Source organism: Larus michahellis, chromosome 3, assembly GCF_964199755.1.
Source record: "Larus michahellis chromosome 3, bLarMic1.1, whole genome shotgun sequence".
Taxonomy (NCBI): Eukaryota; Metazoa; Chordata; class Aves; order Charadriiformes; family Laridae; genus Larus; species Larus michahellis.
In genome coordinates, this window is record NC_133898.1 from 87,963,584 (window position 1) to 88,035,672 (window position 72,089).

Below are 72,089 nucleotides of genomic sequence, written 5' to 3' on the forward strand. Positions count from 1 at the left end.
AGAACTTAAACTTCAGCCTTAAGCATTGAGCGAGGTAATAGGCCACCTACTTCACTCTTCAGAAGTTAGTCCCAATGGCAGCCTCCCTCCCAGTCCCCTGGGATAACTATGAGTGGAGATGCGATCAGGGCATTAGAGACATCACTGAACCGTAGGATAATTGAGCTTGACCATAACAAAAGCAACGTGATTACCTTAAAGCTGGGCAGCTGACACACAGGGAAGAACTGGGTGTATTTTAAAATAAAACAGTACAATGTTAAAGAAAAGATTGACTTAAAAATAAATCTCTCAAACTTCCATCCTCTGAAATTTATTAAAGAAAATTGAATTGCATTGGAGTCTGTACCCTGCAGTAAATCAAATGTTAGCAACAAAGACTGAAGCTGACCATCTGGCTCATTTTGCCCAGTGCTTTGCTATCCCAGGCAATCACGTTATGTACGCCATTTAACATACTGACCAAGCATCGCTTTAAAACTGACCACATAGTTGCTCTGCTCTTGGTTCTGGAAAGAGGGTCTCCTGGAGCATCGCTGCTCAGTAGCAGCAGGAGCAGCAGCCTTCTAATTTCCAATTTCCAGTCCTGATGAGTTTACTTGGCTTTCTTCTTTAACCAAATGTAGTCTCTTGTCTTGTAGAAGCTGCCTAATCCCCTCCATGAACTACAGTCCTCCACAGAGATACGCTGTTCCTTCTCGTAGCCCTTCTCTGCACCTATTTAAGTTGGCTTTCATCTACATGAGCATAGCTGACCCAAATTGTGCAGAGTATTACTGTATTTGCGTTTATACATTGGTAGCTGGTGATTGAGACTAGGAAATATCAATCTGATATCTAACATAACTTTTATCCAAACTATTTATAGCAGTCACAATTATTTCTTATTATCACTTTCAAGTGAAAAAGCTCAGTTTCAGATTTGACTGTAGTGTATTTACTGCAGGAGGAATAAATAATTCAGTTGGTATTTCTAAAAATATAATTAGTTGATGAGTCAGAGAAGAATTTCATTTTCCTAAATGTTAAGGCTTGAAGATTGTGATCATCATGATCAACGTGTCTGACCTGTGACTCTGTCATGTCTTAGGACTCTGCCTGGTCATTCTTGCGTCAGTTTGTAACTAAGTTGGGATATTGTTCAGACAAGACTGAATAAAGGGCCCAAACCACATTCTTGCACTTTGCTGAATGTTATTTCACACAACACAAACAAAAGGTACACCCCACAGACAAGCCTGCACCTGGTGAGTCATCATTTTTGTTTAAAAATTTAAGTCAATTAACATTTACTAATGGGCTAATTTCTGATAACTTGGTACACGTTTTTAGAACATCATACATAACTGTGAACCGCTATATGTGTGTGTGCGCATATATATTTAAGGCAATGAAACATATTTCTATTTATGGGAATCCAAGTCTTACCAAGAACCTGTATCATCCATGTGAAATGTGAAAATAGAAATGGAGGCAGCTGGGATAAAATGAAAAGGCATAAACTAATCAAACTCCAGACTGCAATAAAAGCTGCCATGAAAGAAGAAACTGAAAAACAAAAATGAACACCACGTAGAGCAAAAGATCAATATTTTATTGACTAGAAAACAGACCGCTATGTACTTGTTGGTCAGTCATTATCCATTATTGATTTTATGCCACTGCAGTTCTGCAGTTCAGTTCTGGCTTAGCTATGCATGCATATTCTTTTTTTTTTTTTTTTTTTCTCTTTTTTTCATTTTTCTACCTAAAGTAATGGTTGGCTTCAGTATGAGTAAAGCCCGCTCAAGTCAACCAAATAACTATGCACTTAAGGTCAGAGTCTAAAGGAGAATGTACGACTTAAAGACATGCGAGATGAGGACTAAAACAGTTCTGAGTGGTGCAGAATCTGATGTCCTTCGTACCACTGCACCGCTCACAACAGCCTGGTACAGACACTGCAACACAAATCAGGTCGTTGTAGCATACGGTATGGAAGAAGTAAGAGAAATGCTTGTAACTCAGGTCTAGATGACCTTTAATAATAGACACTTGAGCGCTGAAGCTCAGCAAACAGATATAAACTTCTCAAAGCCAGCTACCTAGAAATGAATACCTTGTAGTACAAGCGAGGACTGCCTACCTTGCAGTGACAACATTACCAATTCTTTACATAATATCGGCAAATGTGTGTGGCACATGGCAAAATGCATGGGGTATTAATGCTGAAGAGCTTATAGCCTGCCATAGGCAAGCAGGCGTTTACAAGAAAAGTGATAGACTATGGATCAAAAGACGTAGCAAGGTGGAAAAGATAAGGCCATTAACTGTGTTTTGATTGCTGGGAAATGGGCTCTGGGGGGAGGAAAGTACAAGGTTAAAGGCACAAGTATGAGTTGGCGCTTGTCTGTACTAATAAAAATACATTTTATGCGTGTATTTGAAGGTCTAGTGAAGACAAAGGAGACAGAGTCTTAAGGTATACTAGCTATTGGAAAGTGTACATCAGCACTACCCAAGCTTGGGCAATCTTTACCTCTACAGTAGCTCAAAATATGGGTCTATTTATGTTTTAAAGCAGTTACGCCTGAAAAATTAAGTATAGTTAACCAATTGTGGGAAAGGACCTGTCACTCAGTTTGTTTGATGACTAAAGACTACGTTTCTGAGGAGCAATCTCAGTAAGGAGAGGAAAATAACCTTTTCTCCCTTTATCTGTCCCTGGGATGGGCATCTCTGACTCAGTGGCCCTATGTATAAAAATATCTCCTCCTCCCGCTTTCTGCCTGCTTTGTCAGCAGCTTTTTTGCCCGAAATATGGAGGAAGTTGATATCTACAAGTCGTTCTCATCAATGTTACGAATCAATAGAAAAATGCACGTGCCCAGCTTTCCACACCAAGGTCTGCGTCTGTGAGGCAGTGCTAATGCCTCATCATTAGTCATACGCCATATAGACTTTTCACAATCCTCCTCTGTTCACGGGAGATGAGAGCTAAATTTTTAAGCTTCTAACAGCAGAGTGCAGTGTGTTACAGGGAGAAACATACCGTAGTTATGTTTAAAATACGAATCTTTTCTGTGTTACTTTCTTAGCCAGTTTGGGGCTGTTTAAAAATTTTTACAAGCACTTGAGAACTATGATAGAATTAAACTGCTGTTGGAAAGCTACTTGAATGGCTAAATAACTGTTATACTTTCCAGATTACTTTTTTACTGCAGAGTAATGAAGTACATGGTTACAGAGCGAGAATCGTGCAACTGTACAGCTCTCCACAGAACTACGAAGCAGAGCCACATTCATGACAAAGGACATCATCCTGCCGAGTGAGGAATCCTTGGCCCACCAGCGAGACAGAGCATTTTGCACAGTTAAAGCATTCCCCATGCCACTGGCGCTCTTCAAATGAGATAAATTTGGGACCTCCAAGAGCTGAAAGAGATTATGAGGAAGAAGATGTGAATCCAGTATTTCCGGTAATGGTTCAGAAATGCAACAGATGATTGTTTTCTGATGTGTGATCAGGTTGTCAGCCATCCAGCAAACAAACAAATGAACAAAAATCTGTAGTCTGAAATATTGTTTGTTGGCTGAATTGTAAAACAGCTTTAAAATTAAATACAGTGAGAAATATTTTAAGCAAAGCCACAAGTCACTTGCTTGTTTTCATTTCCCATTATGAACTCTGAACAAAATAGCTTTATCAGAATGTCCATTCAGCTTTGCTGATCTTCCCAACAAACTCTCATGAAAAATATTTGCAATGCATATAGTTTTTATACAACACTGAGTGAAATGTAATTATTTCCACCTAAGTTTCTTAAAGATGGAGTCTTTTGGAAATCATCAGATCATGGAGTTCCTACCATGAGTATCTGAAATAAAACATTAGTGGGGGTTTGTTCTGTTTTCTTAGTTTTGTTTGTAGTTTTTTTTCCCCCCTTTCTAAAATTGTGCCCAATTGATTGGGTATTCATCATTTTATTTGTCCACTTATATATGCAGCGAGCACCTGTAACCATCAGTACTCTTCAACAGTTGAGTCCACATGTAATAGAATTAGAGTGCAGATCACCAGCAAATGTTCTCAGAAAACTTCAGCTATCATAGACTAGTGACCTATATATCTAATTATAAATCATCTAAGTACACAAGGATGCAGGCAACAGGGCTTTGTTGCATTTGGCAAGCTTTCTAATTTGACAGGTGTGCCTAACCAGCAGGCACTTAATTCATGGTGAATTTGATCATATTTGCACTTAAAAACGAAGCTGAAGAAATTACAGACACGAGGGACTTCTGTGCACTGTCCTGGCAAGAGCCAAAAAGTACCTTTTGATATACTCTTAGGGATGAATTTTGGTGCAGAAAGCACTAAATCAAACAATGGAGGAACTCCTTTTGGCAAATAAAACAGCTCCTCAGCGGTCAGGGAACACGTGTGATCAGTGTGTCCTAGCAAGACACGTTACATGTGATGGAGAGGGGGTCTCTCTAGTAATTAAATCCCATGGTTTTTCATTATGATGGGACTACTTTTAATGCTGTTTTCTAAACTAAAGATCTGATTTGAGAGAAGACTCATAGTTCATCAGCGCCTAGCCCCTTCCAGAAGATGGGACTCACCTGTAATAGGTTTCTTGCAAGCAGCACACTTCTTAGCATACAATTTGCTGAAACAGTCTACACAGTATGGATATTCATCTTTGGAAATAAACCTTTGTCCAGACAGCTGGGTTTTACACCCAGCACACACAAAGCATTCTTTATGCCAAGGCTGATCATGGTAGGTCACTCCCCCGGAAGTTATTACCTAATGTATGGACAAAAAGGACAGAGCAGTGAAACAAAGGAGTGAATCTCAAAGGATTAACCAGTCCTTCGTAAGTCCTTCCACTTGTTTTTGGTCTTCCCATATGCACAAGAGAAGACAGTGTGGTCATATCAACTGTTTTTCATCTGGAATATCAACTTGACTAACTGCAGTTGAGCTGAACATGCCCCTGGTTTGTTATTCTATTTTCTATCATAGGATAACCTCATGGTTTGTAATAAACAGGTTAGCATGTTATGAAATTTTTCTGTTACACATGTGGATAAGGCATACACATCAGGCATGCTCTCAGAAAAGCAATTCTCAGTGATGGACAGTGAAGGAAAGAACCAGTGCTGAGACTATGGCTAATCTCCAACTGGAACTGGTATTCTTCTGTCTCACAACTGAAACAGTATTTTAAGTAGGAAGGAAGAGACAGTAAAGAAGCAGAAGTGAGACAGAAATGAGATCTACAGTGCCAAAAGAAGAAATAAAATGGTGTTTATCAGCACCATCAAACTTCTCCTTCCCTGAAACTCACTCACAGCTCTCTACTGATTATTTCTGAAGAAGGAAATTTCCAGTTGCTCTACGGCTTCCATATGTGTGGTAAAGAGCTGGTTTCACAGAAGTTGTGAGAGACTGTATAGAGAAATTTCTCTAGAGATAAAGATGAGCTGTAAGATAGTGTTTCTACTGTCAAGTCACATGCAAGACAGTGAATGAATGAATGAATGAATGAATGACTTGATGATCTTAAAGGTCCCTTCCAACCTCAGCAATTCTATGATTCTATGATTCTATGAATATAGTCGGAACATCAGGAGAAAAAGTTGGAGAAACTTAATTAAGTAAAAATAGCGGCACCATCAGATATCCCTGGGGAATACAGTTTCGGGGAAATAAAGAATAATAATGGGTGATGTCAGGAAATAAAAAAACTTAAATAGTTCCTGATCCCCTTAGCATTCTAGTACTGGTCTACTTCTAACTTTTATTTGCTTTTCCATTAAAATATCAAAATCTCTGGCAAAAAAATTCAAAACTCCAATTTGGCAAGTTAATTTCTTTGGGCTCAATTCCAATTTATGGGAACTGATGCAAGTTTAAGGAGTAAAATTGTTTTAGCTGTTATGTTTCTTTGTATTCCTAGAACTTTTAAGAAAATCCTGATTATTTCACGTAAGTGCTGCTAACCTCAATGTCTCTAATAAACATAGAATAGTGTGAAACTTTGAGTATTTTCATCAGTCAGAGACAATTTTAAAACATGAGAAACTGAGTAAGGGATGAATTGATTTATTTGTATTTGGGGGAAAAAAGAAAAACTAATTTGAAATCAAGCTTTCTGGTACCCACAGGGGAAGCATTATGTATTGAAACAGTGTATTGGACTCTTGTCTAGTAGTATCACAACTGAATATTACTTAATCTGATTATTGCCTGATATATTTCAAGAGAGAAAAAGGCAAGACTGTGAATGCTTTGTTCAGCTTAGGTGGCTTATTATGCATATGAATATATTCTAAAAATGTTGGAAAGGCGGGCATGTTTATCAAGGCAAAGCAAAATCAGGTATTGTCAGGAAAGTAGAGTTTTACATGATTTTCAATGAGACAGTCAATCTTTGTTAAAAATCACAGTCAATAACAAAAGAATCCCAAAGTATTTGTTTTGGTCAATAAATTTATCTCAAATATAATCAGGGTTATATTAACTAGAAGGGGACAGCGGACACTGTCATAATTGGCTTTCAGTGCCCAATGCCAAAAGGAAGACTCTGCTCTTACTCGTAGTTCAACAAACATTTTACATGATCCGCCCCCTTCCCCAACAAGCAATATTGCCTCATTAGGGCAATTTTTCCATTATACATTTAATTACCTTTTTGCAAGAGTAGCAATGGTGAGCAAATTGCTTCTCAAAACAGGGCACACAGTAATTCTCATTGTCTTTGGTGATCAGTGGTTTTGTTCCCAATGGTTGCCGGCAATATTGGCAAACGAAACAGGATTCATGCCAGGAACTTCCCTTAAATTCCATTTTACGGGAGCCTGCAAAAACCCAAAGTGAACATATATGTTATAGTGCTATATCCCCTCAGATATAGCATTGTAATGTAAGTTTTAAATGTTAGGAAGACTCATGGTTTTAATCTTGTATCTCAGTATTGTATTATCTAAGAAAGCACTTATTCTCAATTTAATAGAGTTTCTAAGTAAGTACTTGAAATTTTAAGAACACGTTCAGCGCCACATGATCACTTGGCAAAGGATGTGCTAAGTTGCCTAAGCTGTGATTTTTAGAGTCTGTCATGTGAGTCTTTTAGGGTTACTTCTCTGTGATACGCTTCAGTTGCTCAGAGTGTCTCTCAGGCCAGTCAACTCTGATGATGTTCAGATACACAGGACTTCTATAAATTAAAGATGAATTTGCTTAGATGTTTTGTATATCTATTAATGTCCTGTCTTTTGTCTTCCTTAAACTAAGTCTCCTTCACTTATAAATGCATTATTTATCTTATTCAGCTTAAGCTGGCAACTTTTTTTTTAAAGTATTTTCTGTGATGAAGCACACTACACAGTCTCTTCTTATAGCTCAACATTTCCGTCCTAGATCATCTGTTCTTTTTATTGTATTCAACTTTTTCTTTTGATCCAGTGCAAGGACAGATGGAATCACCAAAGAAAGGTACACAGTTATATGACTGCCAGAGGAGTTTCAGAGCCTTTAGCTCTGGGTGCGGGTGCCTTGTAACATGTAGGCCCTTTTCAGTGGTGCCCAGCAACAGGACAAGAGGTAACGGGCACAAACTTGAACATAGGAAGTTCCACCTAAACATGAGGAGGAACTTCTTTCCTTTGAGGGTGGCAGAGCACTGGAACAGGCTGCCCAGAGAGGTGGTGGAGTCTCCAACTCTGGAGACATTCAAAACCCACCTGGACGTGTTCCTGTGCAACCTGCTCTGAGTGACCCTGTTTTGGCATGGGGGCTGGACTAGATGATCTCCAGAGGTCCCTTCCAACCCTACCATTCTGTGATTCTGTGTAAGTCTAAGATATGCACATATATCTGAGAACGATTTTTCCAGTGACTCTCCACCATAAATTCCTCCCCGTCTGGTACCATCTGGTGCCAGGTGCTTTACCATCCTTTCCACACAAAGAAGAAATTTGCTGATATAACTGATTAATCCTGCAATACCTGTTTCCTGGACTGTGGGGTTAGTGGAGAGAGAAACTGCTGATTGCATTTCAACATAACAGGGTTGCAGCTTCCTCCCAGTGAGCAGAAGGCTGACATCATTGTCTTTGCCCACTGGGCCTTTTCAACACAGAGCTAGCAAGCTGAAGACGAAGTTAATGGTTCAGAAACTGGTTGGCATCCCCATGCCACTTCAGTTCTCTTAATGCCCTGTTATTTCTACCCTCAGGACTTAGTGCAAAGATTTAGTCTCCTAGACTCTGGGGCAAAATCTGCAAGGTAGATATACGCTAGAGGACAGTAAGGCAAACCTCACTATATTTGGGTGCTATTCTCATCACATTGAGTAAAGGGTGCCTATCAGACAACATTCTTTTAACTATATCAAGCTTAAGTAGTATGTCATCCATAAACTGAACACAACTAAATTGCTACAACATTTATTTCCACTAATACAGCTTTTACCTGTCATGAAAAGGAAATAAACTGTAAAAGTACATAGTTGCATCAACACTACGGGTTGAACCATGACATCAGTGACCTACTACTTATACTAAGACAATAATTCTGTACAGCCCAGATCTTATTGTTTGGCATCAAGCTCTACTGAAAAATAAAATTCCGGTGTCACTGCCAAATGTACTGATTCCCTTGGCCAGAGGTTCCCAAACTAGTAGTCATGAGGCCATGGAAGATATTTTGCAGCTGGTATTTGGAGTTATACATGTCGCCTGTAAAACGGTTCAAGCACTGAGTGTACTTCGCCATTCCAAAAGTCAGTGACCCACTTTCCTAAGCAACCCACTTAATTTTGCCACATACAGTGCTGTTGCTTCTCTTAGATGTCTCTGCAGAGGCAGAGGATATCCTACGCAGACATGATTAAAAGATGGGAAGCAGTTTGTGGAAAGTGTAGAATTTTCAGGGTTGCTAACAGCAGGAAATAAACCCATTGTAAACACATCTGTACTTGTATTCTTTTTAATAAAAATGCTGGTAATGATTTGAACAGAGAATGTCATGTTTTGACAATTTAAGCAAAAAATATTTCTGGGTGAAAGAAGTGGTATAAAGAATGTGAGCCAGGTCTGATATTCAAGGTCTGGTCAACATGACAGACAAAATGCCGACGTCTTGTCTAATCTGGCACTCCTGCTAACGACAGCTCTGTTTGTCTACTTACACTCACAGCAGGATACGCTTCCTAAAAGCTGCAAGCAGAATCACGGACTCAACATGAATACGTTTTATACTGTCTTGAACTCCAATATTCTTTATAAGGATTCATAAGCCCTGTCACTGCTAGACCAGAGGTACCGGCCTGCCCTCTCTTCACTGCCGGGAGGGCACTACTCACAAAGGAGAAGTAGTCACCTGAAAGCTTTGCTGAAAGTCAAGGACCTTGTAACTCAGTTATTCAAGGACGTGGTTATAATTAAAAATGCAGTTCCATTTTTCACTGAAGGGTCCCTGCTGTCTTACCAGGCATAATGGTCTTCTGGCAGTGGAAACACTTAGATGAATACTCATCAGAGTAGCATTCAGTACACAGCAGGAGCTCGTCCTTGGCAGCAAACGGTTTCTCCACCAGCGAGCGACGGCATTTGGTGCACTTGAAGCACCGCTCATGCCAGTGGCGGCCTTTGTAGGCCAGATCCTTGGAGAAAGTAAGTCCATGTTAATGACAACATTTCTTTACAGCGTTTTTATCCCTCAGGTCCTCCAGAAATAAAGTGAAAAATGGAGAGCATTGCAATGGCGACTTGAAGAGATGACACGTGCATCTGCTCAGAGGTGATATAAGTGCCCAGCATCACTGTGTTGGGATCTTTTGTGGATCCCTTGAAGAGGCCATTAGGAGCTGCTTTGGCACAGGCAATAGTCCTTCCTTACATAACATCAGAGATACGTTTTTATTGGAAGAACTGTTTTATATTTTACAGTTGGCCTTCAAGGGGAAACAAGTGATAAACATTTTAATGTGCACAGGACACCTGACAAGAAGTGCATTCCCTACAGACTTTGAAACGAACTTCAGGTATTTTTTAACGTCACTAATTTTCCTTCCAGCTGACAATACATAACAATAAAGAAAGATCCTATTGTTGCAGAAAAAAAGCAATTAAAATCTCATTGAGAACAAAATGATTCTTAGGAAGATTATTAAAAAATCATTGCTTTTGTTTACACCTAATATAACTCCTCCTAAAAACTTGGCAGAAAAATGTTTGTTTAAGACTCAGCAGGCTTAGGGAATGAAAAAGCTAACAGTATATGTACAAGACCTCCACTAAGAATTCAAAAAAAGAGCAAACAGCAGATTTAATTTTTCCAAGGTTAAAAAAACCAAGGGAATAATGCACACATCCCCCCCCAAAAAAATAAACCAGACCCTTCCAGGTCTCATTTATATGTATGAAGCACAAAAGGGCACAAAAGAACACAAATCCAATCTCGTTTTTCTCCTTTGTCAGATCCTCAACCTTTAAAGTGCTAAAAATGAACTATAGACCATGCCTTGTTTCAGGAGATGCTGAACGCTTACCACTTTCATTTGCTTTAGTTAGCTCTCTGAACCTTTCAGAAAACAGGCTATTGCCCCAGAGCAGCCTGAGGCAAAGACTGGGTGAGATGGAGAGGAAGAGAGCCAAGCTCTAGCACTTTGTCAGAGGCAGGACAACCTGCTGTAGATCTCCATGGGCCACTTTTCTAGCTGACTCTGGCCTGTTGCACCCCTTTCTTGTTACTCCTGTTTTGTATTTTTTCATCCCAATTTTTCTTTCCACTCAGCCCAAAGACATATTTTTTTGTTAATGATCTTTGGCACCAGTGGTCCTGCCGCTTACTTAATTTTAAATTTTAAAAGTGTAATTAGTGAGCTCAGAGCACATGTTCTCCAGGTGACTGACTGGAGCTACGTCTATAAATTTGCTGTTGAAAAATGCTGGTGAGAGCTTGAGAAGAGTCTTCATCCAAATCAGCATTTTCCGTGGATGATTCCTTTACAGCACTGAGATGTACTCAGACAATGTGCTTCGAAAACCATGAAGTGCTTTGGCCAGGGAGGCCTCCTGAGAGGCTTATTTTAATAACTTTCTGACCTTTTATTTCAAAAGAATGTAGGCAAAGTGAGCATGGGGAGAAGGTAAGCACTACATACTGAACTTGGCAAAAAAAAGGCATTTTGGCAGGTTTAATCTGAACTTAAAATTCAAAGTGTACAGACTGTAAATTGAAGTATGGTGTACTGTAAACCCTGTCAAAGACCACAAACGAACTCATATTATTAATTAATATTCTAAAAAAGGGGAAAGGTGAAAGGAAATCCAAGCCCAGAAACACTGCCACTAACAGGCCTTCTGTGAGATGAGCAAGGTAAGCACGGAATTAAGTTAAAATTAAAGTATACTTAATTTCCAAAAGACAGAGGGAATAATATACAAATTATAAACGGTTTCTTTTCAGCTTGATATTTGCGTGTCAAAACTCACAGTAAAAGTAATTATGCAATACTCAAAATACTGTTTTCAATGGATATCTCTCAGGAATTCTGAAGTTTCCTTTGACCTGACCCACTGAATTACACCAGCGCCCTACTGTCCCTCAAGCACTGTGTAGTCTCTGCAGCCAGTGAGTGACAAGAAGTAAAGGATGGAGTCTAGCTGTGGTCCACACATACACCACAGCCTTGCCGTATGTCTGAAGTGTGTATTTGTGCAGATTTCCTAATCTTTGGCCTTGGAGCTTTCCTATTCTGGGAAAACAGTGCTGTTTCTCTCTGCATGGATGTACAGTGGCTATGCTTATGTCTCTTCTCCAGCACAGGGGTATGCAGAGGGTCAGGTACAGTCATTAAAGAAATGGGATTTGTGTGTAATTTAGCAAAAAAACAAGAAGTGAAAGCTAAATCTTTACCTTGGAATCGCACTCAATAGGTTGCTTGCACTCTTCACAGGGGTTGGCAAACAGGCTGTCATAACACGAAACACAATAAGCGTTTTCTTCTCTTAATGCATACTTCCTTCCACGAAGAGACTGCAGGCAGTAGTGGCAGTCTGTGTTACTGCTGGTCATTCTGGAGATGCTCTCCACGTGATCTGGAAAGATGGAAAAATCATGTCATTCAGTCAATGACCGTTTGCTTGCCCAAATAATAAGTAATGCTGCTTTACCTGTGAAAGTTAGGACAGGCGTTTCTTGGTCATTTGCAGTGCCCTGGATTTCTAATGCTGGGCTGTTCTGTACTAAACAGGTACCTTTTAACAACATATATGGTGTATTGTGTTACTTACGTAAAGGGCAGCAAGAAGGCTGCTTCAGCTTAATCTAATGGTACTAACATTTATAGGTCAGGTACCTTAAAATGAAGTTGTCTTCACACTCTCTATGTACAACTACTGACATTAGGAGCATTATGTGAGGCATGGTTTATCCAGAAATCAGGGAATGGAGATAGAAGCTACAGTGCAAAAATTAAACCAGCTGCGGAGGTAAAAGGCCAAAGAGGAGTGGCAAGCACTTTGTAGTGTGTTCCTGGCTTTCTCTTGCCATTCCTGCCTTCCTGCTCATTCCTTCCTTTTCAAAATACCCTGAAGCAGAAGGAAGACAAGGAACTCCAAGCTGTATGGCTGTCTTTTGCATAACCTCAGCTGTGCTGCTAATGTTTGGTGGCAGTGTAAGGTGGCACAAGTACCCCTGGATGGCAAAAGACCAAAATATAAAGAGAAATAAACTAAATAAAATCCAAACAAAATCATAACTCAAAGCAATTTCTTTTGTTGTTGTTGGAAAAGATTGTTTTTTCTTACATACTTCTGCATTGCCAGGTTCCATGTTGGCAGTGCCAAAATACTGTGAGATAGATTATATTTCTGTGCCAGACAAGTGCAGGAAATACCACAAATCTATTGAGAGACAATTGTATGAGTTTCCCATCCTTCAGTTTTCCAGGCTAAAGAGGCTTGGATAAGCATCCAAACCTCAGCTTCTTATAGATATGCAATGCTGAACATTTTAAGGATTGTGGAGATGAAGACTTATTTCAGTCTTGTTGTTGCTGGTTGGATCATCAGCACTTTGCTAAAATTGGGTCTTGATTCCTGGGAAGGAAGAAAGAAGAGTCCAGAAAGTTCCCAGTGAAGCAAACCCAGAAACATCTGCTGGACTCATTGGACTGCACTCTTCATTAAACTCATGGAGTGTCGCTGAAGTCAGTGCCAGCAATCGTAAATTTTAGAGGATTTGAGAACAACCAAGGAAGGTCTCCTAAATATTTACATATCAGTGACTTTTGGCAGCTGAAATCCTTGCACTTCGAATAACAGTGCAAATTAGTTTATCTTAACCATGTGCAAAGCCTGAGACTAAGGAAGAGAAGCATTTGAAGAACAACATTTGAAGGACCACTTGCCATCACAGAGCTTACATCTAGTCCATTTGGAATTACTCCCTCATACTTGATTTTATACACTTACTGCCGGTCTTATACCCACGGTTCAGTTTTAAAAAGGTATTTCATCTTTTTCTGGGGTTCTGCTTTGTGAGATGTAATTCAAAATGATTGTTTGAACTATGAGAAAGAACAATCATGGCAGGTCTCCACTGGTACCAATGCATAAGGTCAGGCATTTATTAATCTGTTCCTGGAGGGATAGTAGTAAGACAGTGAAAAGGGAGCAGAAAGAGAGGCTATAACGTTTATCTCAGACCAAAAGTAATGACTTATTGATTTGGCACAAGCTATGGAAAACTTGTTCCTGTAAATCGTCTTTTGAGTTCAATTGAGTTACTGTATTTTTGACTGCCCTAAATCTTTGTGTTAGCCAAGACAGTAGAGAAATCAAATAATCTATAACTCAGATCAGTGGGAAACATACTTGCTTAAAAATATTACAGATATGTTTTATGTGATATTTTTGGAATAACAGTATAACACAACTTGAACCTGGACTTCCATTTCCTTAAGATCAAACAGAGATTTGAATGTGAAACGAATGAACCCATGAATATGAGAAAAAGACATCCATCAACCTGTACATTTACACAACATGACATTTAAAAATCAGACACTGTGGTAATCCAGTGCACGACCACTACATAGCCATCACCAAAATCAAGGTTAAGTTTTGCTCATTTTCTATATTGGGGAAGCAGCACAAATTGGTGGCTAGGGAGACGGTCAAGGAATGTTTGTGGTTAACTGGGCTCCATATTCAAGGTCATAGGACAGGCTTGAAACTGGGTTTCAGAGGAATTTTCATTCCTTTTTATGTGGGAGTTGGAGTTACGAACTGTCTCTGAGGATAAGCCCGAGTAGATTACCTTTCTGATTTCCTCCCTGCTGAATCAGTACCCCAGATTTCTTACACAGTTTCATCTCAGCCTAAAAGTGTCGACAGGAAAATCCTAACAGAGAACGCACGGAGAGTTTATCTGTTCTTTACAGTGGTTTTTGTTGTGCAAAGCTCACCCACAAATACCTTCAGATGTTTGCAGATACATCTCTGTTTTTTCATTCTCATTTTTCTTTTTCAATGAATGGTGATACGTTTTTAAGCTACTGAAAACTCTGCATATACAACAATTTTCTTCAAAAAGTGGTTTTCTTGATTTTTTTTTTTCTTCACAGGAAGCCAAGCTGTTCCAGGAAGCCTGGGTTATGTACACATACAAGACCTGCGATTGTAATACTCCAGAACATGTAAATTTGCAATGTAGTCATCCTCCTAAAAAACTATATGGATAGGGAAACAAAGTGCCATTACTCCTGTTTTACAGATGACAGTGGTTGCTTGAGAACATTAGAAGAGTACACCCAAAACCAGAGTCAAAGCCTGGGGGTGTCCTTGAGCTGCTCTTCTTGTAAAGTGCTCAAGTCACCCAAGGCTTTGTTTCAGAAGTCTTCAGGGTTTGACCACGATGACATAAAACCATATTTGGGAATGAAGCAATGATGGTATGAAAAAGAAGGATGATTTTTGCAAATCTCCTGGCAAAGGTCTGGGTAACCTTTGTGAACTACTTTTACCGTTAGACAATGCAACAAAAAAAGTGAATCTCGCCTCCCCCAGCACCACTTACCCTTGCTCTAATAAATAAGTAATGGTACGAGCACCACGTAGTTAAGTAGAATGTTTTTCTTGTGCTTTGATCCTAATCTCTAGAGAAATATGTTTACTTTAAGTTTGCTGGAAGCTAGACTTTGTGTTTTGAAGGTCAGTTAAGAAATCTCTGGAGGTCTGATGCTATTCACTCTCATGGAATGAAACGCTGACTCCAGCATTCCAGCTGCTAACTCATGTCCTAGGCACAGGGAAAGTCTGTGATGTCTTCATTCCTTGGGAAAAGAGGATTTTGTTATCTAAATTGGAACAAAGCTAAATACCATTGATTTTTATGTATCTAGTAGGCACGGATACGTGATGCCATTTGTAGCCTTAGAATATGCCAAGGGGGAGCAGAGAGATGTTGCCAAAGATGCAAAGATATTGCAACTGGAGTCCCTGGGGTCAGATTCGAGAATGCATCAGTCTCATGGTATGAATTATAAAGCAGATGAAAATAAAACAACAGAGCTGGCTAGTCTGCCTGCTGTTCCAGCAGATTAAGATAGAATTTAGCTACAACAAATGAGGAGAGAGACTTTCTGTAGAGTCAAATGGTTTCCTATAAGATGCAGAGCACTAGAAGACAGCCGTTAGAAAATGGTTGTGAAGTTGTGAACCTGATAAACGTGGAACCACCAGGAAAGGAATGCTCATTTTCCTCACTGGAGCTAAAAAGCACAGCCACAAGGTTAATATGTCATTCAATAATTTATCTTGATAATTTCTATAAGTGTATGTTAATCTCCCATAGGTTATATAAGTATAAAAACCCCAGAAACATTAATCCTACATAGATGGAAATGAATATAGGTAGGCATGTAGGTATATACATAGGTGTAAAAATATTGTACCTTTTGCTTTATGGTAATTCTAATAGACTATTTCCCGATCTAAATAAGACTGACATTGAACTGCATCATCTTTTTCCTTAAGAATACATAATGAATGGAACGAGGCTCTCTATTAGGGAGGCATAAAGAAAGAAAAATGATTGCAAAATAAATCATTGCAACAACACTGAAGGATAAGAAAAACAAATTAATCTATTAAGAGGGGGACACTCCTTCAAGCTGTCCCAGACACCTGTTTATTTTCAGCTAAGTACTTTTTTATTGTCTTGGAACGCAGTTTTGCACAAGTTTGCTGATTTCATTTTCTCTATTTTGTTTCTTTTGGTGAGAACTGCTGAACAATTAATCACATAAATTTGCAAAATACATTAGCGACCCAAGGTTACAACTGCATTGTAAAGCTAACAGTATTATTATAAGGAAAAATGTCTAACAATATCATTATTTTATAAATAAAAGTTTCTAACAAGGTTCTACAAGGAAATCTTACCTCATTGCAGAGATCAGAGTTTCTTGATTTCTCTGGATGCCTGCTACCCTCTGGAAATCTCATATTTTGTTATTGTGACTAGACTTAATAAAAGTCCTGACCCTTTGACCAAAATGAACTCACAAGACATTTAAACACATGCCGTATTTTCAAAACACTGGCAATACTCTTGCTTTGTCTCTTCCTTCCCTCAGAGTAACTGCAATTTTCCCAGTGATGCCTTTAAGTTATGCTTGAGTGTTTAAAGATACTAGAATTTTTGCTTTTCTAAAAATGAAAGAGAGAGAAGCAATAGGAATGGAGGGCATATGTCACAGAAGGCAAAAGCAAGTACCTACAGGAAAAGTAGAGACACAGGTGTTAACTTTTAACAAGCTGTTTTATCTCCGTGGCACAGCAGAGTAATACAAAGTCAGGTCCTGGGAGCTTCTGAGTGGGTGCAGAGCTCTTGGTGATGAAGTTCTGCTTTAAGCAGCCAGGATGGATGCCAACCAGGACTGTGCTGTAAGAATACAACTATACTGCTTCAAGGTCCAAAAGTGACATGGTTTTGGTGGACCGCCTAGGCAAAGCAGCTCATTTAGAGGCTGATCTGGTAACTGCACCACACTGCGTTGTACCGTGTTTACGCACCCCATGACCGCGAGCAAAAAGGGCAAGAGCTCTGGCTTAACTACGGGATCGAGCATCCCAGGAATTCTGTTTCGCCTTAATTGGTATTGCTGTCTGCTTTGTTTACACCACGCAAACTCAAACATTGGTGCCGTCATCTAAATTTTTCCCTTATCCCAGTACAGCATAATTCGCTACTTACCTAAACTTCAAACTAGGACAAATTAAAGCAGTGAAAGTACCTCAACTAAGCGTTCACAGTGGTGCAGACATACAGAAATGCTTTTGTGGGAGAGACCTGTCTAGACTATGTCCCTCAAACACTTTTTACTAGCTACAGAGTGGGTTGGCATAGCCTAGCCCCATTGCCTCTACGGCAAGCTAGGTATTTTCTTCAATTCACCCACAGAACTTTTACCAGAAGCATCCAGCTTGTCCAATACAACTTGTACTTGCTACCGAGGTCAGCCTGAGCAATTTAGTTGGCAAAATTCAAATTAATGGCTCTGTATGCATCTCTTTTAATGGATACCCTTCCTCTATTGCGAGCCTGGCTAGCAAAGCTCAAGAATTACCATCGCAGTAAAAACACTGTACTGTGAAATTAGAGGCCGTAAGTAAGCATGTCAAATGTAGTATCTGAAAGCTACTAAAAGTTTTTCAGAAAGTTTTTCAGAAGTGGTAGACAGAAAAGTTGCTAACTGGCTACAGAATTAATCCTAGATTATTTGCTGGATTTTTATTTTTATTTTTTTTAAATTTATTTTAACTAATCAACACGTGAGAGTCAGGGAGTGCAATTCATCATTTAATACAAGTAACACACTGGTGCCCAGAGATTCTAGTCCAGATTAACCGGCCCTGTAATTCTGAACACAAGAAGCTCGAGTGATGAGCAGTATTGCTGGTCAGAAACGCAGCTCCATGGTTAAGTAGAGACAAACTGTCTGTGGGGCGCTCGGTATTGATTCAGGTCTCTCCCAAGCTATCACCCAGGACCTTTTCACCTGCTCAGATTCCTGGGTGCTGTTAATAACTTCACCAGCAGCAGTACATGAAAAAAGTAGATTAATGCTAGGGCTTAGCATTTGATTTCTTTTCTTTTTTTCTGAAATTGTTCGTACCCACATTTTTTTACAGGTTTTCACATAGTCTGGTAGAGCCAGAATTTTCTCCTGTCTTCATTATTGAGCTCATTCCTTTCTGACTACTGTCAGATTTACAGAATAAAATGAAGCCATGATATATTTCAGCTGTGCATTGGTGTACCTTTTCATGTAAAATCCTGGCAGTATTCTCAGTGGTACTCTCTATATTCAACCATAAAACAGGTTTGAGGATGGCATCTGGTAAAAAAGGGCCACGTGATAAAGTATACCTGAATTAGCTGGTGACTTACATGCTTAGAAGACATTTAGACAGTTTTAAATTGATTAGTTTCAGCTGACCGACTTCCAAAAGCAAAGCAGCCATGAGCCTAAGACGTGGATGAGAAATCATTAGTGAATCCTAGGTACAATATTAAAGGAGACAATTTAAAGTAATGACACTAGTGAGGTACTACCGGAGTTGAAATTGGGACCAATACTGATCAACATCTTCATTAATGACCTGGACAGTGGGACAGTGTGAACCCATAGCAAATTGACAGATGACACAAAACTGGGAGGAGTGGCTGATACACCAGGTGGGTGTGCTGCCATCCAGCGCAACCTCGCTGGGAGAACTGGGATGAGAGAAATCTCATGAAATTCAGCAAGGGGAGATGCAAAGTCTTGCCTCTGGGGAGGAATAACTGCAGGTACCAGCACATGCTGAGGGCCAACCAGATGGAAAGCAGCTTTGCAGAGAAGGACCTGGGGGTCCTGGTGGACACCAAGTTGACCATGAGCAAACATGCCCTTGTGGGTAAGGCCAACAGCATCCTGCAGGGCATTAGGAAGAGCACTGCCAGCAGGTGGAGGGAGGTGATCCTTCTTCTCTACACAGCACTGCAAGACACATCTGGAGTTATGGTCCAATTCTGGGCTGTCCAGCACAAGAGAGATACGGAGCTACTGGAAAGAGTTGAGTGAAGTGCCACAAAGGTGATTAAGGGACTAGAGCATCTCTCCAATGAGGAAAGGCTGAAAGAGCTGGGACTGTTCAGCCTACAGGAAGGAAGGCTCAGAGAGCTTCTCATCAATGTGTACAAATACCTGATGGGAGGGAATGAAGAAGAGGGAGGCAGGATCTTTTCAGTGGTGCCCACTGACAGGAGAAAATGCAGCAAGCATAAACTAAAATACAAGGGATTCCATTTAAACAGAAGATAAAAACCCCTTTCACTGTGAGAGTGGTTGAACACTGGCACAGGTTGCCCAGGGAGACTGTGGAATCTCCATCCTTGGAGCAATCTGCTTTAGGTGACCCTACTTAAGCAGGGGGATGGACTAGATGAGCTCCACAGGTCCCATGCCACCTCAACCATTCTGTGATTCTGTGATGGACTACAGAAAGTTTATCACTGCTGAATGCTAAAAGAGGGAGGGTGAAAGAGTCCACAAAAAGTCAGTATTCCCTTATGCACATTTGAGTAAGAGTGGGGTCGTTCCCATAACAAGAAAGCAGGTCTCCTGTAGACGACTTATTGAAATTCCACATTGAAGCCAGACATGTGCATAGTCTAAACACAGGAGAACTGCTATTGCTCTCAGCTGTAATATTAACATGCTTGAAGCCAAATGCACACTTTAGAGCTTTGCTGCCTATATCCTTGGAGCACAGTTTTTGAAAGATATTTTCAAAGATAAAAATGTATATAAGCAATTAAGTTCGTCACTAAAATTAATTTCAGTGTTTCCTGATATTTTAATCATCTGGTAAACATAGTCTCTAAATCCTTCTCAATTCAAATACATTCAGTGGAATTCCACAAATTTGGTTATAGACGAAAGAGCAAAGGAAACTAGTGATTCTAGATAATTTCTGTCAAAGAAAAAAACAGTTTGAGCAGATTCAGCATTTCCACAGGGAAAAATCACTTCCAATGTTCTGAAGTCCCAGCCATGTGTGAAATTGAGAGACACATATTTTTTTCTGTGTTGTCACTGAGTGTGAAACATGATGAATATGTCCTTTGTCAACCATTCTGATACTTAGATATGAGTACTGCCCAAAAGCTGGCCCCTTTTTGATGGAAAGAGGCTTGCAGTAAAGAAGATTTTGTTACCTTTGTTGTTGTGGGCTGGTTCAAGTCAAACCTTGATTTCCTCACTGATCTATTTAAATTTTAAGTTGGTGTTAATTGTTACAGCCTAGGCTACAGAAGAGATGTGAAGGTCAAGACGCCTTCAGTAAACTTGACTTTCGATAACTTGGCCCAGAAGGAAATGTAGGCAGTGCTCTGCTCAGTCATTACCCTGTACAGAACAACAAGGAATAAAGGAGTGTTTGGGGCACTGACATCTACAATAAATATAGTCCTTACGAGAACTCAGCAGGGAAAACAGATCTAAAAATTATTTTGCGATGACTTAAAGCCTGTGCAAAAGAAAATGACTATAACTGTACAAAAGTTTTGTTTCAGTTCAGCAGGCAAAACCATCCTAAGGAAGATGCAAGAAGCCCTACAAGAGGTGGCCAGGCTCATGAGGGAAGTTTCCTAATCCCTTTTAGAGGATTAAATTCATGCTCTGAATCTTGAGCATTTATAAGCTTCCAAAACTAACATAAATTAAAAAAAATGTCATTGCATCAGGGTATTTTTGGAAGAAAAAGGAGTTTTGCACTAAGCTTGATCCAAAATGCCCTAACACTTTTATTTTTAAAATGTTGATGTATTTTAACAGAAAATATTTGTGAATAAAAGAACCCAGCTTCATGGAAAATGTCAGTTTGTTTTAGAAAAGTAGGAAGTCAAAAAAAGTGAAATTCGACTGAAAAATTTTGGTCTAAAAATGGATCTTAAATTCTCAACAGAAAAATTCCTAGTAAAACCTTAAATTTTATTTTTGATATAAAGTTTAAAATTTCATTTGGAGAAGCAATTTTATGCTAAATATGTTTTATTCTAGGAAACACGTGGGAATCTGAATTACAGTCATTTCATTTTGAGAGAAGAAATTTGGTAGCAAAAGGACATTTATGCTGGGTTACAGTTTCTTCAGTTAAAATGATGGGACGGTAGAGAATAATACATTGTACTTGCATGGAAATACTAATGCATTTTTCTTCTATCAACCTACAATGCAGCAAGTACTAAATGTCTTTGAAAGAGAAAAAGAAACATTAAATATTTGGGGGTGAACTGGTCAGGATGAGAATTGATCGCTGAGGTCATCGCTGACCTCTGGCAGTGAACGCAAAGTCTTCCCCACCATCCTTTCTGCCTGGCCCTTCCAGTCCTCTTTCCTGCCTCCACCCTCACCTACAATCCCCTAATCATGGAAAATACTTTTAAAAGTACTTAAATGAAAAGGAAATTGAAGTTACAGATGAAGACGTGTGCTGAACTCCTGACCTGAGACTTTTACCAATGAGTTTATCCCCGAAGTGCAAATCAGAGCGGCCCTTGTGAGCCATCTCTGCCACAACAGCGTCTGCACATCAAATATCTGCCTCCCAATTCCCCTCTATACGACGCACTAAAGTCAAGATGCCTGCACAGCTGAGCAGGAGTCCACCAAGGAAACAGCAGCATCTTAGCAATTTAGTAACACCCCTGGGCAGGGACACATCTACCTGGAAATGACACAAGGCTTTGGGACTGCAAGCTTTGCTGGGGAAAACAACAGCAATAGGAAACGATGCCTGCGATACAGTGGGGAGGGAAGTGCTCACAAGCCGTGAAACAGAACAGCCATGCCACTAACGAGAGGTAACAGAGCTTCAATAGGCAACACTGATGCTGCTGACCGCAATCTTTAAGATCTTAATAAAAAAAAGGCCATTTTTTGTCTTTGCAGATACATCAACTGCAGAGACTGGATTTCCCCCACTCTTACATTTTATTTCAGGGACAGGAAGGCGGTGGAAGAGTAGTGTGTCTCGTGAGAACGGGTACATGACATGAATTAAAATCCTTGTTAAAATAATAACTACAACTGATTACACAGTACAACTTTTTCTAGCTGGTTCTTTAAAAGCTTGTGACCTACTTTAGAAATGCTTTAAGTAATAAAATGAGCAGTCAGAAAAAGATGAGTAGCAGCAATGGTAGCATCAAGCTAAATTTGGAAAGGATTTTAATTACTCTCATTTAAAAAAAAAAAGACCTCCTTGCCCCAAAACCAAACATAAACCCCCCCAAGTGATAATAAAGCAGTTGCTGCAGCAGCACAGCCTTTTCCTGTTCTCTCCCAACTGCACTGTGCCAACCTGACCTAGTTTTCTGAGGAAAAAAATAAACGGAGCTGCAGCACTTTTGCAATAAAATATGACACCTTATCAAAATGAACCAAATCTGAAGATTTCTAATCTCAGCCCTGTTAAAAGATTGTCATGAGCTAGGTGGCATTACAGCTTAGCAAAAGCAAAGGCTACTGCAAGGAGTACTGGTATGTAAGATCCCTACTTCAATTATCACTGTTCCCAGGTATTTAGATTTTTGGGAGCAATGAACGGTGTGTTTTGCTGCTTGCAGAGCTCCATCCATTTTAGCTGCTGCCTTCTTATCAAACTTTTCACTGAAAACAGAGATGACATGGCTCTGCAGACAAGCCCTGGACTGCTTATTATGCCCACAGGAATCACAGTTTGTGAAGCCACTGCTGCGTACGGTCTAAGAAATGCCGGCAACTGCAAATGTAGCATATATACCCTCTCTTCACATTCTGCGTAAGCTGTTTAGGGTGACCGTCCCGGTGGCAGTCTCCTCTTCGTGGAGAGGAACTCCATGATGTGCCCCTACAGACCTTCCCAAGGGAAAGCAGGCCTCAGGATGGGCAGTCCTAAGGGGCAGGGTCAAATAGAGAAGGAAGGGGCAAGAACATTGGGTAGAACCAATAACAGCCTGATCTCAAAGCAAGGACTACCTACCCATTCTGGATTTTTACTGACGGTTAACACAGTAGGCATTGCTACAAGACCTAGAGGTAATGATCCGCTGCAATTGCAATCTCTTTGGAATACAGGGATCCAATAATAACACAGCCTTATTAAAATATATATGCATATATTGCATCTGCTAGGTGGACAGACCATGAAAGGTCTACTCTGGTGGAGAAAACCTGAAAGTTATGGTACTGTTTGTATTCTACTGCTTTTACAGTAATTAATGGGTTATACAATATAACTGAGACAGAGGGAGAGAAAGGTTTCCAGGGAAGAACACACCAACCAACCAACAGGAAAATCCACTGTGGGCATTAAATAAGCAGACTTATTTAACTTCCTTCTGCTTCCCCTTAAGTATTACACAAACATCTGCTTTGTCTTCCCTTAGAACAGGACCCCCAGAACACTTGGACATGTATGTAAATTAATGCAGCTGAACAATTTCACTCAATTCATGGATGTCAAATTAGGTCATTTAATGTTTTCTGGATTAGGTTTTTAACTCCGCGTGTTAGGATTGGTGTCCCCATATCTACTGGGGAGCACCGGGTACAATTCACTTTCCAAGTCTCAACATCTGCACCAAGGTTGCAGCACCAAACAAGTACAGTTTGTCTGTGTGTGCATTTCACTAAAGATGTGGAATTATAGCAGGGTGACTTTTTCCTTTTATTCTCTGACCTGTATTTCTTTTAAACATAATGTAAAACTGGAAATTAGTTTAGCTATGCAGATGCATCAAGGGCAGGCTGCTGGTCTTTGGGCTAGGGAAAAAAAAAAGATAAAATATTTGGATAAATACATTCTTTTACGACATGTCCTATGTTCACTGCTGACAGTAAACCAGCACATTTCATTCCAACACAGCAAAAGGATATATGACTCACAATGTATATGTTGAATTATAGAAGAGAGCTGACAACAGGACTTTTGAAGGCAGTGAACCTCTTTAGGAGAAAGGGGAGGAATTGGAGGTCTTCACTTTCTTGTTAGTCGTCTAGCAGGGAGGAAAAATAATGGGGTGCTACTAGGACTGAGTATAGCAAGAAGTATTGGGTTTGGATTTTTTGGTTTGGTCTTTTTTTTCTTTTTCTTTTTTTTCTTTTCTTTAAATAGGTGGCTTTGTGTATCATCCATAAACCAGAAAAAAAAAAAAAAGTTAATTGAGGACCTCTCGAGTCTTGAGCAGTTGAGCAGATAATGTCCTGTCAAATAAAAGTATATCATGGCATCAACTCTGTTTTAACTTCAATCTGCACATCCTGCGAACAGCAAAATTGACCAGTCCTTAGAGAGACTCAGCCCTGGGTTCTGTTCTTGTCCTGCCAATGACCCTACGGTCACTGTGCTGTGTCCATGTGCTTGAAATCTTTGGGACTCTTATGTTACCTGTTCTGCCCACTTAAGAGATAAGGTCTGCTGAACAACTACCTGACTGGGTATCCTAACAATTCCCTTAGGCCTTAAATCTCTGTGCCAGACATTAAACATATTTCTTTCTATTTTAACATAGTCTATCTTCCTAAAAGTGGTCATGATTTAAAATTAGACCCTGCAATGAGTAGACCATGGTATTCTGTCTTTCTTTATTATGATGTGAGGTTACTGACCCTTCAGTTACTGCCCTACTGGGATTTTTGTAATGTCCTGGCATGTGAAAAAGTACTTTTTTGGGGTTTTGGCACTATGACTTTCAGAGTGGGTTTCTTTCTATGATTATAAATACACGCTATCTAAATGCTGGTTCCAGTGTAGGGTTGTCCTTTTCTGATTGAAGGAAAAGTAAGGCTAAAGTTTATCTGAACACCCAAGACAGTCAACATTTGACTGAGACAAATAAAAACAATCAGCAAAGTCTTAGAATTCTGGAAGAAATTTGTTAATAATGAAGAAATTCCTTTCTAACATTTAGGAACCTTTTAAGAACATGCTATTTAACTCAAGGATGTTGTGGAACAATGAGTCCACTGAAACTGGTAAAGTCCATTCAAGTGACGACGTGAAGCCTGACACGTAGCAATAGCAGAGCAACCATCTTTGCAAACCCAGAGTGGAACTGACTGGTTTCAATACGAGATGACGCTCAGAGTTCGTAACTCTGACCTCTCAGAGAGACCTGATAAGGTCTCTCTGAGGTGGAGGAGGAGAGTGGTAAGCAGCAGCAGAAACTGCATTAAGGAACAAATACAGTTCAAGTCCTTTTTGCTAATTTATGTTAAATTTGGTAAACGTTTTCAGTAAAAAGTCCAAGCAAGTGATTAAACAAATTAAGAATTCTGCTACTGTATTCAAAAAACCCCAAAATGTTTGGAGCTTTTAATTTGAAATGTTTCTCAATGTTCTTCAGTTTTCAAGCACCAAACTAAACAAAGATTGACAATTAGAAGATCAGCATGAAACAGTTTTTCCTCTAATCTTTTCCCTCTTTTTTTCATGCAAATAGAATCTCAGACTCACAGAACGCTAATTATGCCACAATTTGGCATGTTATAATATATAAATGAATCATGATGTGGCTGAATTTAAAACTTGAAGACCTCACTTGAGGAAGACTGGGCTCCTGATAAATAGATTTACAGCCTAATACTGCTCTGAGCTTCTGATAAATAGAATTATAACCTAATTCTCTTTACAGCCTTCCTTTCAAAGGTTTCAGAATGCTTTTCTAACAGCAATAATAACGTAATCCTAAAACACAGTTGTGAGATACTTGGCTACAAAAAAAGGTTAATTACTTTTCAAAGCAAAGTAATTGACTTGCTCAAGGTCAGAGAGTAAACCTGGATGAGTGTGAAGAAAAGAGGCCAGTCACTACGCTTTTGCCATTAGCTAGGTCTGCTCCTCAGGCTGTATCCATGGCACTGGCCTGGGACAATCAGAAGCACTGTACGAAGGTTGCCGGGTGGTCAACCTCCAGTTCTGGAGGTAGAAAGCACTTCTAAGATTAGCTGAAGCAATAAAATGTTCCACTTGTGAACTTTGCAATTGTCCTTAATTTCTCTGAGGTTATGATGAACATTCTTATGCAAAATGTTCTGGGTGGAATTTTTCCAGTTTTGTGTCAAAACTCGTAGGGCTAGAGCAGGTGAGAGAGTTCCTAATTATGAAGGATTTTCCAGTCAGTTGGGGTTGTTTTGGATAACGTGGGTTTGACCTCCTTTTATTCTCCCCAGTGTAACAAACGTGGTTTACAGATGGGGAACTGAGGCACAGAACAACTTGCTGGAGGTCACTCTGGACTGAATTCTGGTCTCCTGCGTGTGTGCTCTGTCCACAACTACGCCATGCTCTGTCACTAGGTTGTTCTTTCTATCAATTTGGCTACCGATGAACAAAGACATATTATAGGAAAATGAATATTTTTCTGACTTATAAAGCATCCAAGTGCGAGTCCAGCATCGAACTAGGGCAGCCCGTTCAGGTCCATTATCCATAATATGCTGAGATGTGCATTAATTTGCTGGTCCTTATATACAGACCTAGAAAAATTCAAACTCGCAGGCAACGATGACTGAGAAGAAAAGTAACCTACTAGCATGAATGAATTAGAAAGAAAGAAAACTCCTGGTCTAAGAAAGGGAAACAAGAAGGGATGATAGCTGATGTATACTGTACAACATCAGGGAAGAATGGGGATATTCACAAAAGCTAACCTAAGCCTACAGAGGCTAATGAACGAGGCCCTTTTCATAGCTTAAAGAGAGAGATAAAGTCCTCTCCAGGGTGATTTCTAGCAGAAACTTAATTTAGCCATCATTATAAAGGCAACCAAGGGAGATCCGTTAGCCTTTGTAACAGTCTTGTCCCTCACTGTACCTCTGCTACGGAATTTTATGTCACAGAGTTTTATTAACCTGTTTTTCATATATCAGTCCAGTGGTTTTGGAGTAACGTTTGCATATTTCTACAAAACTGTCCTTATTTTGTCCCTCTTTCATTTTAGAGGAAAATACAAATGTATGGCACAAGGAGTTCACAGCCTCCTTTCTCACTAGAGCTGCGCGCCCCATTCCCAGAAGCATGAGCTCCGCTGCAAGTGGAGAGTCGGCAGCATTTCGCCACGCTGACTTCCAAACCTGGGGCTCTAGAGATTTGAATAGAAAAGTTGAACTGGAAATGATTAATTTTACGAGCATCCTGGAATTAGACATAAGACATCCTCTTACCCTTAACTGGGCAGGGAAGCGTGAGGAAAAACTCAGGTGAGTTTTATTTCCCAGGTGATCTAACAGCACGAACAGCATCTAGAGCTTGTTTAGCCGACAGCAGGGCTGCTCATTCAAACAGGGTCAGAATTTCACCCTCTGATTTTGGGCTTGATATTTGGAAGCACGCTGGTTAAGATTTTCACATTTCTTTCTGCCTGTCCACGGTTAGGCAACGCTAAAAGTTTTTAGCACTTTTTGAAAAGTAAAACTCAGATATGGAAAAAAATGAAGAAAGCTGGTATATAGCCCACAGAACATATGTCTTACTGAGTCAACCAAAAATATACACTTCGTGAAATATGACTGCCTGCAAATAACCTGGAGATACAATAGGTCACAAGTGATCAGAATCTCTTTCAAGCAGCTTTTGATTTCGTTTTGCTCTAATCCTACAAGAAGGTTAGCATGCCATCTTAAGTTTCTACCAACGACACAACTTTGAATCAAGTTGACTTCTGTGGCACTGCAATAAAATTACATGGCAAGACCATCAGCAATCTGTTACAACGTTAATACATAAAATCTGTTACAGCCTGTTCTGTTAAAATACTCTAGAAATGTCAACTCATCACACAAACGGAAGAAATATATGGGTGAGAATACTAACCACAAACAAGAAAAGGCATCTGAAACTTGTTTTCTAAATGCAAGAGATTTTGTGCCCAGCTCCAGATATAAAACCAGACCTTTTGAAAACAGGGACAGTTTAAGAAATATATTTTCAAACATTTATACTATTGAAATGGAAATCATATTCAATAGTTTTGTCCAAATTTAATTGTATCCTCATTATCAAAAAGACTGCCATTATGAAATCAGGTAGCAGTACAATTAATCTACATAGACTTCAATTTAAGGAATATTTCTACTATTACCCCTACCTCTTTTTTAATTCTGCAATACAGGCACATATTTCCAGCATCATTCCAGTAAACAGTGATACATCCTTTCAATAGTACTCTTTCTCTTCAAATTCCAAACCAAAATTATGATCCTAAAAATGTGATAGCTAAAAGATAAAGTGTCTTACAGAAGGAGGTTTTGGAGATAATACTTGATTTTTATAACACGTGGAAATAGTGCTATAAACACCAGCTTGGAAACTGGTTTTACTTCAAAAAAAAGCAAGAACAATCCATGTCAGGCGTTAAAATTAGTTATTGTAGAAACAAGTAACTTACCTTATCAGAAAAGACACTATCTAGAAAGTTTTCTTGCAATAGCAAATAGCCTTGAAAGCTTAATAAAAATGGTGATTCAAATGTCACAGGAAGCAGCATACACTTTTTTTGTTGGCTTGTTCTTTGGAGTAAACAAAATTAATCCTTGTCTCATTACAAAGGAAACATCAAACAATTTTCCCATAAATTAATAAGTGAGCCAATTAATAAAATGAAAACAATTGCATCCAAAGAGTGGTATTTCTTTTGGTACACAACATCAAATATTTTTGATACATGTGTAGAATTCTGCATATAATTTAATTAGGAGTTTTGTGCCTGAAGAAAAAAGTTCCTGCTTACTTGCTCAAAATGTTAAATTAGATACCTTCTATACTACCACATTTAAAGATCATAAAATAGAGGAATAATAGAAAAGAGCCTCAATACTCACATTTGGTTTTAAGCTGCTTCTCTTGGTAACTTGTGCAGCAAAATAAAGGAAGAAATAATTACACGACTTCACAGAAACAAGCATTCATCAAGTCCAAAAGAAACAGAATGCTTTGCCAGAGCTATTTGAGGGTCCCATCAGAATTTGGCTGGATGGAGGAAGGCTGAGGGTCAGTTTGTTTCCCTTAGACCTCATGACATGCAAATAGCTGGCTGCCTCATCACAGAGTCAAATCATTCTTTGACATATTGTGTTTACAAATTGCAACTACATACCATGTAGGAGGTTCTTAAAGGAACATATTTCAGACAGTTGTCAAAAGGAAAAAGATATGTCTGTTAAAAACTAAAGAATCAAAACCCCCCAAACTGTTTAGTACAAGAAAAAATAAAGAAAAAAAAGATGGATCATCATTCATTCCCACATACACTTTTGTCCATGCATAATAAATCCAAAAGACCTCATGTGGGCTCGTAAATCAGAAAAGAAACAGAAAAGTCATGATTACTAAAGTCCAACTGTTGTGTACAGGAAATGGGAGGCAGGGAGAAACACTTTTCCAATTTGAGAAGAGAGTTTTGGGGACCCAGCAGAACTCCTCTAACACTACTAAAGCAGTTTCTAGGCTGGAATGATTTGCTGCTTTTCCATCACGCAGGAAGGTGTTCATATGGCGTTACCATCAGAGCCGCAACAATGGCCTCATCTAGGTTCTAGGTTGGGGGTTGGACCGGATGACCTTTAAAGGTCCCTTCTAACCCAAACTATCCCGTGATTCTCTCTCAGTATTTCTCTGTTCTGGCCTCCTTTAAATTGTTGTCATCTCTTTTACTTTTTGCTTGGAGAGAACAGGGGCCAGCTGACTTTCACAGACAGTCCACTGCATGCATGAAGCACGCAGAAGTGCTTCTACTTTGCGTACGACTCCACGCAGACCTTTAATGAATTGCAGCTGAAAGTAAAGATATTGTGTCCATTTACAAATGCAGCCTGAAGTTATGCCGAGTGAAAAAAAGGATGGCTGCTTGTGGTAGGAACCACAACTGACCTCCAGGCAGATTTTTCCACAACCAAGAGCCAACAGATCTGAATCATTTCGTCTATAATGTCAAGAGGGTGGGAACTGCTTTATATTACAGACAGAAGAAAGAAGAAAACTTTTAAATGGCTTAGAGATGTATTACGTTTTCTGAAGACTTCAGTAAAATTGCTAAATCTGGGCAATGCATCCCGGAGGTTATCTGCGTCTAGGTAGTATCTTGCAAGTTACTGTATCAGACTGATCATTTGATTATTATTGCCAAGAATTCATCATCTCTATTTGCAGCTGACTGGTTTATTAAACCTCTATAGACATTTTATCATCTACTCAAACTAGACTGAATTATTTCCTCCTATTGTTATTTACTTTATTTATACCAAGCACTTCTATGCTGATTTTTCAAGCTTGCGATTTTTTTCAGATTGAGAAGAGATAAGACACCCTAGGTCTGAATTTCAGTCCAGAATGAGAATAATGAATAGCTTCCTCTTGCGTTGACTTCCAAAAAGAAAAAAACGAAAGTACAATTCTTGACCAAGAACCTTTTGAAGATCATGAGACAGAGAAACACAAACGTATTATCCAAATGGATCCGTTGAAAGAGCTAATGACAATTAGAAATAGTTCTAGCACAATACATACAGACATCTCCTCTAGCATATCACCTTCCTTAAACTTCAAAGACTGTCCTTAAATTCATCTAACTGTAGATAGAGATCATAACTATGTTAATAGAAGACACGTGCAGAGAAGCACCTCAAACAGAGTTTTTGCCCACAGGTGCAAATTGCGTGCAACCGAAGAGAACAATAAAAACTCTGCTGCTTCTTCGGAATATCAGTTTACTGATGCCTCATACGGCTTCCACATCTCTTCCTGAACTTCCTGAAATAGAAAGCAGCTTATTTCATCTGTCCTCAGACATGATCTGCCTTGACCTAGCTTCCTCTTCACATTGAGGATTTGGGAAATTCATCAACAAAACGGTGTTTCTCTTTAAACTTCTTAAGTCACTCTTCCTACTTAATTTTTTTTTGTAATTTTTTTAAAAAAGATGTAATTCCTTAACAAAATTAATTAATTAAATTGATGTTTTCCTCAGAAAACATCTTTGGCATTTACCGAATATGTTCTGTTATTTGGCCCTGCAGAGAAAGGAATCCTGCTCTCGCAAGTATCCTGTTTATCCAAAAGCCTCAGATAATTGGCGTTTTCTATGTTTAAAGTACAATCATCGTTCAAAGTTCAAGTAGCACATATTTGGAGGCTCAAAACGCACTCAAGGGAAAAATCACTACGTGCCTTGTTCTTATATTCCTCCCTAGGCATCCACTTCTGGCCCTTGCTGGAGACACAATACTGGGCTACAATGACCTTCCATCTGAGCCAGTAGTCACTCTTGTGGCTTCTGCAAGAGTACTAAACTTCCTATTAAAAAAAAAAACCACGAACCCAAATCTACCCAGTTTTGTAGAAATTTCCATTTTCCTGCCCTACGGAAAATGTAACTGTTACTTATTAAAAAAAAATAATTCAAGGAGCCACCACTGCATCAGTAGCCTACTCATGAGCCTACACAGAGAACAGAAGTCCTGTAGTTTTATCTGAACAAGCTGCAAGATATATTCTCACAGACAACGAATCCCAGTGCTGTTACTTAGAAACTTGTGCCAATTAGTAGCTTTTTGAGAAGCTGCGTGATGAAGAGAATTGGAAAGAAGGCTGCAAGTTCTAACAGAGCAACAGTTTGCTCATTTACAGCAGACCTGCACATAACCAGCTACAGAAGTCACATTTTGCCACTTAAAAACAGGGAAAGGAAAAGGTGCTGCTGAGCCCAAGCACCTATGGCTAATGTACCCATTCCAATTTGCTGAGAGAAGCAGCAAAATAGGCTATGAGATGCATGTTTATAAATATTTGTGTATTTACGACAGCTTTTTCAGTCTATAAAAATATAATGGTGGTGATTAAATACCATAGGTGAAGGGTATGAGAGGCTGACACGAAATACTTAAAAGTAACTTTGTGTTGCCTTTCATTTTCCTAGATACTCCAAAGGGCAGTTTTGTTTTGTGAACTGAACCTCTGATTTCTAAGACAAGATAACTCTTCCTCCTGCATATGTTCCTCCTAGGGAGGGGAAAAAACCCATGAATTAGCAAAATATTCAGGAAATTGTGAATATTCCTTTTCGTTCTCTTTCAAAATACTTCTATTTCATAAACTAAAGACTGTTTTTACACATCTAAGAGACAACAAAACACCTGGGAAGGTTTTCCAACCTATGTCTCCTTGAACTCTGTTAGTAGCCAGAAGATATCTCTGAATTTTAGTGCTTTCCTCATATCTACTTTGAAGAATGTATTTTTTTTATCATTCTTATACCATTGTCTACAATATAGCAAGTCTAACACATGATATGGTAAATTTTATAATAAGATCATTATTATTCCAGCATAAAAAAGTATCAAACAAAAATACAGGGACACTCAGAATGGCACGTTAAATCAAACGGTGCATATTACCAATTGCTGTTTGAAAGCTCCAAGCTGCACGATGATCAACCATTGGCTAAGTCAACAGAATGCATTTTAAATACTTCATCATTTAATATTATTAAAATAATTTCATATTTGCATACAGAATGTCATATGGCATATTATTTACAAAATAGCTCAACATCATATAAAATTGTTTACATTCAGTATAGGAACTTAATTATTATTCTGGCTAAATATCAAGAAAACAAACCTATTCCCTGTATGCAAATTCTATTTCTTAAACAAAGTTAAACAGCCTGAACATTTTTCATCTCTTACTCCTCATTGTCCTTCATTGTCAGCTATGCTAGCCTCCAGCCAAGGAAAGAGAAACAGCTACCTTTGCTTCTGCCTTACTGTTGGTAACAGATAGCACTGATGTGAACATTGTTAAACATGACTGTCTTTTATATATGTATAAAATTCAATTTTTTCCCTTACCAAAATTAACTTAACCTTCATTAATCTGTTACTGAGCTTCCATACTCGGCCTCCTCAACTTTCATTTGTTGTTATTTCAGGCTTGGATATATTTATGAATAATCTTATAGAATGTGTGAACTGTTGGAAAACAGAAATATCTGAACAGAGCAGGGCTTGCACAAATCTGCTTTCTTTTGGTCAATGACATTTTTAGTGAAAATAATTCTATTTATTGTCTTACTACTCAAACTTCATTTTATGCAAAAACTTGAAGTTACACACATGAAATCAATGGGCATTACTGAAGTAATAAAACTAAAATATTTTTGGTTTGAAAATTATCTTCTCAAAAATAAGTTAGAAGTATATTTGACATATAAGAATTATGTCATTAACAGCGGCAGAACTCTATTTTACATATTTTTCCCCTTTCCTCAAGACATAAAGTACCGCTCATGTAAAAATAAGGCTGGTAAAAAACTTGAGGGAAACATTTTAGCCAATATTTTGGTCTATAAAGTTTATGTAGAAAGACGATAAACTACATTCTTTTGAAAAACTCAGGATAAACAGGATACCACAAGTTCTCTCAAGGAGCTGACAGAACGCAAGCAAGTGCTTCTAACTGCTATGGGAACTGGATTAAGAACTCAGGTCTGCTGAATGAACATAAAGCATATAAAATATGGCAGGTTTAACAGTATTTATGCACTCCCAAAACACCAATGCAAAAGGGTAACGCCTCCTCTGTCCCAAATGCAAGTTTTAAATGAACTGCTATTATGGACATTAACAGAATACATTAATAGCATGAGTGTGCTGATTTTCATAAGCTTTCAGTACAGTTAGAAACTCATATTAGTACTGGGTTGCTTCTCTTAAGTTTAGCAATATATGCTTCTACTCAATGTTTTTACTGTTGTGGTCCAGTGAACAGAAGCTGAAAACATCCACTAATGATATCAAAAAGTAAAAAATGGCCTTTCATTGGTATACTATTAGGTTTCAGTATAGGTCTCAAAACTACTCTTTGAAATTAAGATATACAGGCTTGTATACAGTTATATACAATCCTTAGATCACTACAAATCCCAATTAGAGAAGTAAAATTATAAGCCTGTGTGTGTACGGAACAGAATACAGTTATTCGAAGAATAACGCATTTCTTGAGGCCTCACACTAAGATGCCAATTAAAAACCACTAATTTCATACCTGAAGTGTCCGCAACTGTGCTCTGTCACATATACATTCAATGTGCATCACACAAACACTGTAGTAGCGCATTACAAAACTCCATTTGCCACAATCACCCAATAACCGTGTCCCCTGGGTGTGATGTGCAATTGTTAGAAGCCAAATTTTAAAGTTTGTCAAGCATTTGCTGCTGTCCTTTCCTACAGAATCAAAAAAAAAAAAAAAAAAAATCGGACTTCGTCATGGATGTGGATGCACTGAATAATAATTTTATTCCTCTGTTACAGAAGATTTCCTAGGTCTGAGAACAAGATCCTTGATAGAGGTAGTGATTTCTTGGAGCTCTTTTCGAATGGCATCTGCTCCTTCTTCCTCCTCCAGGTTATCTGTTGTGTCACCGTCTCCCTGTTCAGTTTTCTTAGTCTGACTGATCAGTTGTTTCACGACTAATCCCTGGTATTTGACTAACAGAGAATGCTGATCCTGAGGGTAAAAAAGCAGAAAAAAACCAAAAGGAATGTCAATATCATGGAGAAGGTACACAGACCTTTAATTAAAGATTAGATTTTTAGAAAAGCATTCTCCCATTCTTGCCTGAAGAGGGTTAGCAATACATAAATATATTTCCATCAAGGTATTTTGCAACCTAAATTCTGAGAGACAAAGAGGCAGAAAGATGAACGTACATCCACGCTGCAAGAACAGGACAATTAACCACTGAAGGAGGAAAGCAATGCAGTTACTGAACACCACCAGTTTTGGCAGATTAGAATACAGACTTTCAATGTTTTTATTTTTGAAGATGGACATCTTTCTTTAAAACTGAACTAGAAAAGTTTAAAAAGCAATCACGCTGTAGCTAGGAGGGAAGACAGTGTAAAAAAAATTTCAGTTATAAGAATTATAACATCCCCCGATACATGGCTGTCTCTATGGAAAAGGAAAAGCTACAGTACTAATAATGGACTGATTTTCATTTTTATTAAAATAATATTGAAGACAGATCCCTGAAATTATACATTTGAAATATAACACAGATCAGAGAAACTGCGTATTCTGTACAGAAAGTAATGATTAGTCATGAAACACAAATGTGCCAGTCTTATGCAGCAGAAATGGTGTAAGGCACAACTTTTACCTTCTGTCACAGAAAAAAGGTACTTTCCCCTTAAAAAGCTAGAAAGGAATACCTCTGGGATCTTGCCACTTAGGAAATTAATGATCTGCGGTACTGATCTTCCTGGTGCATGAAGCATACAGTGGGTTGTAAACTGAAATAACAGTACTGATGTCAGGTGCAGAACAAGAGCTGGATCTTCTGTGACTTTCAGCTGTTCAATCAGAGCTTGTCTGTGCTGAAATAGGACTTGCCTAAGGAACAGGAATACATTATATAAAAATATGTTTCTTGTTCTGTCTTATAGCAGTTGATGGTAAGACTCTAAAACCTATCTAACTTCAATCAATTAATTTTAATTTTCTTCTCTGACTGACCAGTTCTTCATATGAAATTCCACATTAAAAAAAAAAAAAAGCTAGCGAGATTTTGAAAAGCCCACTGGAGAATTTATAAACTAGTATGTTGTAGTAAGTGGTCAGTCAAGCAAATTAGCTCTTCCCTGCTCCTTCTCCCGTGGAATTAGGACTGCTTGGCTTTGTAGTTTTCAGTTAAACAGTTTGGAAAGAAAGACTGCCTTGTACTTACACATTCTGTGTGACTGCTACCAAACTAACCATCTGACATTTGTGCAGCAACCGAGCTACATTTCACATACTGTGCATGGAATAAATAAAATTAAGGTACCTTTCCTTCTTTTTGTCTCCTTTTTTCACCATAATACCGCAAATATCCACTGCAGAATCAAGGCATGAAAGAAAATCTTCTATGCTCTATGAAAAAATGATACAAATATTTAATCTTAGAAGATTATAAAAAAGGCTAACTACTGTTCACAATTAACCACACAAACAGATGACTGTGAATACATCTGGAATAAACTATGGAAGAAAAGAAGTAGTAAAAAGTATTTAGTAGAAATTAAGTTTATTCATCTTCCAATAGTTCATATACTTAAATATCAAAACAAACGATAATCTGTCAGTCTTAAAAATGAAATTAAAAAAGGAATGCATGTTCTACAATTATTTACAGATTTTTTTTGCTTAAGAAACATATCAGTATGGCCATTTGCATAAAAGAATTAATAAATTACTTTCCTTTGTACTTACACTGCCATAATCTGAAAGGGTTTTTTTAATAAACAGGATTTTACTAGTTAAGAAATACATGGAAAGACAATCAGGAACTTCAGGAACAAAATACAAGTAACATCAACCACTTTAAACTGCAGATTCTCTCTCAGCTTTTAATTTTCTCACCTGCTCATAAAAGATATACTAGATTCCATCTGGAAGCAAAGAGCTAGGTGACTATCAGTATAAAAATATAAGAGCACCTTTTCACCTCTTAAAACTCACAGATATGAAAACATATTAAACTTACTGACTTACACAAGTTCAAAAGATTATTTTGCTTTCATCCTTCACAGAAGCAGCAGTTACATACTACAGTATGTATGTCAGCTGTTTATTAGCATTGTATCAGCAGAACGGAAAAATCTCAACTCAAAGATTCTGGATCACTTTACCTTGCCATTCAGAGAAGTATGCAGTTTAGTTAAAGGACCTTTGGTGTCTTCTGGCAATTTACCTAAAATCTTGGTCCGGACCTGTATGAGACAAGAATGGAGACATTCCATAATATTAATTACCTTTTTAGCTGCAGGCATATTTAAACAGAAGATACTTGAATAGAGACTGTTAATAAGGAACTGTTAACTGTGTACCTCATTTGTGATTGTAGAATAATTTTCTGTTGTCATCATTGAATCAGATGCTAGGAAGTTGAAAATAAGATTTGTAATGTCTGTACAGACAGTCTTCAACAGGTGTTTGGCAAGATTAGTCTGAGTCTCATCTGTTAAAAGAAATAAGTGATTAAAAGTAACTTATCATAGTTCCCTGACTCCTCTAATCAGAGCACTTGCTAAAACGTGGACTCTATCAATCATGAGTAGTATGAGAAAGTCATCTGGATACGTGAAGCTAACATCCCTCATTTGCAGTTGCTTATGGAATATTCTTCAGTGAAAACCGTGAGCTTTCAGGTCTGTATGTTCATTTTAATGCATTGTTAGTATTACAAAGGTGTATCTGTATAAGCAGTAAACTAGTCCCTGTACAATACTCCCGAATCACAAATGAGCCACCACTGCCATCCATCAACAAGTAAAAGGTATGTAAAGGAAAAGTCTACAGGATAAGCAGTTAAACAGAAGAGCAGGCACGTGACTTAAGGCTGAAACAGTAGACTTTTAGAAAAAGAGGCAACAGAACACATGTACAAGAACAGAGGCTAATGGAAAAGAGTTCCATTTATTCCTAAACATGGGAATATTGTGTGGGGGGGGATTGCTACTGTTTCCTTTTGTTGTAAGCTTTCCACAGGGAAAGCTCTAGAAGAAAGCTGAATACAGCAGAGAACGCTGGAAATGTATACAATATTTTCCTAATGCTTCATTTCTGTCACAAAATACAGGTAGCTAAAAAAGACACCTTACGAAGTAACCCATTGCAAAGTGAATCTACACCTTGTTAAAAAACTACCCTCGAGGAGCAACTACTTTCAGTATCAAACCTAAAAGAGGTTTTAACAGGGGCTTCTTAGAATCAGGTAGTATTCAATTCTGGCACAGGTGACAGAATGAAGTAAGTTTATTAATTATCCCTCCCCCCCCGACAATAAAAACTACAAAGGGATGTAAACACTTTGGAAAGAAGGCCAAAACACCACAATTATCTTGACAGACGATATAACAGACTACAGATCTGAAATTAAGAGACCATATTTCAGTAAGTGTGCAAAGGTGCACTCCAGCGTAAGGTGAGTGTTAGGCAGTGTAAACACATCTCTAAGTTTTTCCTTTTGAAAGTGTTTCTCTTCTTTGACCTTGAATGTAGATTCAGGAATAAATTCAACATCCCTGAAGGAGCATACTCATTTTTTGAAGTACATATTTATTGTACCTGTGAAATGCTTTGTTCCCTTTTCAAATAACCGAATGTTGTTGTACAAGTTTGAGAATTCCTCCTGCAAGTCCTTCATAGTCTGTCTTCTGCTAGCTCCAGAGGATGATGTTGAAGATGTAAAAACAGAACGCACAACTTCCTGATAAGTTTTTGTTAAAGGTCTTAGAACAGGGAAGAAGAAAGCAGAAAAAGGGAGCATTAAACAAAGCGTAAAACTGTGGGTGGTTTTTCCAAATATATCAGCAATAGTAAAAGCTACCTCATTACACAGTAAATGAATGGGACATGAATGCCACAGAATGGTGAGATAAATAGAAAGCAAATAATTGAAATCAGAAAAAAGGCACACATTAAAAAAAATTAAAATGTACTTTTGTAATTGCAGAAGTACTATTGGTTACAGTATGCATGGTATGTAAACGCTTGCCAAGGTTTTAACTCATAACAACTCCTAAATGGAAACAACATGAAAAACAGAAAAGCTTTCCAGAAACAACGCTTTTCACAAACTCTTTTGTCTGTGGATAAATTTCAGATCAATGACAGCTGCAAGAGGGGAAGACTTAAGTCGCATTAAAATAGCACAGGCCCTTCTAAAGATGGAGTTACCATTGCACTCCAAGTTTATTCAAACTTGGGCTGTTACAGTCCTATCATGTCCTTTTTGCCCTGAACACACATATTCACATCCTCTCTTGTATGGAACATCATTTAAAAGAAGTTATTCATCTTTGCTTAGATCGGTTTGCTGACCTAGCTTGCTACCCAGTTCACACAGGTACCAGCTCCACATTTACAGAGGGCTTTACAGAAGACGGGACTAGTGAAACCCCAGTATGGATCAGTGTAATGGGGTGGAAATACACCCACAAACCTGAAAATATGCTTGTTGACAAAGGACGCAGAACTACCTACTGCTAAGCAGAAGCATGATTTCTCATCAGTGTGTCAGCATGGCTTTCTAATACTTAAGTATATAACATGGAGCTGTATAGAAAAAGAATATTGTGGTTCATTTCCATTAGCAAAACATTTTTTTTTCTAAGCAAGAAAACAGATTGAAGGGAAGATTAATCTGAAGTGAATCACAGGCATTCTAACTCCAGCTGAATTCTCAAATTACCTTATTAGGTGTTCAGCAAGTTCTGTAATCAGCTCTTCAGGGCAATCCTGCATGTGAGCCTTTAAAACATCCTGAATTTCCTCTTGTGACATGAAAGGGAACTCTGGCTGCTTATTCCTACCTGTAGCGGCAATGAACAACAGTCATTGAAAAAACACTATACTTAACTTTGCTGCAGTTACTCTGTGGCATAAGACAGTGAAATGTCTCAAAGTTCAAACTTCCACAGAAGAAATACATTACCAACAATGCAAAAAAAAGGATGACTACACATGACAGTTAAATTTTACACATATGAAAAACTGACAAAATTTCTCTGATGATCACTTAGCAGTTATTTTCTGTAACAGACAACTTAAGTAGTATATGAGAGCATACATTTTTGCTGAGAAACTTCAAACTGTCTAACCCATCCATTATTTTACAAACGATGATGTCACCAAGACCAAATAGCTTTTTTAAAATGCCAAAACTGAACAGAATGTTCCTATTTGAAGGATTTCACAAGGTTGTTGGGAGTTTTTTTAACCCCATTTAGTAAGGTACACAACCATATAACAGAGAGTACCTAAAGTTGAGGTTACAGTACAAAATTTGAGGCAGGATAAAGCAAGAATATTAAAACAGTCAAGAAGTTCCAGTAAAAAAAAAAATCAACTTACTGATTGTAAAGGCATATAAATTTGTGCATCTGTATTTTGATTTTGGACAAGATATGAAGTTTGCCTGCATGCGGCAGAATTTAGTTTTTACATATAAGAAGGAGACCAGGATGATGACAGGGACCAGAAAAGGACGGGCATTCGATGTTCCAGATGCAGGATAAAACAGGTTTATTCTGCATGTAAGATAACTGAATGAATGGAAATCAGTGATGTTTCTAGTTGTGCCACAGTAGCCACGAACAACATACAAGGCTATATAAACAGGTGGAAAGGGAGCCTAAATCAGGTTTGGAAGGGTCTTATTTATATTTGAATGGTTACAGCTGAATTTATCTTGGGATTTTCATTCAATCTATTTACGACAATACAGCAATACAAACAGCAACAATTGTAAAACATGAAAGGATACACCAAAAAAAGGCAGTGTAACACTGTTTTACTCAGTAACAGCAATCTTGAAAAATAACTTCATTTATATGTGAATTACAGTAATCTATGAGAGTAGTATGATACAAAATTAAGATGCTGTACTTCACAACTTCAATTATCATGGTTAAAAGTATTTTTTCAGTCTAGATATTATATGTAAAATGGAAGTACACATTTAGTCCAAAATAACATGACAAACCAGTGCTAGTTGCTTGTGACTCTTCATCACTGTCGGCATCCTTTCTTCCTTTCTTCTTGGTTTTCTTGATCTTGATTTCTCTAGCATTACCACCTCCTCCTCCTCTCACGCTTCCACTGCCCTCTGGTGGAGAATTATTTGCTTAGTACACAGTGAAGTTCTAGCACTTAAAATTATTTTACAATATTACGGTAATTTATCTGCATTACTTGTTAATGCTGAACTAAAAAAAACACAACCTGATTCTAAATGTAACCTATAATATACATATTCCAGAACCATAGGGACATAAGTTTCATTCCTAAGAAAAAAGCTCAACTAAGCAAAGCTTTGCTTAAGCTAATGTCATTAATAAAGACAAATGCTAATAATACAAAAAGTACATATCATTGAAAAAAAAAAAAAGCAGCACTATCTTTTTCCAGCTGAAAACAGATGAGATGCTAGTGTCCATAATGTAATGGGAGAATTTCTGTTGGCTGAAATAGCATCTTAGCAAGCATTTAGCGTTTGTATTCAGTGATGCTGAATAAAGTAGCTACTCAAAAATATTCCAGATAATGTAACTTTGTTAACTTTCAGAGAAAGAATCCTACATCGTAAGCATTTATCCAAAATAATCGAATGCATGCTTCCAAGAATAACTAGAACACTAATTCTTTTTCAACTATTCCTAGATGCCTATAAAGCAATGAGATGTTCCAGTTCTGACAAATGTAACAAATGACTTCGTTCATAGTTCCTGTAATCCATGTATTCACACTGCAGATTGGACCTCAATTGGCAATACAGTCCCTTTCCACAAGGTAAGCTGCTCTGCTGTGTGTTCCCTTTATCACAGCTTGTTCCCTTCCTTTTTTCACTTGAAACAAATTTGAACTCCAGAATAACAGGTTTTATACATGCACTAAGCCTTGAGAAAGTAGTTATTTTTCCATTTAAATATAAGGTCCAAGATTTCAAGTAACTACATTATGTATTATCATTTAAGAAAAGGAAACACAAGGACAAGATGCTACTACTCACAAAGCTAACTGCATCTGTTATGTGCTATAGATGGATTTTAAGCATTACTTTGCAGGAACAGCAAACTAGTTCACTTGCAGGTAGGAGTGGATAATGTACTTCTGCGACCTTCAGAGTTTGTGACCTCTTAAAGAAAAAACCAAAAAGACTTGGTGTTTTTCACAAGTTTGTCAACTGTGCAATACACTAGTTATTTTGGAAACAAGCCCCCTTCATTGTGTATTCCACTTTATAGCCATATAGAAAAAGCTGCAATCTGCAGTCAAGATCTTATCCACAGAGAGATGAAGCAGGAGAGACCACTGCTAGAAAAGCCGTATTTTATGACAATAGGATACACGGACTGTAATGTACACAAAGGATTACATGCCTCCACAGATACTTGTTTGTAACAGACTGTTGCAAATGGTATTATAAACAGACAATACAGAATTCGACTTGAAAATTTTAATTAATCCAATACACGGCAGAATCTGTATTTCTGATGAACTCCATTAACACTACGCCATGTCAGGTTACACTTGAACAGCAGATATTGATATAGTCACGTACAGACCTTAAGATAGGCAATGTGACATTGGCCACATTCTGCCATTACACAATAACAACATCTAATCCTTAAACCATGATGTTGACTGTTTTAAGGTGATGCACCTAACAGTCCATAAAAAAACCACTTCAGGGTAGTGCTTTCTGAATATGTTACCTGCAGATATGAATGTGTCTAGACACGTAGTACATGCTCAGCAGAGTCTCACTCCTCAGAGGGTTGGAAACTGAAGTTATTCTGACAGTGCAATTAAAGTTCAAGCTTTTCTGCTTCAGCTCTGGCCTAGAAAAATCTGCTGTCTCTTATGGCAAGAATAAGTTTAGATTCCATGTTGACTCAGTAATGGCCTTTTTAAGAGTAGAATGTAATGTTTTATTTTTCAGATGAGTACACTCAATTAAGCTAGATGCATCAGTGCTCTAATTCTGTTACAGAAAGGTTTGAAAGGGTTAAACCCACACATTTTTATTCCTCCTCAGATTAAGATCTATTCTAAACAGCCACCACACAAATGGAATAAGACTTGGGATTAATTTAACCTAGAATATACCTTAAAGTAAACTGTGTGAATCTCCAAATATCTGTTATGTGTGCAAACAACAGAAAATTGTCTGTCATGGGATTCTTAGAAAAGATGTACAATATTCTCAAAAGCCTCTCATCTTAATACCTCATTTCTCATTTCAGACAGAGTAATTTTGGAAGTAACTTCTTAACACTATTAAAAAATATTTTCATTTTCCTGGGTCCCTGGAAAGCGGAGAGTAACTGTATCTATACTGTGTAATAAAAAACGGTACAGAGGTTCCCAAGCTAATACTGAATCATAGAATAGTTTGGGTTGGAAGGGACTTTTAAAGGTCATATAGTCAGTCCTCATTGCACAACTCAATATTATGTGACTATACCGTATACACTAAGAAATCAATATGGATTCCTTACTTCTAAAGACAGCTGCCTCGAGTTGGACTAACTGAAGATATCTTTATGGTACTTCCTTTCCAATTCTAAATCTGAAATTAGTTCTCATGGACGTAGCTCAGATATATCTACACCTACAGTATAATGATGAAAAGTGGTTGGATTATGTCGTAAATATCGTCAGCAATGGACTGGAGGTAAATAATGGACTACAAAATATAGTAACTTCATATTTGAATATTTTCAAGACTAACAAGCCCTTTTTTTTTTGGCTTCAGCTAAATATTGATGCCTTACCTGTTGCTTTCTTTCTTCTTTCATCCTTTTTGTCTTTTTTATTAGCATATGAATTCTCTAGACCAGAAGCCTGTTTTAAATCTTCTTCAGTGATTAAATTAACAGGGTTACTTTTCATCTCCTAAAATGAAGAACATGCGCTTCATAGCAAAAAGATAAACACAGCAACAAAAGATACATGCGGAAATATTTAAGCCATTTGGCCATTTTTAACTATACTAATCTAACACCGTGTTCTCCAAGTGCAACACATGACGAGACATTTATTCTTCTCTTCAAAATTCAATATTTGATCATACTGTTAGTGTGATAGTGTTGAGTGCAACTGAATATAAATTAAATTACACTAATTACATATACAAAACTTTTCTTCACCTTTGCCCTTCTTCTCAAGATGTATTTTAGATGAGATGTTAAAGAGATGGCAACAGCAAACAGAAAATAACATAAACTATACAACAATCAATGTATATTGCATCTAGACCAATAAAAAAACTGTACCTTTTCAGCTTTCTGTTGCATTGTATCAGAAAACAGATCAGCACAGCTGCTTAGAAATTTCTCACTGACCACAATGGTGTCACTGAAGACCAAACCTGAAGAATTTTTGCTTAAAGATCTCATTACTTGCTGAAGCAAAATCCCAGTATCTTCTACTGACAATGAACTCGGCAGAAGAGTCTAGGGTAAAGAAAATCAAAATCCCTTACATACAATAATCCGTTCTAGAATGGACAGACATACTTGTATGTGGATAAATAGAATCCACAGACACCCCATCACCCTATTTGACATCTGTTAACGATTTAGAATATATTGCACTTTTTAAATTAAACCAGTGATTTAAGAGCAAACGCTATAAATATTCTAACATCGCAAAGCAACACTGCTCTACAGTATGTGCTGCCTCTGGGAAAACACATGTCAATTTCTTCTAAATGCAGCTCAACAGATACAGAGTAACACCAAACAAAAAAACAACAGCAGACTTTCTTACAAGCAGCTGAGTAGTGGTGTAAGGCCTGAAATTAGGATTCAGCCAGGACAACATGGCTAATATATGTCTGCTTACTGAAACTGTCATGAGAGTTCAGTTCTAACTTTTTTCCCCAAAAAAACCCCACTGAAATATACTGCTCTCAATCAGAATACATTAGCACTAATTTTGAAATGAAAGTTAGTCTTAGCTATCTAGCAACTGAATACTAATATGTCCTTCCTGTGTTTTCGTTCAGACCAACTTAAAGGCAAATAATGTCTTTTTACTTGTTATTTTACTTAAACTGAATATTCTTCTTTGGCAACACGGAATTTTCATTATACCTATGTGTAGTTTCAATAGAGCATCATTTGACACTAAAATAAGACAAAATAAATAAATCCAACAACAACAACTGAAAGGATTGCTTACTGCTATATCTATCCAGTTGCCAGAGCTGATGGCTTCCTCTACAGAGGCTTCAACTTGATCCACAATTTCTTGACCAACACAAGCTGCTCTCAGAAATAAGAGTTGTGTAGACTTGAATCTTTTTTTAATGTAGCCTGATGGGTCGGTGATGCCAAGTCTGTACAACGCATCAAATTCTATAAAATAGTGAGATGTCTGTTACACTTAAGTACCTTCATATACATACAGGATCTTATGTGGTAATTTTTTTGAAAGCAGGAAAGGAAGAATTACATACAGTTTATATACAAGTAAATGCAGCCTCAAGCTGATGCTGAGCTAAAATTTAATTCAGCACAAGCTACACCTAAACACAGTTAACAGGAGTATGAAGATAAATTGTGGACATGACTTTGGTCTGAGTTTTGGAAAAAAAATGTTTTTTTCAGATTCTTATACCATTAAGTTTATCTTCGCAATTCTATCTTTCCAAAGTATTCTAATATAACATGGACAATATTTATAACACATACAATGACAAATGTTTTGTTTTCAAAAGTTACTCCAATATACTCATAGAATCATGCAATGCCTCACAAGGAAAGAATTTCAACTATTTGCCAATTTATACTTAGACTTTCTGAAAACATTCAAAGACTTTGACAGATACTCTATCAGTCAAGCAATATTACAGAAACAATACTACTACAGTAAATTATGCTGAACCTCTTTAAACTGCACGACTAACTGTTATTTAGGGACTGGCCCTTTGGGACCTTAAGGGTACATTCCTCTGTTTATTCAGGTCCACATTTTCCCATAGCTCCTGTTTTAAAACACCATCATCCAGCATCACTCAGCTTTAAGTTAGACAGACTTGTTTGGATTCAAATCAGGACGCTAGTGCTACCCACTCCAGTTCTACAAATCTTATTTTGGAAAGGTTCTTCCTGTGCACTGCACACTTGCCTATCCAGACTATTAACAGCCAAAGTTTGTTTGTAAACTGGACACCTGGACTGAAACTCCAACCATGTGGGTCAAACATGATCATCTGAAAAGTATACAATGAGCAGTCAAAGCAATGTCTTCAGGATAGTAATAGAAGTAGCATTTGTAACTTGGTTTGTGAGAAATAAAGTTACTGTTTACCAGTATGGCTCTCTCCGCTGAAATATGGTTCTTTGTGATAAAGTAACACACATCATTATAAACAAGATGGTCTTTTAACAAAGGAGTATCAACTACTGTATTGATTTCCACTTATTCTTGTGAGGCTTCACTCTAGACACTAGCTATATTAGGATAAGACCAATAACATAAACTAGTTTTAGAAAGATATTTTACCTACAAGAATAAAGATTAATCACCTAAGTAACCATTCTGCTTGAAAAAGGAATCCACCCAGTTGCTCTGCGTCCTGGCATAGATGTCTGGAACAAACACAGCCTTATCCTGTCTCCCACCAACCACGGTGCCTTTTAGACGACCAGTATTAACAAGCTCTTCTAGCACAGCTACAAGAAGAAAATAAAGAAGAAAATAAATGAAGTGACATTTTCCACTTTGATATATCCATTAGTCAAAACACAGCAATTATTTTCCCTGTTTTGTTTCTTTTTTTTTCCCACCCATTAGTTGTTTTTCTTTTTATTATTAATTGAAAGAAACTATAGACCAAACTACAAGTGCTTGTTCTAGTGAAACATTCCCAAGTTCTATCAATTATTTTTAACACTTATGAGAATGTCTTGATAAAAGCTCTGGAAATCATACAATGTTTCAAAACAGTGAGTCACAATGGCAAGATCAAAACAGTTTTTATTGAACATATACCTAGACAGTTTGAGCTTTTAATTTAAAAAATGTACTTATAAAAGAATCTTTCTCTGGGCAGGCAATAAAATACATGAGCAATTTATTAATATGTTCTCTTCGAGTTCATTACTTGCATGATAACCAAGATGGAAAAAAAGAGATCTGAACATACTAAAATACATGAAAAACTGCTACCTAAACTGCATAAATGTGACCACCTCCAACAGGTGACCTTCTTCAGGGTTTACAATGTTCACACTCTTGTTGCCAGTAATAAGCTCCTGATAATGCACAAATATTGTTGACAAAGAACATATCGGTAACTAGTAGCACCAAAGTATTAAGCCTTTGTCGATGCTAAATAAGGTGTTTTCAATCCATTAAAGGTGCACAGGAATATCTGATTTGTCTTCTATGTTCTGCTTATGCGTTTTTGTAAGTCACTAGGTATATTTAAAAAGTCAGTGACGTCAACTGCCAAGCTCTGATGATTTCTAGAGCTTTGCTAGATGCCCTTTTTATCTTCAGTTTGTGTTGATTTCTATTTCATGAAAAGACAGATTTTACCCTGGAACAGAACATTAAATGGTATCACATTGTTGGCTCCTTCCTCATTAAACATCAGTAGCAGTCAACATTTCAACATGTTTAGTACAGCATGTGGAGGTTTAGCTCACCTACATAGAAAAACCTGGTTCCAGAAGAAATACTACATTTTACCCATGATTTTTTTTGTTAGATATGCCAACAGTGTAGATAAACCTCTATAAGCCAGCAGCTACTGAACATGACTGCCACTTAACAAATCTGAACAGTAGTTACACTGAAAAAACATAGAAGAAAGAGAAACTGATTTAAACAAGATGCAGTTTTATGTAATCTAAGAGGAGCTAGAAATCATGTTCTGCTATGGTTCGGTTACATTGTATAAAATGGAGCTTATAAGACAGATTCTGAAAATGAAATTAGATTTTTATACTTACTAATAGTTTAGTTACCCTAGAAAATAGAGTCAGTGTGCCTATTCTACTATTGTCACACAATACAGTTTGCAATCTCAACCTGTTTTTATTCAAAGTTTTCAGGAAAAAAAGAGCAAGACTCTTATAGGTATTTCAAATCATTTTGTGGAGCACTAGCAATAAACCAGAGTCTTTATGGAGAAAGGGGGAGAAATGACAATGCCAATTAATTTTTGTATTATTTCAAGTGCCAGTTCTAAAACTCCAGGGCAGAGAAGGTGCTTTCACAGGAGATTTCACAGCTCCTACTACAGTTATGCCTAGATGCAGGACATCTGCAGAACTACTGTAATCTCACACTTATTTTTAAAGGTGATTGAGTAGTTTGCAGTGTTCTGTAAAAGGTCTCTGCAGAAGTCTGGCAAAGATGACAAGCATCTCTCCATGCCTATCCTACATCAGCAACACAATATTCAGAAACGAAGAACACCTGTGCTTTCATATGCTTTCATAGTGTTTTAACTTAAGGTTTCTAATTTCTAAAATTATTTATTTTCTATCATAAATTCATTTCAGCTTAACATGAACAGCAGCACAGCTATGTGACAGAACTAAAGACTATTGTTCATCTTGTCTAACACTAAGTGTTGATTAAATAATTAGCTGTTTGTAAACTATACTAACAGTAAACTGAAATTGCAATTTTTTTCTGTAAGAGATACAAAACTGACAAAGATCACTTTAAACCACCTTACTAATAATGACAAACATAAAAAGCCAAGGGTATAAGTAACACATTAAGAAGATATTTTTCAAGTTTCCAGCATTTGTGGAATTGAAATGGTATCTCAGAAAATGGATAGAATAAAATCAAACACGCTCTGGCAGTGAGTAAAAAGCTCTTTGAAACTCATGAAACTGCAGAGGAAATGAAATGCAGCAAGATAAACTAAAGAAAAAGATTAACTAACTCACTAAAAAAAGAACAAACAAGAAAAAGAAAGTATTAGAAATACACTTCGCCATCGTGATGATTACTGGTGACAGGAAAGCACTAGAACTTCAATTCACATGAACACTGTACATGAGCAATACATGATCAAGTACTTGCAGGACCTGTTTGAAAAAGACTGTAACCGCATACTGAAATTTGCTGGGTACTGCAACACTACTATAATGCAGTTCAGCAGATTTTCCTTTTAATCTATGAATACCTAGATGGCACATTCCAAAAAAAGAAGAAACCTAAATTGATTATGTGAAAGTAGAGTGTTTATGTAATTTTATTTAAATGCTAAGATTTTCCTTTTTAATGAATAAGCTTGCAACAAAGAACAAGAAGGTAAGCAGACAGATATTATAGTGGAGCTAAAGCGTGCAATACCCTGAAGACAAAAGACCCAATCAAACAAAAAAGAAATGTTAACTTTCATGAGAGGAGATAGAAAACCATTAAAGAATTCTGAAGACCAGCAGCACTTGGTCAGCATACAAGACTAATGATGCTTGAAGCAGCATTTTGGACAGATGAGAGCGGATTCCTGGTAGTCAAAGAAAAGCTGCAACATTAGAAATGAGAAACAATTAAGTAGTGCCTAAAAGTTTCAGCAGTTGGATAGGAAATCTTTATGTATTTCTATTTTAAAAAGGAAATGTGGAAAATAAAAACCAAGAGTTTAAGGAGATGCTTTATCTCTCAGGACATAAAGACATTTAACTAGGAGCATAACAAAAGCTCTGTTTCTGCTACCACAGAGAATCACAGAATCATAGGATTGGAAGGGACCTCTGGAGATCATCTAGTCCAACCCCCCTGCCAGAGCAGGGTCACCTGCAGCAGGCTGCACAGGAACATGTCCAGGAGGGTTTTGAATGTCTCCAGGGATGGAGACTCCACCACCTCTCTGGGCAGCCTGTTCCAGTGCTCTGCCACCCTCAAAGGAAAAAAGTTCCTCCTCATGTTTAGGTGGAACTTCCTATGCTCAAATTTGTGCCCATTACCTCTTGTCCTGTCACTGGGCACCACTGAAAAGAGCCTGGCCCCATCCTCCTGACGCCCACCCTTTAAGTATTTATAAGTGTTGATAAGGGCCCCCCTCAGCCGTCTTTTTTCCAGACTGAAGAGACCCAAATCCTTCAGCCTTTCTTCATAAGAGAGGTGTTCCTGTCCCCTCATCATCTTGGCAGCCCTTTGCTGCTCCCTGTCCAGGAATGGTGACTCAACCACTTCCCTGGCCAGCCTGTTCCAATGTTTGTAATCCTTTCTGTGGAGAAATTTTTCCTAATATCCAATCTAAACCTCCCCTGGTGCAACTTGTGGACATTTCCTCTTATCCTATCACTTATTACCTGGGAAAAGAGACCGAGACCCACCTCACTACAGCCTCCTTTCACGTAGTTGTAGAGAGCGGTAAGGTCTCCCCTCAGCCTCCTTTTCTCCAGGCTAAACAACCCCAGCTCCCTCAGCCGCTCCTCATAAGACTTCTTCTCCATAAAAGTCTTTTTCTCCAGAAAAGTCAATAAATAAAATCCAGAGCAGCTAATGCCACTTGGCTACATAAAATCTGTCCCATTTTTGTGTGCTTCACTGGCAGGTCCAGAGGAGGGCCACAAAACCAATCAGAGGGCTGGAGCACCACTCCTGATGGACGGGCTGAGAGAGTTGGGATTGTTCAGCCTGGAGAAGAGGCGGCCCCGGGGAGACCTTATTGCAGCCTTTCAATACTCAAAGGGGGCCTACAAAAAGATGGGGACAAACTTTTTAGCAGGGCCTGCTGTGATAAGACAAGCGGCAATGGTTTTTAAACTAAAGGTGAGTAGATTTAGACTAGATAGAAGGAAGAAATTTTTTACAACGAGGGTGGTGAAACACTGGAACAGGTTGCCCAGAGAGGTGGTAGATGTGCCATCCCTGGAAACATTCATGGTCAGGTTGGACGGGGCTGTGAGCAGCCTGATCTAGTTGAAGATGTCCCTGCTCATTGCAGGGGGGTTGGACTAGATGACCTTTAAAGGTGCCTTCCAACCCAAACTATTCTATGATTCTATAAAACTGCCAGCAGCTAAGGACAAGTAACAAAACAGATGATGAGTACTGTACTTCTTGCATCATTCTACCCCCAGAGGCATTTCATCAACGTATGCTTTCGTTGCTGTAGCTACAGAGAACATCTCTTCAGTTATGGATAGCACAAAAGGTTTAACACTTTTTATGCTAGAGAGAAACATATTTTTCTTTATTCCAGAATTAAGGCTATGTATTAAAATGCTTCTTTGAAAGTATACATCTTTCAAGAACAAAGAATCTATGAATTAACTAACAAAAATACAAACCAGCCTGAATGAAACTCACAGTAAAGTAAATGTTCTTGAAATCCATACCGAGTGATCAAGGTACTTACAGGCGTAGGCCTTGCAAAAAAGAAAAACAAAACAAGAAAGTTAATGACCTGAAATTGATGTGGAGAATCTAGAAATAAGAGGTACTCCAGAAAGACAAAACTACACAGTATCTCAGCCCCAAGGTGCTACACTCATTTTTGACACAGCTTAGTAGGTTTTAATTTTGAATTACTATGAAGTTATATCTTATAACAAAGCTAAAATAATTATCGTAAGGAAACTTCTGCTCTCCCAAGTTTTTCTCTTCATAGAAATCAAAACAGAAGACTATTAATTAATAAGAAAAAACCTTCTATAATCACACGTAGTGGGTAAACATCAACATGTTATTGACAGTGAGGATAGATACTCTCCAAACAAAAGAACTGCTGATTAACATTTTTTTCAGCCAAAAAACTTAAGTATGTTTTATGTGGTATATTGTTATATTTTCCTTATTCTCCTTTCAAAAGAAGGTCCCCATTTCAAAAAAGTGAGTCTAATATAACTAAATATTTCACCCTAGGAACTGAACTACACTTAAACAAATCTACCCAAATGTCTTTATTTTCTGTTCTTTCTCAATCACAAGTGAATTTGGTCCATAAAGACCTATGGTAAAGATACTTTAATATGTTGTTGCAGGTGTTGCAATTTACCGAGTAATTGCAGTGAAGAGACCACGAATGCGTGCTCGATGCCGGGACACAAAGGCTTCTGTAAAAATTACCCCACGGTTTTCCTGGTCTAGTTGTCCATGAATAATTCTACCCAAACGCCTGGATAATGCCTGCAAATAGAAGCTGGGATGATTGCTAAAACTGTGTATTAAAGATGTTAAACAAAAATTAATCAAAAAATCCGTATTAACAGATCAGCAAATTAGTTTTGCTAAGAGAGACAAAATATTCAGAAATGAGGACTACAAATGGAAATTATTATTTAGGTACATTGAGAATGTGTCTTATGACACGTAAGTAGATGCCATTATGGCCCACAGTCAAAACTTCAGGGAATTCAGCTTTCCTAAGAAAGCCCTCTTCTGTCAGATAAATGCATATCTAATGATGAAAGAACACTTTGCAAAATAAATAATTATGGTTTGGAAACGCACAACGAAAACTAAGATTTAACCTTTGTATTAATTTTGTATGAAACAGTGGCAAAGGAATTCACTACCCATTTTTTCAAACCATCAAGACAAAAATTAGCAACAATAAACAGAAAAGAGAGAGGTGCAAACGGTTTAAAATGTGCATCCTTGCGAAGTGAACTTAACCTAGGACATATTGCCCAGGAAACAGAGAGAAACCATGTAATGATTTTTGTATATTAGAAACGTTTTTGTAGAAGGTCATCACACAACAAATATTAGAGGAAATCTGTTCATAAATTGAGAGGCAATAAGGTTGTCTGTGGTACCCAATATAACTATTCACCTAACACGTCACAGGATTACACTTTGAAAAAATATCTTCCAAACAAAATCCAATCTTGACTGAAAGTAAGAAAATGCTTCCTAATCCTTTTAAACACCACAACAGCCACTAAAAAAGGTAAATATTTTTTGTTTCTACTCTGAACGTCTGGCTCAGCTTCTAGAAATTAACAGTTATTTAAACCTTTTCTGAATAAACCGAAAGGTCTATACCATTGTATTTCTGCTTCCTGAGTAGCTAATGAGACTGATGAAATTACAATCATAGTATCATAGAATCATCATTGAATCATAAAATGGTTTGGGTTGGAAGGGACCTTAAAGATCATCTGGTTCCAACCCCCCTGCCCTGGCCAGGGACACCTTCCACTACACCAGGTTGCTCAAAGCCCCATCCAGCCTGGCCTTGAACACCTCCAGGGATGGGATATCCAAACTGCCCCTACATCTTCTCTCTAATATTTCATACAAAGACATTTTCAGATCTTCCACTAATCTAACCCATTCCTAACATTCCTAATTCTAATCTGTTCCTAACAGTCACGAAGACTCTGAAGAAATTTTGTCCAAAAGCGAAAAGGCAAATATCAACCTCAATCTGTAAATAGCTGTTACATCGCAACCTTTATGTATCTAATACTTTTCTGCTTAGAATGACAAGCAGCTCATCACAGTTAACGCCACAGATATTGAAAAGATGACAAAAGAAGGTGAACACAATCAATTCCACATTTGCTATGTTGGTGGCTTGCGTCACCTGTAACAGGAAGTCTCCTGGGAGGTCATATGCCTTGCAGAGTTCCGATATTGTCACCTGGCCAGTTTCTTGTAGTTTATCATTTATTTCTTCTGCCAATTGATCCAGGTAACTCCTTATTTAAAAACAAGAAAAAAAAAATCCCAACACATTAAGCGTGAAATTCAAGATCAACCTGTTATCCACATGCTGAATTCTTAACTGACCTGGCACTAAACCTCCTTCTGTTGCATCTTTGCAAAAATAAAGTGAAAATTATTTTAAATGAATAAAGGAGAACAATGTAAGTTGAATTGTGGTTTTTTTTAAAAAGCCTGCTCACCAGGTACCTAGTATTAAAATTGGTCATTTATCTGCTGTATGAAACTGTCAAAAAGCAGGAACAGGAAAACACTGTATGTCATTGAGACACAGAAGTAGGCTTTAGTGAGCAAGATAGGTCTTAATTATTTCAAGAGAGCCAGGAACTTCACATTCTTTGCCAAGAATAAATCCTGCAGCGCAATCAATAATAGAGACAACCCCATAAAAGTATTACTTCACTGTGCCGAATGTCATGAAATAACTTGCTTATACATCTTAGGCTTTTGAGGTAAAGCAAGAGGTGGGAAAAAACGAGAGGGTTTGTCAATAGCTGAGGCAGATAGCAAAGCCACAGAGCAAATGAGATCTGTCTGCTGTACACAAAGATGCTGGGTAAGAAATGAAGCCTCTTAAGTGCAGGATACTGGGCAGAGACATTCAGTAAGGGCTTTGCTCCATGGATTCACTGGATGCTCTGCTGAGATAGGCCTCACTCGCCATTTGGAAAGGAAGCACTGAGCACCAAGCAGCCTAGTAGCAGTCAAGAAAAAAGTATTTCACTTCAGAAGCAACAAAGGCTGGCTATGACTTTTAGTCTGCATTTTAAAAAATAAATGCAAATTACTCATGTCGCTCCTGAAAGTACTCACTGGTTTATAAGCTGTCCCAGTACAAGCTGAATAGTTTTTTCTGATTTAACAATGTCGTTAGCTCTGTTTTCAATGTGCAGAAGGTCCACATTTATTACCTAAAAAAAACCAAACAACAAAATCTCTTATAAGAACTTTAAATTGAAATTAATTCTCAAACATTGAGATATTATACTTACACATTCCTATGTCTTGAGGAAAGCTGCTTTTATTTTTTTCTACTATTGCATATATATATGGTTAATCTGTGATTTGGAATAAAGCAGCAATGCTTTAGGCAGAAAAAACTCTCTTTGTAACTGTGACAAGGTTAAAAGAAACTTATAAAATAAAAAATTCCAGGAAGCTATGAACAGAAAATACTAAATTGTCTTTCAGAAAGGTTTTCTTATTCCAAGTAATTTTACTCAAGCCAGAAGGGAAAATTAGTCACAGAGGAAGACTACTGGAGGATAAAGATTAGTAGAGACAAGAGATTAATGAAGGAAGAGGGAAGACCCAAAGAAGCATGCAAAGTTAATTATGCATGCTCCTGCAGATTTAAATTTAAATGAGAAACACATTTCTTTTCTGTTTGCCCTTCTTAGTTTACAAAGGAAGAGTTCAGAAAGAAAATCTGTATATTTTAGTGGCTATTTCAGAGGTGGTAGATTATCATTAAGCAGAGAGGAGCTTCCAATAAAGCAGTAAATGGACGGGTTAAGTAGCTTGCGGTACTCTGACATGAGCCACCAGCTCTTCATAAAGTTTGTTCTCTCTTAAAAAAGGGTATAGCTGGAGTATAACTGATGAACTTCATATTTACAATATACATGGTGTGGAAAAGAAAGAAGTATATAGTTTTTTATTACTAAAAAGTTACCTGTTGTAAGTCAACAATGTTTACTCGACCTTCAAAAAAAAAAGTACAAATATACTTTTAGTATATAAAACGCCTGAACAGATTTAGAATATAGCATAGTCCATTGCAAACAAAATACTTCTTCATTACTTTTTTTGTAGACCAATTAAATCAAAGTTTGTAAACCAATTAAAAGATTTATAGATTGCCAAATCACAGAAATCACGGGTGGTCAGTACAAGATATCACATATTGTTCTACCCTATGGCCTTGCTGACAATCCAATACAGAAACTCCAGAATGAAAAATCACTGTTCAAACTCCCTCCAACTTGTTTTTTGCTTTGACGCTGATCTGGATGTGACCATTAGGCCATGAGTATCACAACTGAGATTGTCAAAACTTTCCACCTTTGCATGATGCTGCTAACAAAAGACAGCAACTTTAAATTCAATTCAAGCTATCATAATGATGTGATACATAAAGGCATAACGCAAACTGAGGCATACTTGTGGTAACTGTAAGAAAATGACCAATCTCTATGAACATATAAAGAAATTAATTTTCTAAACATATGATGTTGTGAAATTCATCCTTAAATTGTACTTAAAAGTACAATATACCGTCTTCTCATTAAAACCATTGACAAAAAGCAATGTGACCATATTTATTTCCCTGTATATGTAAGTCAGATCTTACAAAGCAGACGGCTCTTCATACTGGTAAAATAAAAGACCCGTCAACAACAATTTAAAAATATTATTATTACTAATGATGTGAAAGGAGATGATTGATTTTGAAATTCTAAGTCAAGACTAAACATCCAGGCTAGATATTTAACCATACTAAAATACCAAATTTCCTTCAAAAGTGTTCTTAGGCCACTTCTACTTCAGAAATTCTGCATGGGTGAAAATGAACAAAGTAACATGTCTTGATATGTTTACCTAAAATAATACAGATTTGAAGTGAAAATAAAATAATACTAGGTGAATTCATGTGTATATGTAGCAATAGGAGGCAAGCTCACTTTTTTTACAACATTAAGGGTGCTGAAGAAAATATTCAAATTCTTTCTATAGTCTGCAAAATTAACTTCCAAATCCACAGGAAGAAAGCAAATGCCACGCTTACCACCAGAAACATGAAGCTCATCCCGGATCTCCCTACTAATCTGTGCTGGAGTGACATACTCTTTTCCATCAAGCGTGTGCACTACTTCCAACTGCTTTTCTGCGATCAGTTTGGTGACAATTTCTATACAGTTCCGTTCTGACAATCTATCAACAGCATAAAGAATAATCAGTTATTCTAACTACCTGCTAAAATTATCTTTAAATTGATGATTCAAAAATACAGGAAATGAAGATTTCTTGCTATTCCATGTGAATACTTTTCACAACAAAAAACTAATTTCACGATCCTACTTATCACCCCCAATTCATCCATACGCCTTCACTTCTGTGGGTCATCTCTCTAAAGTGACTTTTACTCTTCTCCTGAACAGCTGTCAGCCCCTTTTGCTGTAAGGCTGCATCTGCCCGTGAATGGTCACGCTTACACAGTTTGTGTCTTTGATCCTTCTGTGCTTTTTAATTTTAATTTGCTTTTGTTTGGTTGGTTTTTTGTGCCTTTTTTTAATAATTAAAACCAGGTTCTGGGCAACCGCCTCAACTGCTGTACACCACGTACGGAAGAAAGAGCGCACGGGAGCCGTGACAATGTTCAGGAGCTTGAATTTAAGGGCAGCTACACACTTTCGTGGACCTCCATATTCTCTCTGGGGGGGGCCTAAACGCCCCTTCAGGGCTCACAGGCACTGACACACCGGTGGAAGAAGCCGCAGGGGGGCAGTGCCCGGCTGACCCCCCCCCCCCCCGCTCCCGGGACCCCGCCGTGCGTCAGGGCCGCGGGCCGGACCTGGGGTGAGGAGGGCCGCCGGAGCGGGGAGGGGAAAGGGCGCCGGCAGGCTGTCCTCAGCGACCGAAGGAGACGGCGGCGAGTTACCGGCGCCTCCCTGCTCACCTGTGGGCCACCTCCGCAAATTGCGCCCGCTGGAAATCGGCTGCCAGGCGCCGGATCTCCTCCCAGGCGGCCGCCATCGCCGCCTCGCCGCTACACGTCAGCCCCGCCGGGCGGGCTACGGGCAGCGCGCGGGGACAAACCGCCCGGCCGCCGCCGCCCTCCGCAGCGCCACCTGTCGGGCGGGAGCCGCTCACCTGCGCTGCCGGGCCACGCCCCAGCCAGGGTCAGTAAAAAAGTAAAAAAAAAAAAAATAAAAAGGAAAAAAGCAAAAACCGGTTTCCCCACGCGAGCCCGGTGGATGTAGCCGGGTGAGCAGACGAAACCGTGTGGCCACCAGTGAGGCGGGCTTCACCCACCGCTGATGTGCTATGGGTGTGAGGCTGACACCTCTGCCAGGGCGAAGGGCTAAAGTGGTGCTCCCCGGGGCTCAGTACTGGGGCCCGTTCTCTTTAATGTCTACATGAAAGACCGGGATGAGGGGATTGAGCACATCCTTGGTAAGTTTGCAGATGACACCAAGTTGGGCGGGAGTGTTGATCTGCCTGAGGGTAGGAAGTTCTACGCAGGGATGTGGACGGGCTGGATCAGTGGGCCGAGGCCAATGGTATGAGGTTCAGCAAGGCCAAGTGCTGGGTCCTGCGCTTGGGTCGCAATCACCCCGTGCAGCGCTACAGGCTGGGGGAAGAGTGGCTGGAGAGCTGCCTGGCAGAAAAGGACCTGGGGGTGTTGGTCAACAGCCGGCTGAATATGAGCCAGCAGTGTGCCCAGGTGGCCAAGAAGGCCAACAGCATCCTGGCCTGTATCAGGAACAGTATGGCTTAGCAGTACTAGGAAAGCGATTGTCCCCCTGTACTAGGCACTGGTGAGGCTGCAACTCGAATTCTGTTTTGGGCCCCTCGCTATACAAAAGACATTGAGATGCTGGAGTGTGTCCAGAGAAGGGCAACGAAGCTGATGAGGGGTTTGGAGAATAAGTCTTATGAGGAGCGGCTGAGAGAACTGGGATTGTTTAGCCTGGAGAAAAGGAGGCTGAAGGGAGACCTTATCACTCTCTACAATTACCTGAAAGGAGGTTGTAGCGAGGTGGGGGTCGGTCTCTTCTCCAAGGTAACAGGCGATAGGGCAAGAGGAAACAGCCTCAAGTTGTGCCAGGGGAGGTTTAGACTGGATATTATGAAAAATTTTTACACTGAAAGGGTTATTAAACATTGGAACAGGCTGGCCAGGAAAGTGGTTGAGGTACCATCCCTGGAGATATTTAAAAGACGTGTAGATGTAGTATTGAGGGACATTGTTTAGTGATGGTTTTGGCAGTGTTAGGTCAATGGTTGGACTCGATGATCTTAAAGATCCCTTCCAACCTAGACAATTCCATGATGCTATGATTTGTGATAAAACTCAGTCTAAAATGTAAGCCGAGCTTTCAGCGTATTCATGGAAATTCAAGCAATATTAGAAGCTGTTGTTACTGAAAACTGAAATGAAATTTAGACTAAGTGAGGTACCAGGTACGTGGTGTCACCATTTAATGGCACTGCTGTTATGCAGTGAAGGGTGAGCTGAATTTAGTTCGCTGTCGCACCAGTGTTTGGCCACACTGTTCTGAATGCCTTTTCAGCTGTTAGACGAGATTGACTTGCCTGTGGTAAGGAATAAGAGTGCTGGCACAAGAGGAGTCCTTCTGCCCCAAGGCAAGCAGAGGGAGCCTTGGCCATTGGCACCCTCCATGTCCTGGCCCAAATCACAGCAGAAGACTGTGGGCTGCCTGACTGTGCTGCGGAGGCTGTGACACTGGGCTTTTTGTATTTCTTGCTCTGGTACAATTCTCTGTATTGACACGGATCCTGCATAGCCACTGTTTTCACTGACGCTGTTTTCTCTGCCTGCCAAAAGTTGCAGGAAAATTTCTCTGGCGTAGCTTGTGTAATGCCTTGTGCAGTTTAAAAAGTGTGAACAAATACTTTGCAAGGTAGTGGCATAGTAAATTATAACAGCATGTTTATAGTGGGGTAAGTATGTGGCTTTGGTTTTGGTGGTCATTTCCTTTGTGATGAGAAACTGTGGGCAGGATTCCTTTAGCTTGGGCATCTGAAGCTAGCTGTTGAAGTCTATTCTTGGAGCTCTTCATAGGCAGTGAGATAGGCTCCTCAAATTGCTCTTACTAAAACATACATCTTAGACAAGTTACCTAATTACTCACTAGAGGTGCCTGTTTTTCTCCATTGTCAAAGACAACAGCAAGGAAGATTCCTTAGCCAGATCCTTGATTTAAACATCAGTGTTTAGGCAGAATGAATAGTGTATTTGAAGAGTAGGGAAAAAATGTGAGAGCAACTGTGTATGCAACTTTTATAAAGATTACATAGAAATAGGCTATCCCTGATAGGGAACATCAGGAAAAAGAACTGGGAACTTAGAACTGTATTCCTCCCACCTAACTGTAAATGTATCTGAAGTGCTTTGATTATGCATATAGTCCACAGGCTGTGGAGAATCCCACCTAAAATCTGAATCTCTCCTTGGGCTGTCCAAATTGTACATTGTATTTAAGATCCAAAAGTGAAGTAAGATGTTTTTGACCTTCACTTGTGTGTATGACACGAATTCAAGCCACAGTTGCAAGATCTGTGAAGTAGTCATCTGTAAATAGAGCTCGGTTGTTGGTTTTTTTTTTTAAAGTTTAGAGTTGTGTTTTGCCAGCATGCAAAGAAGGGGTAGATGAATCATATAAGCACACACAGTTATAAGCATATTGATATTTCTAAATTCCAGGTTCAGAGTCTGCAATCAAAGAGACTTTAAACGGACCCTTTTCTTTCGAGATGTATGTACACGTGCACAACATGTGCATTAATATTTTCTATACCTAATTGTTATTCAAGTAACAATTCAGATTTTTTTTTGGTAGAAATCAATGTTTTCTTTAGACAGTTTATAAATTAAGTTAAATCTTCTGTTAAAAATATACTAAGTGATTCATTTTACTACACACGCACAAACCTCTTGCAGTTAACTGAACTCTAATGTTATTAGCATCTATTTTATGCAGTATGTTGTGCAAAAATAAAGTTCATACAATTTATTTTACTACAGTACTCCAAAGTTTACTGATTCCAGGGTCACCACGGTAACAGAAATGTTTTTGTTTTGTTGGTGTGAAGGTTTTTGTAGCTCTAATAATAGCAATGGTTTAAATAAACCTTTAGGTAACAATTATAATATGGAATGATGGCCACATTTCATTGACACAAAACAAAGCAAATAATTTCTTATAAAGGCCATGTACAATATTGCATTGATTCACTCTGGGAATATCAATTACCCTGTCTTAATTAGGGACAATAAAAGAAAACGGTGAGATTATTAATCCTGTCATAATGAATCAATGCTGTCTGTATGACATAAAGTACATTACAAAAGTTCATATTGTAATATTAATGTATGTTCTGAGCTCTCCTTGGGAACTTGGAATTTCTACCAGTCCAGTGAAGGAGCGCGGGTTAAAGGAACAGATTTTCAGTTCTGTTGTTGTTCTTACTTGCTGATGCAATGCATTAACCACCAGAAGAGCAAAACTTGAAGAAATGGACCGAGTCACTGCTGGCTGCCAAGTATTACAGAAAGTTATATCTAATGGTTCCCCGTTTCAGTCAGCTGAAGCTATTGTCTTCCAGCTAAAAGACCAGTAAAGGTTCATATAGTCATTACAACATTCAGAACAGGAGAAAAACATGATGCTCAAGTCCATAATCTTCTGTTATTATTTGTGTAGAAACACATAGTTCTCCTTCAGACTTGTGTCAAAAGACTCCAGGCATGTGTATTTCCATACTCTGGAGCATTGGCTCCTGAGGTAGAATACGAGAGTCCTTTAATTTTTTGAGAACTCACCTTTCAACTCTAGAATCCTTGCTGGAAGAAGGCAAGAGCTCTGAAAAATCTGTGGGTTTCTATTTCCCATTGTGATCTCTGCATACACACATTCTTGGTTCTTTGGTTGCATATTTCATGGTATCTGTCTGTTGCTTTATAGCAATTCTCCTGAGAAAGAGCTTAATTAATGAAAAAAAAAAAAAAAGAAGGCATTGATACAATGCCTGTTTGAAATAATTGGTGATCCAGCAAAAATGCCCCTGGTGCACCCTCCTTTGCTCTTCAAACTTTGATGATCCTGTCTGAAATTTTTAGTATTTATTTAGGAAAGGAGAGAATGTAAAGGTGTAGTCAGGCCTCCCATATTGAACCTGTCATAAAAAAGTATTGTTATTAACGCTATTGAAATCTGAATAGCTAGGGAAAATACGTTAAATGACCCCTGTGTCACTTGATGTAGCTCCTCTTCATCTCAAGGTAGATTTGGAAATGAATCTACTGGTAAAGGTAAATCCACAGGATGAGAGGACAATGCTACAGTGTTAAATTACTATGCAAAGAATATGGTAAATGTAATGTATAAATTGCTAATATAGTAGGTGGGGGTTTTGACCACATGAAGTATTTTTAGAACTATATAGAAAATGCATAGAAAGAATAAGTAATGCAAAATAGAGAAGAAAATGTTCTTAAGAGAAGTGGTTTATCAGAAAACTTTTTACTCAGCATAAAAAATGAATGAGAGGACTTGTGATATGCATCGTATATTTTCCTTTCACTCAGAGCTGCACCACGCCTTGTTCACCTAGGAGTGGAATTGATATGATATTAACAGGGGAATAAAGCATGAAGAAGTGATTATTTGGTATACTGGACTGTGTGCAGACTGTATGTTTTTGAGATGGGGCATTTTGTTAAGATACCTGCAAAGATGGGAAATAACAGTGTAAACACTGTAATGATGAAAAAGTAGAAATGATGCAAGTGGAAATGAGTAAATACTTGTCCAACAGGATGTCTAAAAATAGTTTGTAAACTGGGTGAAATGGAGTATAAATTAGAATTTTATTAAACGGTTCTTTCATTCCACATACGTCGTGATATTATCTTCATCACTTTCTGGTCATCTTTTCCTACCAAACAGCTGAGTTTGACCATTTAAAAGGTTTCACTGTCGGGTTTTGCTCATTCATGTGTTTACCTCGATTTTAGCAATTGAAAAGCTCGCATCTCATTTGGTTTTCATGGTGCTGCTATACAAAATTTAAGTAACAATTTTGATATGGTGATTTAGAGGGATTACTCTGATGGAGGAACAGGTGCCTAACAAGCTATTCCTTTATCAAAGTGAGCTGGCAAGATAAAGCACAAGCTTTTTTAAAATGATCACTGTATATTGGACATATATAAGAAGGACAGGGTTTTCATCCTGGCTGTGTGTGCCATGAGGAGCTTTGGCTTTTTTTTATTTTCACAGTCCTTTAATGCACAGTTATAAATAACATAATGTTTTGCTTTTCACTGTACTCTTGTCTCTTTTCCTGTCCTGTTGCACAGTGGCTGTGCTGTATGCTAATGGGAGGGTGCTTAGTTCAACCTCAGGCAGCCTCTTCTACATAATTGGTTTAGTTATGAAACACCATACTTTCAATTAATTAGTGTGATTATCTACCTACCTGTAGATAGGGGAAATTTGGTATTCATTTGGTTCTTCCTTTGCACTGAATGTTCATATCAATAATAAAGCTGAGTAAAATATTTATAGATGTACAGCGCATGAAACAGCACATGCATGAGGAAAATCTCACAAGTAAAATTGAATACTAAGTGCATCAGCAGCTGCCTTCTTTATACGCTTTTTGCATGTGGTTCAGAAAGGTATTCAGAAAATTATATTCATATAGATACCTTTTTTTTTACCGTTTTAAGTAACTGTTTTCTTTTTGTTAGTATATGTGTAGGGCTAATGAAATTTTCTGAGCTTCAAAATATTAGGTCCAATTTATATCCTTGTTTGTCAAGGTTGTTTTCTCTATTTGGATTAGAAGACTAGATGTACTGAAGTGTTTAAATGAGCAAATTCCCGCATTGTGTTTGACAAAACCCCCTTTGATCTTTTTTGAGAAATGGTTAAATGTAACATACAGAATTTAGAGTAACCATTTGTTTCATCTGATCTTTGAACATAATACAGAATATTTAGGGGAAGGGAGACATATTTCTGCAGGTTTTCAGCCATATGCCCAGTTAGAAATCAAATGTACTGCTGTACTTGTAGAACAAATTGAAAAGAACAAAAGCCACTGTAAATACCCATATTTTGCCATTCGACTGAATATTTTGATTAATGCTAAATAGAAGACCAATTTGTCAGTAATAGCGTAGCATGTCATAGTGAGATACTGCAAGCATCAAGTATATCTTACTCTGATATACTGAGCTGTCATAGAGCAGAGCATTGAAGTAGCATATAAAATTTTTATTCATAGTAAGCTAGAAGCACTTGTAAAATACTGCAAACAATATAAAATATATGCTGTTGCATAAATAAACAAGCATTTATACTACAAAAGGATACAGAGAAACTTTTAAGGGGTCTGTCAACAGAAATTCTCATAATCCAATGCCAAGCAAAGACTCGAGTAGCAACTAACACCAGAGAAATAAAATAAAAGTACTTAATGATAGAAGGGAAGTGCAGATTTATTTTTAATATAATTTCAAAATGCAACATTAACAAACATACAAATAAAAAGAAAACCAGGTATTTATATCCCCAGAATATTTCTTTTCACAGTGATATATTTTCAAATAGCTCTTTGTGATACTTCCTCTGTTTTAAGCTTACATTGCAGTTGAGGTGTCATCGATCCCATCCGAAAGCAGCAGTGAACGGAGCATATTCTCAGCAGGCACTGAAGCTTCAGCAGAGGTGCCAGCTCAGGGTACAGTGTAGGTTCATGTATTAAAGGTGCTGGAAGTCCATTGCCATAAAATGGAAGAGTACTTCATACAAGTATAGCATTCACTGTTTCACATGGGGGGTTGGAATTTTAATGGGAAGGGAAGAACCAGGTTTCAAGCCTGCCTGCTTCTCTGTCACCTCCTGACCTTTGAAATTGCCCCTTTGAACCATGTGTTTTCCATCATTTTACAAGGGAGCAGGCTTTTGACTGCAGTTTCTGTTTCCCATCCTCCTTGAGCTGCTTTCAGCCCTGAATGAGAATAGGGACTTTAGATCACCCCTTTGCTTTCTCTCATACCACTTCACAGGTGACCACACTATGTTTCTCATTTCAACGTACGAATAGTAATTAGGTTGTTCATCACGCTTTCTTCTCCCTGGAAAGCTGTTTTGGAGACAGTCTATCTAGATGATTAGAAGTCATCTAATTTCCAGACTGAATTAATTAATGAGCATCAGTGTTTGTGTCACCATAGCGCTTTAGTTGAATTAGTGAATCACAGAATCAGTATGGCCTAAAAATGTGTAATATTTGTGAAAATGATGAGTGCAAAGGTGCTGAGGGTAAGATATTTCTGATAGAGATGGCAGTGTTAATGCCACAGTGAAACACACTGGTAATCAGAATCATGTGTCCAAGCTGAAAAGAAAAAACCCTTGTAAGATCTGTAGGTGGAATTTATGAGCAGAGGGGAATGGAGGGTCTGTTTACAAGAAGGATCTGTCTTGTCTAATTTAAAAAGGCTAAAATACGGTTGAGCCTTTAATCAGAAGGTAAACAACTGATATATAGGGAAAAGCTATAAATAAGTTAGAGACAAAATTGGCACAAACCCCCAGAACAACGAAGTTCCGGAACTACCTCAAGGTGTGAGTTATGAGGCAAACAACTGAACTGGTTTTCAATTGGAATTTTCTAAGGGTGAATTATGAGTCTCGGTTGTCTAAAATATCCGAGGTCTGGATCACTGTAGGAGATCTCTCTCTTACATGTGGTCCTATGTGTGGTTAAGTGATTTTGTAGGAAGAATGAATCACAAATGATTCAGAGCTCATATGATTCAGAGATGTGATCATGTTGTAAATGTGAGTAAAGGAAATTGAAAGTGATCAACCTGTTTCAAGATCTGATCTAATACGATCATTTGAAATGTATTCTGACTCTGAATTCCCTAGTAAATCAATGTATATTATATATAAGTTACTCAGCTTTATGCGATATTTAAGTCAGGTTCTGTGAGTGGAGACAGTCAAAAAGCATGGTAACATCCAAGGATGAACGTACTCCGTCTCTCTCCAACTGAAAGAAATCGCAGGGTTGGAACAACTGTATCTTGTGTTGCAGCTGGGACAGGTTAGGAGCTTGCAGTGGTCAATTGTCACATCTCAGTCTGTGTGTGGTAACTTGACAAGTTGCAGTAGCCCGAATGCTTCTGATTTTGTTCTTGTGTACTATGTGCTAATCCGTTTCCTGACTGCTCTTAGTAAAATTTCATTTACATTTGTAAGTTAAATAAACAGTCCTACACTTCGGCTTTTCTTTTATGGACTGAACAATAAAATTATTTGTAAAAGTTAATTCTAACAACTTTCTAGAAAACTAATTAAATGGACACAAAGAAGTAAAAATATTTGCAGAGGAAGCATTCACAGGGTTAATGTAAATTTTGTATGGTTTTTGTTTGTTTGTTTGTTTCAACTCAGTCCTGCACCTCAGCCCTGCAATCCTGCAATCCTGCACCAAGCCTCTGAAATTATAGGCATGCTCAAGCAGAACAACTGTGTTCTATTTTAGCTCAACATATTAATCCTTTCCATTCTGTATCATTTTGTTAGAGGCTGCCTTCATGTTGCACACACTGCAAATAGCACAGATGTGCTGGGATAAAAAAACTCCAGTATCTTTCAGATGGATCTTTAGGAAGTGCCAACGTATGCTGAGAAGCAAATTCATTCTTCTATTAGAAACAAACACAGCAAAAAAAGGAATAAAAATAAATCCAAGCCGCCTTCTGCTAAATTTGCATCTGCAAGTATTAGATTTGAGGAAAAAAATAAATCTTACTAAGTGCTCAAATAATAACCACTGACGCTAAAGAGTCAGATAGTAAGGTAGGAAAAAGATCCCTTAGATTTTGGTCTTCTGCACAATATATTTATTATTGCACTGCTTTTTTTTCAGGAATTATGCAAACTTTAAATCTCAGAAAATTAATTTGTAGAGATTTCCCTCCTCTGTTTTCTCCACATGCCACGTCTTCTCGGTATTTTGAGTATTACATGATTAACTCTTTCCTTACAGAAGTCACCCTCTTTTAGTATAGTGTCAATCTGATAAAGGAGCACAAAGGAAGCTGCTGCTAGAGGGTGATGGGAAGATTAAAAGCCCTCCCCGCAAAAGAAAAAAAAATCCTAGAATTCATGAGTTCGTCTTACCTATCCCTTTATTCTGGAGTGTGAAATCATGTAAAGAGTAGTGGGTGTTCTGGTACAAACTAGATAAAATCTACATTTCTACATTTTTTTTTTTTAGATCTGTTTAACTCTGTGTCTTTATTTCTTTGTTTGGTTTTTTTTTTAAATTACTTTAAAATAAAGAAGAAGCTTTTAGAAACTAAGAACTTCTCATAGAAATTATGTTTTCTTACAGAACTTAACACTTAGATTGTCAGTATACAGAGAGCACTTGACATTGCAAAGCTGTGTCATGGTTTAACTGTGCTTCTGCTATGTGCCAGCCAATCTCCATTTGCTATCTACTGTCTTATTAATAGATTGCAAGTTCCTAGGGCAGAGGTTTGTCCTTTTGTTGGCTATATATATCACGTAACAAAATGGAGGCTCAGTTTGGGAAAAGAGCACCTAATAGTCATGATGGTGCAAAGTAGCAAAACAATGTTACTCAGTTTTTAGAAACAGAGGAAAGCACTTTTGTCTAAGGAAGAGCCAACAATTACATTGATGTGCAACTGAAGCTCTGAGCATAACATTGGCTCCCATAACACAAGTACAAGTTTCACTCTTCTTACTAGTAACAGCATAATGTTCTTGAGTAATGCCCTCAACTGAAAGTCCTTTTTTTTTTTTTTCCTCTTCTAACAGCCTCTTAGGTAGTTAATTTTAAGTATTAGATAAGGGACCTTGCATGGGATTCAGTTTGAGATTAATGTACCTAAATATGTCATCTGTGTGTAGGTACCTGTAGATATACTAGATGGCTCAGCTGCTTCTATAGTCAATGGAGAGCAAGGGCTTGATTCAGCTACTTAAATAAGGGGAAGAAGAGCCATCTGAGGTGCTATTAAGTATCCAGAATACCTGCATGGGTCTGCTAAGTATGACAAAAGGCCTAAGGGAGCCTTAGCATTTCTGGAGGTCACATGGAAGACATTTAGACATCTCAAATCGTATTAGGTTCTTAGGCGACTAAAATGAGCATCTAGTCCATATAGTCAATGGAAGTGGTTGCACAAATATTTAGTGCTATTTGAGATACTAAAGAGTTACCCTGCTGGCCTCCAGCCACCACTCCAGAAGAAAACTGGTCTTCCTCAAGTCCTGTATCATATTTGGCAGCCATGAGTCTTAAATACCTTATGACATCTGAAATAATACTAAATATCTACAGAAAGGCAACTAAATCAAGCTGTCAGTATCTACTCAGTGCTTGATAGGGTCCTTTGATTATGCTGGTTAGATCTTTATTTGTTGCAATGAGAGCTTAAGGAAACAGCATGCTTGTAGGCATCTACCTTGTGGAAGGATTCAGTTGCATTTATGTAGATCCCTAGCATCATTTAGGCTCTGTGGGATATTTCCTCTGCTCTCTTGCCGCCACTGTAGAAGCATGTGTATTCCTCAGGCATTGTGTCATATTTACCAGCCCTATGCAGGTGTTTTGAATAGCTGAAAGCACTGTATACGCACTAGATGTCTGCATTTGAGCAACTGAATTATTCTCCAGGTTTCTTAAACTCAAGCTGAGTCCCAGCCATTATCTCCATTTTATACGCAGTTTCCTAAGATGGCCCCAAAATGTTGCAATCAGTAGTAAATTTCCAAGTCCTGTCAGTGTGCACTGACAAAAAGACTGGGGGGATGGTCCACCTTTTAACAGAAAGGATAACACCAGACAGTTTAACATACCAAGTTAACAACTCCAGTCTGAGGTGTTTATGAGCCATCTCCCTATTTCCGTAATATCTCTGTGCTCTTTTGCTTTGTTACATCCTTCTCTCATGAGACATGCTTATGGTATCAGTTCTTTTGGCATTTTCTGTATAAGAAAACTGGAAAATTGCCTTGTCTTACCTTGTATATGCAGAATTCCAAGCATGATGATACTAAAATGAATAGTACATTTTAAATAGTAAAACCACACATAACTCGGGTGCTTTAAATTTAGAGTTTGTGCTTTGTTTAGTTTCTCTAACTACTGCAGCCTTGTCAACAGCTCCTCTCCTTGGAAATGTATGTTTGCTCATTTTGCAGTGTCTGAAACAGTATATTTGCAAAGTCCATTTGCAGAATTCTGCAAAATTGTGCGTTTTTATTGAACGCTCATATGTATTATATACCACTGTATATAGTCTCTATATATATAGTCTTCAGATACTAGTAACTACTGGCTATATAATAACTGTGCTGGATTCTGAAAGAGTTGCACCCAGAACCTGCCTGTCATTATGGAACCTGCTTTTCTAGGTGTTTCTGGACATATATTCCCAATGAAAATGCCTATGAAGATGTCAGATATAACAGAGTTCATATAACAGATGTTTTATGCAACCTTTATCCTACTCGACTTACAATCTTGGAAGTTGTCTAAGTTTAAACTCTGAGTTTTGTAGTCAGTGAACTGAATCAAGTGTCTGCAGGGAGAGATTCATCTTGTCTAAAACATCAGATTTAGGACGAGATGAATTACCCTCTGGAGGTGTTTTATTCATTCCCTTGATACATATAGGGCTTAAGGTTACTCGTTTTGAAGTAGTCAACTAACTTTCAGGTGACTGAAGTGGATGATATTAATCTTCCCTTTTGTAATTGGAATGTGCACAGCTGAGAATGTGCTAACAAGCTCTTGGGCTTTTCATCAAAGCTGCACTGACACTGAATGCTCAGATTTAGCTTACAGATGGTAGCAGTTTCTAGTCGTCTTTTGGTATTGCCTCCAAAGGAGTATCACAGGAAATTATTCAAGTTTGTCCATTACTCAGCCATGGGAATCCATAACAAAGGTGCTTTAGAACAGCTTAAATGCATTCTGGAAAAAGAAAATATACATTGTGTTTGATTATTGGGCACTCACTGAGACTATCACACCAGGTAAATTGAGAAGTATTTGTTTAATTTGTACCTGATTTGTTCCTTTGAAATTCCTTATTATTATACTTGATTTTGCCGTGAGGTCAGCATGGGCAGAAGGAGCATGTGGTGGTAATGGTGTTCATGAGCTAAGCGAGCTGTGTCCAGGAGGCACGTGGGGGGCACATTTAGTTTTACAAGAAGGAACCTGCTGAGGGGAGGTCTTGCACAAGAGTGGGAGATGCCTATGCCTCGCTTCTGTTTGCTCTTTAACTGGCATTTCAGGAGTGCTGGAAACAGGAGCCACAAACAGAGACTTGGCAGTTAACTTCCTTAGTGACTGGGCAAGCAATAGTAGTCCCTAAAGTTCAGCAAAATCTGAGTTTAGCTGCAAAATTATAAGTTTTAACTTTCTATCTATATTTTTGTCTTTTTTATTAAAGACTGTTTTTTGAGTTCTTTATTTTCCTTCTTGGTTTACGGTCTTTTTGGTTCACCCCTTATGTTTTCTCGGAAGCTATAGAGGTTAGAGCTATGGAGGCTGATACTCTTCCACAAATAACAATTTAAACTCATGCAATTAAGATCAAAGTAAGAAAGATGCCAGATTTCATGGCATTCATGGTTCTGGACTCTAAAACCAGAAGCATCAAAGGAATTCCAGACCACTTTTTAAAGACTGCTTTTTAAAAAACAGCTTCCTCCATCTCAGTGGCAGGTGTCTTCACAGAATTACAGGATAGTTGAGGTTGGAAGGGACCTCTTGAGATCATCCAGTTTGACCACTCTCAGAGTAAAAAGATTTTTCTTTTGTTTAAGTGGAATAACTTGTATTCCAGTTTATCCTGTCAGTGGGCACCACTGAGAAGAGCCTGGCTCCCTTTTCTTCATTCCCACCCTTCATGTATTTATACACGCTGATTAGATCCTCTCTGAACCTTCTCCAGGCTGAACAACCTCAGATCTCTCACCCTCCCCTCATGTGTCAGATATTCCAGTCCCTTCATCATCTTCATGGCTCTTCGCTTGACTCTCTCCAGTAGCTCCATATCTTTTGTACTGGGGAGCCCAGAACTGGACACAGTACTTCAGGTGTGGCCTCACCAAGATTGAGTAGAGGAGACCTGCATCAGCCTGCTGGCAGCACCCTTCCTAATGCAGGCCAGGATGCTCTTGGCCTTTTTTTGCCACGAGGGTGCATTGCTGGCTCATTGACAATTTGTTGTCCACCAGGATCTCAAAGTCCTTCTCTGCAGAGGTGTTTTCCAGCTGTTCAGCCTCCAGCATGTACTGGTGCCTGGGATTATTCCTCCCCAGAGGCAAGACATTGCATTTCCCCTTGTTGAGCTTCATGATACTCCTTTCAGCCCCATTTTCCAGTCTGTCAAGGTCCCTCTGAATGGCAACACACCCATCTGGTGTAGCAGCCACTCCCCCCAGTTTTGTGTTATTTGCGAACTTCCTGCAATGCACTCTGTCCCATCCTCCAGGTCATTAATGAAGATGTTGAACAGTATTGACCCCAGTATCAACCCTCAGGGTACATCACTAATGATTTGCATCCAACTGCAGTTTGTACTCAGATCACAACCCACTGGGTCCAGTTGTTCAGCCAGTTTTCAATCCACCTCACTGTCCACTTATCTAATCAGTAGTTCATCAGTTTGTCTGTAAGGATGTTGTAGGAGACAAGAGTCTGCCTTTGTCCACCAAGCTGGTCACCTCATCGTAGAAGGTTACCAGGTTGGTTAAGCATGATTTCATCTTTGTAAATCTGTGCTGACAACTCCTGATCACCTTTGTGTCCTTTATGTGTTTGGAACTCTTTTCCAGGATTAGTTGCTCCACCACCTACCCAGAGAATGAGGTGAGGCTGACTAGGTCTTCCTTCTTGCCCTTCTTGAAGATAGGGGGGGCATTTGTGACATTTTACAGTTGTCTTGCACAAGTCAAATCTGGAATAGGAATAGGAATCTTCATCTTGGGTGAAGAGAGGGAGCAATGTCCTCACTGTTTCTTTATTCTATTCTATTCTTTATCCTTAGCTGTTTCACCATGTAGTAATAGGGAAAGCTTGTCAAGACAGCACAAGATTCCCTGTAGTGTTGGCAGGAACTTTTCATGTGAGAAAAGGAAATATATGTGGAGGCAAAAACCATCTTGTGGCAGAACTCTTAGGGAATGGAATTTTTAAAAAATGGAGAAAAAAGTTAAGTTGATTTCACAGAAACCTGATTGTAGGGGCAAAATCTGATATTTCACTTCAAGTGCCCTGTAACAAACCCAGATCTGCTTGCTGCTGCTTTGAAATGTCAGAAATCAGCTGTGACTTCTTTAACCTTTTTTCCTGTCCTTGCAACAGTTTATTTACTGAATTCAGGGGCCCAGACATTTTTTAAGGCAGGCACTCTAGTTTCATGTAATAAAAAAAACCCTCATGGCATGAAGTATGCAATGCCTAATGAAGTAAAATGTGTGTGCCAATGGATGAAATATACTTTTATAAAACTCTGATTATTCTGCAGTGGGCTATGAGATGTGTAGGTTACATGACAAGAATGCAGCTTGCAGGTAGCTGAGGCAATAATTTTTTAAAAGAAAGACTGGCGAGCACAGTTCACAGAAATCAAAGGTACGGTTTATAACCATCCAACCGATAGCAGGTTGAATGGCTTATAAATAAGTTCCACTATTTTAGTCCTGGATTTTGCACAGAAGAAAGCTGTAACTGAAATGCCAAGGAATTTGAGTAGCTGCTAGTACAGCTTTTCATCCCCAAGCCTTTCAGACACACAAACATCTGTATTATAGAAAATAAATTCACAATAGAGAAGACTTCTCAAAAATAGAGGAAAATTAACACCATTTATAAATTTATAAGTTAATTCTGAAACCAAAAGAGTTATCCACTTAAACACATTTGTTTTTTCTGCATGAAGTAACATCTGCAAATTAGAG

General features: G+C 38.3%; 2 protein-coding genes across 3 annotated transcripts; both read right to left on the bottom strand.

Annotated features, from left to right (window-relative positions):
- Positions 1-1,573: 1,573 nt before the first annotated feature.
- Positions 1,574-29,149, bottom strand: FHL5 (four and a half LIM domains 5). Of its 2 annotated transcripts, none has more exons than XM_074581093.1 (6): positions 28,920-29,149; positions 11,918-12,099; positions 9,485-9,659; positions 6,683-6,852; positions 4,609-4,795; positions 1,574-3,414 (listed from the first exon to the last, which is right to left on the bottom strand). In XM_074581093.1, exons 2-6 carry the CDS (start codon positions 12,074-12,076, stop codon positions 3,263-3,265), a joined length of 843 nt encoding a protein of 280 aa, XP_074437194.1. In that variant the 5' UTR covers positions 12,077-12,099; positions 28,920-29,149; the 3' UTR covers positions 1,574-3,262. The 2 variants fall into 2 exon arrangements, with proteins under 2 accessions (XP_074437194.1, XP_074437195.1); XM_074581094.1 differs by lacking the exon at positions 28,920-29,149 and adding an exon at positions 16,450-16,523.
- Positions 29,150-34,371: 5,222 nt separating this feature from the next.
- UFL1 (UFM1 specific ligase 1) lies at positions 34,372-57,174 on the bottom strand. Its single transcript, XM_074581095.1, has 19 exons — positions 56,987-57,174; positions 56,096-56,241; positions 54,983-55,011; positions 54,121-54,218; positions 53,168-53,282; positions 51,632-51,762; positions 50,944-51,002; positions 46,182-46,328; positions 44,833-45,008; positions 43,923-44,102; positions 43,422-43,542; positions 40,628-40,750; positions 39,335-39,455; positions 38,209-38,372; positions 36,969-37,099; positions 36,771-36,851; positions 35,927-36,012; positions 35,313-35,493; positions 34,372-34,605 (listed from the first exon to the last, which is right to left on the bottom strand). The coding sequence occupies exons 1-19, from the start codon at positions 57,061-57,063 to the stop codon at positions 34,393-34,395; spliced, it is 2,379 nt and encodes a 792-aa protein (XP_074437196.1). The 5' UTR covers positions 57,064-57,174; the 3' UTR covers positions 34,372-34,392.
- Between the last annotated feature and the right edge of the window lie 14,915 nt (positions 57,175-72,089).

Coding starts and splice junctions, on each gene's coding strand:
- UFL1 (XM_074581095.1), bottom strand. CDS start 57,063: ATGGCGGCCGCCTGGGAGGAGATCCGGCGCCTGGCAGCCGATTTCCAG. Junction 44,103..44,832: donor GCAACTGGATAGATATAGCA/GTAAGCAATCCT, acceptor TCTTTACCCTAG/ACTCTTCTGCCGAGTTCATT. Junction 40,751..43,421: donor AAGAAGAAAGAAAGCAACAG/GTAAGGCATCAA, acceptor ATTCTCCACCAG/AGGGCAGTGGAAGCGTGAGA.
- FHL5 (XM_074581093.1), bottom strand. CDS start 12,076: ATGACCAGCAGTAACACAGACTGCCACTACTGCCTGCAGTCTCTTCGT. Junction 9,660..11,917: donor CTATTGAGTGCGATTCCAAG/GTAAAGATTTAG, acceptor ACTTTCTCCAAG/GATCTGGCCTACAAAGGCCG. Junction 4,796..6,682: donor ATTGCTACTCTTGCAAAAAG/GTAATTAAATGT, acceptor TCCATACATTAG/GTAATAACTTCCGGGGGAGT.